A 72089-nucleotide genomic window follows, 5' to 3' on the forward strand; every position below is an offset into this window, starting at 1 on the left:
TTGCAAGAGTGACATTGAGAGAGAGAGAGAGAGAGAGACCCTAGTGAAATTGCCTACATAATCAAACATCATGTAAATCTTTGAAATCCTGGCTCCCAGAATGTGAAAAATAAGCAGTCATCCATCCATCATCGATTCTCTTACTGTTTTTTATTATTTATTTATTTATTTATGTCAGGTTCGGGTGAGGGTGATCAGTCGTTCTTCCATGGGTGGTGTTATTTGAAAAGTTAACCCCTACTGTAGTTCATTCGCTTTAACGTAGCCTAGATTTTCGTCCTTTAACATCCTATTTCCCGTAGCTCATTGACAGAATAAGACAATGCTAGGACTGCATTTTTTCCATAGCACTCCACCGTGACTAGCACCTTATTCTAGTGTTAATCTGATGTTACAGCTCAAATTGTACGATGGAGAAATTACAATTTTAGGCCATGTTAAAGTAAATAGGGTATATGCATCGGATTGGCATGTATTCCGAGTGTCATAAGAGGCTTCGTAGCGTCTCATCCATAGAGATTTATTTTATTGCACCGCTGCCAGCGAAGTAGGAGGTTATATATCAGTCTGTTGCCTGCTTGCTTGATTGTCCACACGATTTCTCCAAAAGTTCTCAATGAATTTCAATGGAATTTTGTGGAAGGATGGGACCATTGGCCTAGAAAGAATTGATTAAATTGGGGGGCAGATCCGGATCTGGATCCTATGTATCCCGCACATTATTTCCAAAAATTATCAATGAATTTCAATAATATTTTGTGGAAGAGTGGGCCATGGGTCAAGGAACAGTTTGTTAAATTTTGGGGTGGATCCGGATTCTATGTATTCCACACAGTATCTCCACGGATCCGGATCAGGATCCTTTTTTAATGGCAATGGCATTATTATTATTATTATTATTATTATTATTATTATTATTTGTCCATGCCCGCAGAAATTTACGGGACTAATAGCCCTTCCATCACGAAATGTTTGCATTTACCATTATCTTTGTATTGAGCCCACAATCACAATCACAATCACCAATTCTGATCAGAAACTCGAAACAATGATTTTCACGTTTTCGCGTGTCGCGATGTCAGACAGTTTCACATTGTCGCCTCGCGTGCGATCGTCATTTTTTTATTCTGACACTCTCTGGACGTACCCCAGCCTAATGCAAAAAGAATTAGGTTGATATCTAGTACCGGTCTCGTGAAAGAAACGAACAAACGCAAACAAAAAGACACACATACTTTGCTTAACTATTATTATTATTATTATTATTATTATTATTATTATATGAGCAGCAAGAAAAGTATATACACTAAGTTACCGTTGCATAATCCAGACACACCCGTATCCCCCAGTACTGTAGACAGGCCTGTTGTGTTGTCACAGAGATGGTGATAATACTGCTGATTGCTGGTTACGGTGATGACAGTGACTGATAATGACGGTGGTGACAGTGATGTTAATGGTACAGTAAGTGACAGAAATAGAGGTTGTGCTGTCGACTGCTAGTGAAGTGTGATGCTGAAGATGGTGGTGATGTTGGTGATGATGGTAGTGGTGGTTTTCATGGTGGTGACGATGATGATGATGGTATTGGCGGGGATGATGGTAAGGATGGTCTTGCTACTGCTACTGGTGCTGATGCAGATGATAGTGGTGGTAATGGTGGCGGTGATGATGGTAAGGGTGATGATGGTGGTGATTGTGGTGGTGGTGGTGGTGTTGACTAATTTTGCTCGTGCTGGTAGCGATATTGCTGGCTTAGTAGGTAATGACTATTGGAACGAGAAGTGGTGATTGTGACAGATAGTGCTAGTGATGATAGTGATGTCCATGATGGTATTGGTGATGGCTGAAGGGTTGGTGCAAAGCCATCAGAGTAATGGTGCTGGTGACGGTGATGGTGAAGTGCTAGTTGATGGTGATGGTGCGAGGTCCTAGTGGTGGTGATAGAGACTTTTGGTGCTGGTATAAGTGACCCATAGTGCTAGTGGTGGCCGGTGCTGGTGATATTTCAGTGGTGATGTAGTTATGATGACAACCGTGGTGATAGTGACTCCTGGTGCTGTTAGTGACAAAAAGGGCTATACTCTTCATAGTTTAATTTGAATTTCATTGCACGTAGCTGAATGGAAAGTAAGACAGTGCTACGGTTCAACACTCTGAACCATAGCACTTCTTCATGACTATCACACTCAATTTTTGCCGGTAATCCATTGCCACAACTCAGCACTCAAAAAGGAGAGATGACAGCTTTATGCCGAGTTAATATAAAAAAGAGTACCGTATAGCAGTGGTGGTGACAGTCCTTGCACCAAACACTATCACCACCACCACCATCCCAGTCGCCAAGACAGCACAGCAGCCGAGACTTCTGACACGGATGGTGAAAGTGGTGATAAAGTGATGTTAGTGATGAAAATGCTGATAATTGCTGGTGCTATACTCTTTTTACTCTAACTTGGCTTAAAATTACCACCTCTCCATCTTGAATGCTGAGTTGTAGCAATAGTTTATAGGTGGTGGTACTATGGAAAGGATAGAGCCGCGGTATATTCGTTACCTGCCATTGAGCTACGTGAAATAACCCGCTGGAGGATGAAAACCTGAGTCATCTTAAAGGCAGTACAGTGATAGTGATGGTGATTAATGATGGTGATGGTTATTGTTGCTGACAGTGGGGGTGTAGGTGATATTAACTGCTGGCTGTAATGGATGATGGTGCAATTTAGTTGGTGATGGTGATCGTTGTGATAGTGATGGTGGTGATAATAATGGTGTTAGCGACTGATGGTGATAGTGGTGGTGCTTGTGGCTGATGGTGATGATGGTGGTGTTAGTGACTGATGGTGATACTAATGGTGCTAGTGGCTGGTGGTGGTGGTGGTGGTGATAGTCCTTGCACCACCACCACATAGTCTCGAAAAAAGCAGAGCGCCGTAGACTTCTGACACAGGCTTTCACTAATCCTCAGTAATCCCTCTCGCCCACCACTTCACACTTTTTTTATACCGTGCATTTTTTCTCTCCTTTTTTTCCCTGTAATGTTATTTTTGTCAATCATTTTTACTAATATTTCTGTCTGTTCCTTTGCTCTTTTCAGTGTTTTTGCCATCGTTGGTATATTGTTAGATCGTCATTTTTTTTTTTTCCATTTTTTTATTTTCCTGCTTCTTTTTGTTTTTCTTTTTTTTTGTGCGTGTTGCATTTTTTTTTTTCCTTTATTGCCCCGTCAGAAGCATAGGGTCCCGATCATGGCTGTTGAGTCCTTGCATTTGCTGTTTTGTTCTCAGTTTTTTTGTTTCTATTTTTGCTCCATTTTTCTTTTTCTTTTTCTTTTCTTTTTTTATTTCCGTGCTTTATTTTTATACTAGCAGGGGTGCCCGTGTTGCCCGGGCCTAAAAGGCGAACACTCTAATCCTGTTTGTTATAGTTAAGTTTTTCTTTCTAATCCAGAAAGTCCATGTACCTCTTCTGCTTTTGAAGAGGGATTATAAAAGATCAAAGAACTTTCTGTTTCAGCTTTCGCTGACAAACGCACAGTATTTGTGCGCCCTTGTGTACTAATACCGATTATCTCAAATGACCTCCGACCAGTGACTTCAAATGACCTCCACCCAATGGCCTCAAATGACCTCCGACCGGTGACCTCAGATGACCACGGAGGTCAATTTCATATAGCCTATGTCCGAACTGAAGGTCATGTGAGGCTTCATGCCAAAACTTGGGCTACTGGGTCCAGTCTTTCGAACTTGTAGTATAGGTTACTTGAAATGACCTCCGACCAGTGACCTCAAATGACCTCGGAGGTGACCTCAGAGGTCATTTGAGGTCACATAGCTTGTGTCAGAACTGGAGGTCATGTGAGTCTCCATGGCAAAAATTGGGCTGCAGGGGTACCCGGCGTTGCCCGGGCCAAAGAGGCGAACACTGTCGGTGACCAATGACCCAGATCTGAATTTTGACCCTCCTAAAACCATCCTTGAGTCACCCTGATTAAGAATATATATGGGTCTGTGGCCCTTGGTTTGGGCGTGATTGAAGGACAAACAAACAACGTGGCTGTTTTATATATACTGTATATAGATTAGCTATTGTTTGTCAGTTTTCTTTCTCGATTTCTCTTTATTTCTTTCCATTATAGTCATTTAACAGTTTAGGTTGTTTAGAGGTTTGAACAGTCATGTTGGAGTGAGGAATGAGTGAGTTATACGAGCTTGTAATGTCAGTTTCTGTTACTCAGTTTTGTGTCGGCTTCTTCACTTGACTCGTCTCCTCATCTCAGTCATATTGTTAATGGTCTAGTGGTTGGAACGCCCTAGTTGGAATGAGTATTTCGATTAAGTAATGCCATCAAGGGAAATGTGTTTGTCATCTACACTTCATCGTACTAGACTGCCGTAGCCTAGCCCCGGGTCCCTACTCATGAAGCTGATGGTACGGAATTGCCTGTTATCGTTCTACCCTCTGCAGTTCATTTCAGCCTCCGCCGCGCCGCCCATCTTAACATTCATCCTGCCATCAGTGGATCGCCAGGCAGATTACCGGAACCTGTCAACAAACGCCTCTGTATCCCTGCCTTCAACAATCACCTCCTTCCACCCCCTCACCATTTCTTTCTCTTCTCTTCCCCCACCCCCTCACCATTTCTTTCTCTTCTCTTCCCCCACCCCCTCACTACTTCGCATTTCTCTTTCATCTCTTCCCCCCCTCACCACATCACATCCCTCCCTCGCCTCATTACTTTCCTCCCTTCCCTCTTCCTTTCATCACAGCCTCATTTCCCTCCCTCAACACTTCAGTCCCTCACCACTTCCCTCCCTTACCACTTCGCATCCCTCTCTCCACTTCAGTCCCTCACCACTTCCCTCTCTTTCGCTACTTCCCCCCCTCACCATTACTCACTATCCCCCCTCACTTCTTCCCTCCCCCAAAATAATTCATTTCCCTCATCATTTTCCTTCCCTCCCTCACCACATCGCTTCCTCACCACGTCACCATCCTCTTTCACCGCTTCACTTTCCTCCTTCATCATTTCACTATCCTCCTTCACGACTTCACTCCACTCCCTCCATTCCTCGACCTTCCTCAGTTTATCCCCCTGCCTCTCTGGCCTTACACATTAGCATTCATCCTACTTACAGCAATCCTCTTCAGCATATTATCGGATCCCGTCGACATGGACTGTACTTCAATATCCCATCTTTCACCCATCATCACCTCCCTCCCTCCCTCTCACCAGCTCACCTTCCTCCCTCCCTCCCCCTCACCTCCCTCCCTCCCTCTCATCAGCTCACCTCCCTCCCTTTCACCAGCTCACCTCCTCCTTCCCAGCTCACCTCCATCCCATTCCACACCAAGCACCTTCCTTTCCTGCTTTAACATAGTCCATCCCTCTACACCCCAGTGATCATCATTTCACCTCAGTCTCCCTTACTTCTCACCAGGTAACCTCCCATTCCTCCATTTCCTCACCACGTCCCTCACCAGTCCATCTCACCCTCTGCGTCAACAGTCATGGTGCCAACAGTGGTCCTCTTAAACAGATTATGGGATCCTGTTGACGAGCCCCACTACATCCCAGGGGCCCCAGCGGATACCAGTAATGTATTAGGACTGATCCCGCCTGTCCGAATCCGATGTTGTGCCCTGTATCCGGCCTAAGCAGAGCACGTATTAGTCCATTTAGTACGTTTTTTTTTTTTTTGTACGTGTTATCGATGTTTACCATAATCCCAGCTGCTGGAGAGGGACGCCTTTAAGTGGTGGCATTGATATGACTGGGAGGTGGAGCTGCCCAGTTACACACACACACACACACACACACACACACACACACACACACACACACACACACACACACACACACACCGCTCGCTGGTTCTGTGGTTACGTTCTCGCTTGCCATCTGGTAGACGGGAGTTCGCGCCTCACTCAGGCTGCGAAAAGTTTCACTGACGAAGTGGGTGGTTACTGTCCCCCTTGAGCAAGGGGATTGGTGTGTGCGTATGTGAAGGTCACAGCCTTGCCCTTAGATTGGACTATATGAGCTCTAAGCTCCCTTCCGGGAGAGTAAAAAAAGCTATCACGACCCTCAAGTGTTCCTGACCAACCCGGTGAATTACACACACACACACACACACACACACACACACACACACACACACAGAATGGAGGGTGGTGGACTGTCGAAAGGGGCAACTTCATCCTGCAGTCCATTGGGTTCACGTTTCAGATTAACCAAGGACTACAGCTACCATAATCCCAGTCCTGTTGTACACTTATCCGTTCAGTTGGATAATTGATTTTTCACTTTATTATTTTATTCAAATTTACGGTTTATATTAGCGAAGGCTGATATTGAAGTTTCTGTCAACCTTCCCAGTTCGAAAAAATTGTCCTACGCTGAATAAAATCGTCTGAATGTAGCAAGAATACAGTTAATGGAAAACGCGTCATGGGAGTGAAGTGGTTAACCTATTGAACTCAGTGACTTGTTGCTCTCTCTCTCTCTCTCTCTCTCTCTCTCTCTCTCTCTCTCTCTCTCTCTCTCTCTCCACCTGTTACTGTTATTCACCATCATCGTAATCCAGTTTTTCACTTAACCCCTTCACTCTCATAATGCTTTTTTAATTTTACCCTTGCCAAGAGACGAGCTTATTCCGAAATATTACTCTGACACAGCCTTCATTACCCCTTTCACGACTGGAGGTTTGCCCTAAGTCGAATTAAGTCATCTGAAGGTTGCAAGAGTGCATTTTAAAGTCCCTCACCGGATTGGTAAAGTTAAGATATTGACTTGGGGTATATTTGATTCTCCTATAAGCGGCTTGTTTTCATCTGACGGAACTGAGTCATTTCCACAGCTTGCATAGTAGATCATGTCTGCCTATAATTGCATTGTTTCGTTTCGCTTCTTTTATAAGGCCCCAACATGTTTTTGTGCGTCGGCCCTGGTCTGCTAATGCCGGCTTCCCATGCTGTTCGATCCCCGGCGGCCTCCATATTTAGTCCCGTATCCCTAAGGTCACAGTCTGTGATCTCGTTCCAGGTCTTTTTCGGTCTCCTCCCGCAACCATACCCTCGACCTTCACATCTCTCACTTTCCGCACCCAGTAGTCATCTTCCGTCCTCTCATTATGACTAAATCATCTCAGTGTGTCCCTCCTCATCACAACAATAATACAGTCGTCTCATCCTTCTTCTCATCTCTTCAATGAGCCCTAATTATGGGGTAGCAATGAGCCCCCATGGTTACTAGTCAAATTTACTCCAGTGTGACAACAGTCGGCCATCAACTGAACTGAATGACGTTAATAATCTTAGCTAAACACGCCTCAGTAGTTCACGTATTGTTCCTTTGAAGCTCAAGGACGCTATTTATTTACTTGTTTATTTACTTTTTGTGCTGCGAGGCGATTTTGTTCAACGCAACTGAGGATATGACGAGATGTTCTGAGAAAAGAGGAAGAAGTTGATGGAGAAAGGATGATGGGAGATGTATATCCTCTAGTTCCACACGGATGATGGGAGATGTATATCCTCTAGTTCCACACGGATGATGGGAGATGTATGTCCTCTAGTTCCACACGATCTTATTCATCCGAGAATAAGCATAGGCACCTGAGACTTTATACTCTTGTCACCTTAACTTGGCCCAGGTTTTTGACCTTTTTGCAGCTTTTTTCATGTAGCTGAGTGGGCGAGAAAAAGATAATGCTGTAGCTCTTCATACTTTCCACATCACTTCTTTCTGTGGCTAACATCATTATTCCAGTGTTGATCTCATGTTACAACCCAGCATTCAGGGTGGAGAAGTGGCAGTTTTCGGCCAGGTTAAAGAGAGTATAGTTCATTCACTTTAACTTGGCCCATATTTTCATCTTTTTGCAACCTGTTTCACGAAGCTCATTAGCAGAAAAAGATGATACTGCGGCTCTGCGTTATCCATTTCTCAGCACTTTTCATAATTAGCATAATTTTTTGGTGGTAATCTGTTGCTAAAATTCAGCATTCAAAATGGAGAGATGTCAGTTTCAGACCAAGTTAGATTGAAACGAGTATAGTACAGTTAATTCATTCTTAGCTGGGGTACCACTATTCCTCCAGTCCAGTATTAACCTTCTCATGGTCAGGACAACTCTTTTATTCCAGCAAAAGCCAGACGATTGTATTCAGCCGAGGGTGGGTGTTACTAATGGTGCTGTTAACTCATTCATGGTTGGGTTTGCTTTCCATTTCAGCTAACACAAGATGATTTTATTCACTTGAGAGAAAGTACTTTCTTTTATGCGTCTGACTCTGGGTTTAGGCTTAACCGACCGTTCTCTGAGGCCTCAACAGTCCTGCGACATAACATACACCTACACATGTTACCACCTAGGCGCTAACACCCACCGTTCATATTAATTACTTGCTAGTGCTCTCGCATACAGGACTGGTGTATTGGTAATAGAGGGAATGTTTTTATGAGATGACGGCGGGTCTTTGGTATATCAGCAGTTTCCTTTAGAGAAATTCATATCCTTTAATCTGTTCTCTGCCTTAGTCGGGATTCACCCCCGCGTCCATTGGAATAGTAGACCACTTCTCTACCGGCTTTGTCACCGCCTTCCCTTACTAGAAATCGGAGTGTTAAAAGACAATAGTTGGCCGATATGTACAGTAGGTGTCATTGTATATTGAAGCGGTGGATGGGGTGTTTGAAAATATTACCGATCAACATATCCTGTGTGTTTGCTTGCTATACTTTTAAGAATATATATAAGGATATTGATTTAGGTGATGATGATGATGATGGTTATAGTGGTGGCTGTGATGACGATGAGGATAATGACGATGATGATGATGACCATGATGATGATGGCGATGACGGTAATGATGACAGTGACGAGCAGTACTAAGAAGCGTCCCTTAGACAAGAAAAGTGTGAGTGTATGACGATGATTATGGTGATGACGACGGTGATGATGACCATGAGGAACGATCATGAGAAAGAGAAACGTGCCCTAGCTGATCGACAGGTAAGAATGTATTAAAGATGCTGAATATGATAGTGACGAGGATGATGACGAAGGTTAATGAGACGACAAAGTAGCCAGGTAAATGAGTGACAACAGTTTATTAAAGGTACTGGAAAGAAGGTGATAACGATGATGATGATAACTGATAATTATGATGACGGCGATAATAATGATGATAATGACGAAGACGAACGATAATGAGAAAAGGATGGGCCCTAACTGAGTGAGAGGGTGACATGAGTGTATTTTAACACACACACACACACACACACACACACAAGAAGGGAACTTTAGTGGCGTGGTCGTATGGGTGGCAATTTATGTCGTGACGTGATCGAGCGATGTCGCCCTCGTATTGGTTACGTTATCTAAATGAACATCATCCCTGCTGTGTGTACAGAGAGAGAGAGAGAGAGAGAGAGAGAGAGCGAGCATGTCATTTCGTCGCCAGAGAGGAAGTCTTAGTGAACCATTCCTACCACGCCACGAAGGAATCTCAGTAATGTTCTGTGTTGTTTCATCCCAAGAGATAAATCAATAGGTAAATAGATATGGATTGGCAGATAGATAATAAGTCTACAGATATGAAAAACGCTCAGCACCCACAGCTTATTGAAGACGGCAGATGATGCTTCATAGCACAGTTGCCCTAGCAATAAATGTTGCATATTGCTCATTAACATCCTCCTTATTATTTACATCGTTTTACTGGCGACATTGTAGGAATCAGTGAAATACAGTGGGATATTAAGACGTAATGAACAGAATAGGTCGCTAAAAAATAGGTGTTAAGAAATCACCAGTCACAAAGAGATGTCTTCTTGTTTGTGTAGAAGTTTCCTTCCTCCCCTTTAACACCTCTCACCTACCGATTTATTTACGGTATTAATCCGTCTTATGTTGTATAATGTTTATATATCTGCATTATTGAGAATCTGTATGAATGAAATATAGTAGTAGTAATAGTAGTTGCAGCCTCAGGTTCATTTGGAAATGGAACCCAGTGGACTGCAGTTTAAAGTTGTCCTTCTCCCGCAGTCCACCATCCTGCTTTTGAGGGGATAGGGAGGAAGATGAACGTTTGTATAACCGGACGGTGGAGTCGCGCGGTTGTATCAGTGTCACCACATGAAGGCGTACCGCCCCAGCGCCAGCTTTCATAATAAAAAACAAACAATTTAAAGCCAGAAATGTGCAAAAGAAAAGTGGTGAGGAAAAAGTACTTGGAAGCCTCCTGAAGCAGCGAAAACACACACGCACGCACGCATACACACACACACACACACACACACACACACACACACACACACACACACACACACACACACACACACACACACACACACACACACACACACACACACGTACACGCACACGCACACACACACACACACACACACACACACACACACACACACATCAGGTCCACTATGGGCTGGAACCCACTCTTTGATGGGAGACTTGTAGCCTAAATTTGCTGTTCCCGTCTCTCATGAAGGATTCAAAGCTTTGTGCGTACGGCATCGTCCTCACCCCTTCACTCGGATGACGGATTTTATTACACCCTGAACACGATTAAAATTGGGCTAGAAGAAAAATAGGTGTCTGGATCCCTCTCTCATTTCAACGTGGCGTATACTCTTCACTTGACTTTTCGTAATTGCCGTCTTTCCATCTAGAACGCCGAGTTGTAAAAACAGGTTAATAATAGAGTAAGATGCTTGCTGTGGTAAGGGTGCAGAACTGTAATATTACCTTTTTTCTGTCACTGGTCAAAGCGAAATCAGCTACAAAAGGACGAAAATTTGGGTCATGTTAAATTGATAAAACGTAATCTTTGACCTGTTCCAGCCTTGACCTTAGAACCTTGAAAATTCGTACTTATCTTCACTCGACCCGACAAACTTTTACCAAAAATCTCCAATAATCCCTTGCAAAGTTTTCGACTGATGACCCATTTTTAACTTTTAGCGTAATTTCGTAGTAAGTTCACCAGCATTTTGAGGATGAGTTGGTTGAAGAAGGGATGGCTGATTGTATACCTGTGTGTGTGTGTGTGTGTGTGTGTGTGTGTGTGTGTGTGATGACTTTATTCAACACACTTCATGCTATCACCTGTTGGTTTCGTTCGGTTTAGGTATGGAAGCTGGTCGTGTGAGGGTAAACGCCTGCACTACTTGAACCCTTTATTATCCCAGAGAAAGTCTTATGGCGATGGCGAGAATGAAACTGGGGGAAAAACATGAAAAAGTCCAGATTTTCACAATGAATCGGTTAAGGGAGTGTTGCCCAGACGGACCGGAGATTTTTTTATTTTTATTTTACCATCTGACAGGTTTATTTATTTTAGGATAGATTTTTGAAACTGGAGGGGGGGGGAGATAGATGCAGCCTCATCAGACTTTCAGTATAAGATGCCTTGGAGTAAATTTCGTGGGTAGCCGCAAGAATCCAGTAAAATATTAAGAAAAGAGGACCTCACCGGATTTAGACTCTCATATTTTTTTATAACGGTGTTTATTTATTTTCCGGCAAGTTGGCAAGAACAGGAGGTGTAAGATTTCCAGATGATGATGAATTTAATCAAAGTTGTGTAGTGTTATAGAAATCCAAAAAGCCAGGAGGTGAGGGCACTGAGAAAGCACCCTAATTAAGTTTTTTTTTTTCTCTCTCATATTGACTCAGGACGATTTTATTTACCTTTAGATTGGCTTTTAGAAGTGAAGGGTTAGATCCAACCTCCATTAACCCCTTCAGGCCACCTACATGTTTTGATATTGGGTGAATCACTGTTCTAAATCCGAAGAATTTTTCGTTATTTTTCGCTTTCAACGAACTGGTTTGTGTGAAATTTGGTACTTTCTTCACTCCATTACAAATTATGCAGTCTTACACCAAGTACTGAAAGCAGCATTTACCTCTAAGCATTATTCTAAGGATAACTCTAAGCATAACTCCAGACGTAACTCTGAACATAACTCTAAGCATAACTCTAAACATAACTCAAAGCACAAATGCAATCATAACTCTAAGCATAAATCAAATCATAACTCTAAACATAACCAAGCATAACTGTAAACATAACTCTAAACACAACTCCAAATATAACTGTAAGCATAAATCCAATCATAACTCTAAACAAAACTCCAAACATAACTCTAATCATAAAACTCATCGTAACTAAACATAACTTTAAACATAACTCCAAACATAACTCTGAGCATAACTCTAACATAACTCTAAGCATAACTGAACTCTGTCTTCCAAATTATCAAGGTTTTAAGCCTCCTCCACTGGGATGGCTTTATTCTCCATCATAATGTTTTCTTTTAACCAGTCAAGTAGCCTATGTGAAGCTTGTGTGTGTGTGTGTGTGTGTGTGTGTGTGTGTGTGTGTGTGTGTGTTTGTGAGTGAGTGTGTGTGTCCCTTTCCCCTTAAGATGACACGTTAACCAGAAGATAAAATTGTAAAATTAAATCAGGTGAACTGAAAACCTGGCAGTTATTAAAAAAATATATATATATACGATCATTGAATCAGTGCAGGTGACAAAGCCCGTATTATTGTCGATTAAGGAAGCTCCCTAACACCTCTTTCAAAGTGATTTATTTTGTTTATTACTTTTTGCTATCCTCTTCTGTGTCATATGAATAATTAAAATGCCTCGGCACTCAGCATAAATAACATACAAAGTGTGATAGTAACCAGCCGTAGCCGAAAATAAATCACAAAGGAAAAGGTGCTAGGGAGCTTCCTTAACCAACAAGAATACGGAAGTAATGTCTTCTTTGCCTCGCGGTGGAGGAAGAACAGCATTTTTAGGATATATCTGCTTTTACTTCACATGTCAAGGGAGGTCCTAAAATGCAGCATATGACTGACATAGACAGATTTTTGACAGAATTTTGTTAAGTGCAGAGAGTCATATAAATTCAGACATTAGTATGGGATTTATTGGTTTTATATTGCTGCCTCAGAGTAGGAAATCACACTTAAATCAGATTGCTCTCTCTGGACGATTTTTTTTTCAGCTTCGAAATGACTTTGGCGTGACGAGATAAATCTCTCATTAATCCATCCAACACGATGACCTATTTTCATATATAGTTTTTCTTATAACCAGACGATTTTTTTTTCAGTGTATAATATACTGTTCTACCTGGAGAGATTACATTTCTAGCTGGAATGATTACATTTCTACCTAGAGGGATTACATTAACTGGAGGGCTTATATACATTTCTGACGAGGGATTACGTTTCCCAATGGAGGGACTACGATTCAAACTGAAGGGATTACATTTTTAACTGCAGGGGCTACATTTTGACTGGGTATTACATTTCCAACTCAAGGGATTAAATTTCCAAGCAGAGGGACTGAATTTGTAACTGGAGAGATTACATTTGTAACGAGAAATTAAATTTCTAATTGAAGGGATTACATTTCTAACTGGAGGGATTAAATTTCTAGCTGGAGGGATTACGTTTTCTAATTGGAGGAATTACACACAGGCTTCACCAGTTTCTTCCCCTATTAAGGTAATCTCCTAAACCGAATACAATAATCTGGCCGCACCAAGAGCGTAAAAAGTACATAGTCGAGTTGAAGTGGTTATGGCAGCCATTAGGAAAAAAAAAATACTGGAATCTATATAGTTTTAGTTAAACTGACCATCAGGCTTTCCCTATATTCTTTTTCCGAGTGGCCAGAATACAAGAGGTATATAAATCGTCACTCTAGGCCAGTATTCTCGTCGCTTAAGGAGGCTTCCTAGCACCTCTTCCATAGCGATTCATTTTTGGATATGGCCAGTTAATTTAACTACTTGATGTAATGCTGCCAACTTCTTTCTTAGCCTTAATCATTCTTTTTCTGTGCCTGCTCTCCTCTCCTCCTATTTCTCCCATCTTTCCTGTCAGTTCTTATTGCTTTTCTTTCCTTTACAGGTGGCTTTACATTGAGTGACAAGCCAAATGGTTTGCTGTAAGCCAAGAAACCATTTACAACACTGGGTGGTAACCATAGAACCAGACCATACGTGCTCCTTACGTGTCAACAAGTGGGTTGGTGGAGGGTTAGTGCCCCTCCCCGAAAAACAAATAACTCAAAAGTCAAATGGCCACCCCTTACGGGTTTATGGCGGCTGGCGATAGATAGATAGATAGATGTTATTTATGATTGTATTGTAATATTAGAATGTTCTAAATAACACAGAAGAGGATAGCAAGGTGTAATCCAAACAAAATAAATCACATGGGAATAGGTGTTAGGGTTCTTCCGTAAGACGAGAATACGGACCCAGGTGTAAGGAAGAACGGGGATCGTGTCTTAACCGTCCAGTCTTGGCGATATTTGCTGTTTTGGAGTTAGCCGGGAAAAATAGGCAAAAGGTCCCCCAAGAAGTACTCAGATTGAAGGGGTTAAGCTCTTTCTTACGCTGACTTCGTTTTCTTTTTGTTTTTTTATATTTTATTTATTTATATGTTTGTGTGTATGTATGTATGTATGCGTGTCTGTTTTGTATGTCTTTATTTATTTATTTATTTATTTATATATTTTGGTAATCAACACTCATGCAGTATACGTGAACCCCTAGTAACGAAAGGGATTATGTAAAGTCTGTTGTTGATTTCTTCAGTTTTCAAATTCTTTCGGAAGTGGAATATAATCGCGTGGAGAAAATAGTACTAACATGAAAGATTCAAAGCCGTCGTACTGAAGTGTTGATTGATGTGGTAAACTATGTCGTGATTGGTAAAACTATTGTGTTTTATTCCGCTTACCGCTAGAAAACACACACACACACACACACACACACACACACACACACACACACACACACACACACACACACACACGAGAATGTTTGCCTCTGTGTGTGTGTGTGTGTGTGTGTGTGTGTGTGTGTGTGTGTGTGTGTGTGTGTGTGTGTGTGTGTGTGTGTGTGTGTGTGCGTGTGTCTGTCTGTCTGTCTGTCTGTCTGTCTTTGTCAGTCTGTGTCCTCTGTGGAAATCAAGGGGAATGTATATAAAACTCCGTAATATGCCATACTTGGTGTTACTGTATACGAGGAATTTACCTGTGTACACCACAGTTGCTAACGTGGCGCCCCTGATGGCCAAGATTAGAACTAATTAGAAATAATCAAGTCAGCATGATGGAAACATGGCAGTCAGCTACTTTTTTTTTTTTTTTTTTTTTTTTTTTTAAAGTTCTACAACCATATCATTATTAGCTGCAGCGAGACGGATGGATGGAAGGATTGGTGGGATAGGTGGGTAGTGGCAAAATTGATCCACGGTAGGAATAGGTCCATGGAGAACATATCCATGGGGAAACATAGTTTCAGTGGGTAAAATGGGATCTTGGGGGCCTTCTCCCACAGAGAGAGTGGCCATCTAGGGTCCCTGGCAATGTTGATGTGCTCATCATAGGGTTTTACTGGGCAGCGCCGGATACCCCTGCATTTATCCATCTGAGAGTGAATAAAAGTACTTGAGTGTTGATATTGTTTCCTCTTACCCTCACATGGTCTGGACAACTCAAGTATTCATGTCCATCTATCGTCAGACCATTTTATGCAGCTGAGTTAGTCACAGGAACCAGAGTGATAATACTGTTACTATTAACCCTCTCATGGTGGTGACCCTCTCATGGTGGTGTTAATGAAGGCTGTATGTAACTCGAGAATTCTAAAGTCTTTAAACTGGATATGTGATGCGGTCGTAGCCGAGAAAGTAAAGCCATTGACGCGGAATGTGGAGCCGACACAGAAAATGTGACACGACCAGCACCGGGGGAGTCCCTGTGAAACTGCCACCTCGATAATCCGGTTAATGGACATGACACTGCTAATACGGCCCAGGTGAGGGGAATGGATAAATGGCTGCCGACTCATTCCACATCGGGAAAGACTGGAAAAAACAGGGAGGGGGAGGGAAATGAACTGCTGAAGCCAGGAAGTATTGGGCAGATGCATTGGTGGAATAGTGATGATAATGAATACTGCAAAAAGTGTATTGAAAGAGTGTTAATGAAATTAACAGGAGGGAAAGTGTTCGTTACTGCGTAGGGACAGAAATGACATTAAGGAGTTTGGTAATCAGAATGGTAGGATTTTTTTTTTTTTTTTCAGCTCAGTTGATGGCCAGGTGTAGTCAGATGAACATGGAAACATTCGCTGATTAAAGATACAAGAAAGTGCTCATTGGGTTAAGGGGATTAATCCCCGAGCTAGACCTCATCAGATCATATAGGTCTGCTAGGGTTACAGGAATGCGCTACCACTCCCAGCACAACGGGGCGCGAACTCGCAACCTCACGATTACGAGCCCGACACCCTACCACTGAGCTACCGCGCTCCCCTCATTGGGTTATGAAATATTGTGAAAATATAATGCTACATATGCAGTATAAAAGCTTTAGTGTCAGTGAAACTTCGTGTGTGTGTGTGTGTGTGTGTGTGTGTGAGAGAGAGAGAGAGAGAGAGAGAGAGAGAGAGAGAGAGAGAGAGAGAGAGAGAGAGACTGTGGGGAAAAAGACTGAAGGTGGACGAACATAGAGGCCATAAAATTCAGAGCATTATAATAGTCAGTGTGATTAGAATTAAGCAATAGGCGCCATGCCAGAGGGAGTTGTATTTAAGGTGGCACAGGAGGCTTCGTAGCTCCTCTTCATTAGCGATTTTGTTTGCATATTACACCTGAGCACTCCACTGTATGTTATTTATGTCGTGTTAATATCAGCTCAGTTTACATCAATTACACAGAGTATTGAATTGTAATGTGCGTAGTCAGTAGCAAAGGAAAAGGTGTTAGGAAACCTCTATATCTGAATTCGAATTAAGGTATGCTACGTATATTTATGAAACGTTATTTTTTTGTATTAATGACAACAAACAAGACTATTTCCGAGACGCTATATTGATGACAGAAAACAGGACCATTCCCGAGACGTTATCTTTTGTAGTGATAACAGAAAGCAAGAATATCCACGTTAAGCCGCTCATGGCCATTACAGTTCTAGTACTCAGTTCCAGCCAACATGAAGAGACTTTATTTAACTGTGAGTGAGTCATGGGAGGCTTACATTAGCCCAGTTATCTGGCAGAAATTTTTAGCCTGAACAAAATTCCTGATGTAAACCTGAAAAACATTCCTGTACATCAGTAATACGAAATGGTGATCACTGCACATAGTTATGATGTTTGACTTTTACTGTTCTGATCCTGTTAACCCTTTAGGCTGTTAGAGTTTTGGTGTTGGAGAGAGACAGTCAACGAAACAACTCGCTTTCCGGTTCCATCTGAAGAAAATCTACAGCTGACAAAATGCAGGAGAAACCACTATCTGTGCTAGTGCGTGTTTCAGATGTTTCGGTTCTTTCGTTATCTATTCTTCAAACTTTTGGAAGATTTTTGTGTGTCTGTCTGTATGTCTTTCCATTCTGGTACCGGTACCATTGTGGCCTGGCAGCTCCAATGCCAGATTATACAAACGTCCCACATTTTCCACTCAGTCCTTCGAAAGGGGGATGGTGGACTGCAGGTCCTCTGGGTTTACGTTCAGATGAGCCTGAGGCCACAATAACAACTACAACTGATAGAAATTTTCTCAGGTAAACAGAATTGTCAAATATTTTTCTCAGCCAAGTAGACTTGCTGGATTTTTTTCTCAGGTAAACAGAATTGTTAGATATTTTTCTCAGCTAAACGGAACTGCGGGATATATTTCACAGCTGAACGGCATTGCGGGATATATTTCACAGCTGAACGGCATTGCGGGATATATTTCACAGCTGAACGGCATTGCGGGATATATTTCACAGCTGAACGGCATTGCGGGATATATTTCACAGCTGAACGGCATTGCGGGATATATTTCACAGCTGAACGGCATTGCGGGATATTTTTCACAACGACATAGAATTGATGGATATTTTTCCCAGTTAAACAGAATTTCGGATATTTTTCTTAGCTAAATAGAGCTGACTGATATTTTTCTCAGCTGAACATAACATCGCACAGCATTCTTCACAGCAAGATTTTTTTTTTTAACCCTTTGATTGCCATTATTCCTAAGCTAAGCAAAATTACCAAGTCAGACTGTTAGACAAAGTTTGTTTACCCCATGCCCCTATTTGACCAGCATTACGTAGTATAATTAGTATCCTGGATGTAAGTTTGTTGGGTGCCTGTTATACTTTGGGGAAAGACTAGGCGTTATTTGACCGCGTTCCTGACCCCGTGTAGTCAATAGGCATTCATCATAAGCCCTGTTCTTCCTTTTAAACCAAACCTAAACAGTCTGGGAGTGTCCTATGCATCACGATCGGATTCTTGAGCGGCTGCAACAAATCTCCATCAAAGAGACCTAATGCATCTTGTAACGAGGAAGAAACCGAACACATAAACCCTGGAAAGGGAAATATACTGGGGTAACGAGAAAGGCACTGAACACTAGGTCGCTAATGAGGGAAATACGGTTAACACATGAGCACCTTGCCTAAAGACCGTGGTGAAATGTGAGGCCAACTTTTCCCCCAGATTGTACTGATGTGGGGAAGATGTTAATTTACAGCTGCCCCGGACGAGGCTGGTGCTGGAGTAAAGAAGAAAAATGGATCAGCAACAAGGGGTCTGTGAGATGAATGGGTCATGATTTGGTTGTGCGGAGCTGAGAATGGCATGATTTACTGGTGGACTCGGTTGAGTTGAAGCCAGTTTAGTACCAAAAGCTATGAATAAGTTGAATAAAGTAACCGGCTGTATAAATTTTGCATATTTGTAATTGCCAAATTTCAACCAGTGGCTGAACTGAAATATTATCAAGTTTAGCTATCGATAGGTGTATAAACTTTGCATATTTTTAGTTGCCAAATTCCTACCCATGGCTGAGGTGAATAAAATCGCCAGCTTTTTAAACACTGCATATTTTACTAGCCAAATTCCTGCCCACACAGTACGCTAGTAATGGATGCCACTGTGTTTGTAACGTGTAAATTATCAGAGGTCCGTTGGTGCACTTTGCGTTGTTTTATAGGCCATTGTATTTTTAGTTGACATCGGAGGTATGGTAACCCCTCTGCCTCGTTGGTTTCTTTTGCACACTGCACTTGAATTATGCATCTTCTTCTGTGTTACTGATGCAAAGGGTGTGGATATTAAACAGATAATATACGGGAAAGTTAGGTGTGGAATCGTTTATATATCGTTGACAAAGAGGAACTTCATCATCTGCTGTGTCCAAGGCCCGTATTCTCGTGGGGGTAAGGAAGCACCCTAACACTCATCCTCATCGATTTATGTTTAGATTCGGCTGGTTAATATCGTTTTGTACATTATTTGTGCCCAGTGTGGTTATGTTGGAATGACTTGAGTATCACACAAGCGGACGGCAAGGTGTAATAAGCATAATAAATCGCATAGGCAGATTGTAGGGAGCTTCCTTTACTGACGAGAATGCAGGCCCGAGAGAACAGGCTAGGACATAGCAACGTAATCCATATTGTATAGAAGCTTCGTAACCCCTTCCTTAGTGATTTATTTTGCATTAATACACCTTAACATTCTCATGTTTGCAATTCATACATTTTTCATAACCTCATACTTTCATCATTCTCATACATGGTGATATTAAAATGGAATACGAAATATCGACATAGATTCATCAACAACAAGCACTTCGATATGAAAGTGTAATTTGCAGAATTAATCGCTAACGAAGAGGTATTACGATATATCCGTGTGAGTGATAAGATAGGTATACTTAAGTTAGAGTAGTTTCTTAGGCTTGCTGAGTGTATTTGTTTAGATTCCTTGTCTTCAGTATAATTTATTCTGTAGTCTGATACAGATAGTTTAGGATCGAAACAGTTACTTAGGGATGTTTTAACAGGTTATGGTTCATTCACGTAAATGGGGTTCGATCAGTGCTCCAGAAGTACTCCCCTTTTCGAGATTTTGTTTGATTATGAATTTAATGCTGATTCATTCTGAGATCATGAATCAACTATCTCATTACTTCGGTAGTTGAACTGGACAAGAACCATTCTCATTCGGCCTAGAGACCTTCTTCCTCACTAGTTTCTCTACCTCCATACTGGACGGTAAGATTACACAGTGCTATGTGCTTTAACTATATTTTGATTTAAGATATCAGAAAACTTTCTGAAATACTTAACTTGATTTTATATAGTGATCCATCAATACTTTGTGTTTACGACTTGCGTGTCATCTGTGATATACCTAAGTGTTTTGTGGGCTGTGCTAATTCTTATCGTTTTCCAATCTAGGAGGCAGGACCCTACCCACGTCAAGGGCCGGGCTAGGGAGGCGTCCTGGGTGTGAATTGTGTAGCCGTGGTGCAGTATCTACGGTGTCTAGGTGGCAGTACCAGGAGGAACTTCAGAGGACCGGAGCCAGTGTTGGGTGTTGTGTGAAAGGCCTAACCACCTGATGGGCCTGATTACTTGTGTCCTTCTGTGTAATGCCTCCTTAATGACTTGTGAATAGATGTATATAATTTTTGCTCTTTCCTTGACCTCAGATAGGGTAAGCAATAGTCCGTCCTGAAATCTGGTGAATAATATTCCTTTTACAATCCGTCGTCTCTTAAAATACGACCCACATTTGATACTGTCCCAAACAACTGGTCCAGCTGCGGAAAGTTTTTATGATCGGAACCCATTGAGGGCGATAATGTCTTTTTATTTTTATTTTTTGTTATTAATTTTGTTGCTGTGATATCATGGGAATTTTATTCAGCGTAGGGTAGACTTTTGGACCTGGAGGGGGTACAGTTAGTCTTGAAAAACCTCCTTAGAATACAAGAGGTTTTTCTTAAGGTGAATATCATTGCCTGGTAGGAACAAGAATACGCTCGAGGACTTGCCTTGACTGAAGAGGTGAAAATCGTCTGTTGTAGGTAGGTAGGTAAGGAGAGAGAGAGAGAGAGAGAGAGAGAGAGGAAAGGAAGGCAGGTCTAGAATTCCAGATCACATTGATAATCAGTCTACTTGTAAAATTTCAGTGCCCTTGATTTCTCTTCAGCTGACAGTAGCTGAAAGTAAATGGCAAAGTAGGTAAATCGCAGCCAAAGGTTAAATCTTCTTCCACTGTTGCTTAAAATGAAAGATGACAGATAAGGGATGATGGGACCATAATACAGTACCTGAAATTAGAGGGACTGTGTGTGTGTGTGTGTGTGTGCGTGTGCGTGTGCGTGTGCGTGTGCGTGTGTGTGTGCGTGTGTGTGTGTGTGTGTGTGTGTGTGTGTGTGTGTGTGTGTGTGTGTGTGTGTGTGTGTGTGTGTGCGTGCGCGCGCGCGCGCGCGCGAGTGCGTGGTGCGTGCATGCAGATTTTGATTTATAGGCGTGAGGGGTTCAGGTGGTAGTGCTGGTCTGGGAGAGTTATGGTAGGCTGTCGATGCTGGTGAAGTCGAGTTGGCGATATTGATGAGGCTGAGTTGTTTTGAATTTCGCTTGCTGTTGAGAGAGAGAGAGAGAGAGAGAGAGAGAGAGAGAGAGAGAGAGAGAGAGAATAAAAATATGAAAATGACAAGGAAGAGGAAGACGGTAGAGGACGCAAAGGAGTAGAGGGAGAAGGAAAGGAAAGAAGAGGAAGTTGATGAAAATAGAAAAAATATATAAAGTTTGTTAAAGAAAGGGAGAGAAATCAGAGAAAGAAGAGAAAAGGAAGCGAGGAGAGCTTGAATCTAGGAAGAAAAGGGAAGGGGAAGGGAACGGAAGGAAAGAGTGGACTGTAGTTGAGGGGAAAGGAGAGGAGGGGAAGGTCGGGTGGAAGAGTAATAGAGGGCAAAAGGGAAATAATAGGTTAAAACCAAGAGAATGAGAGAAGAATGATGATAGAGAGTTGAAAGGGAGGGAGAGAGGAAAGAGAGAGAGGGTTAGGAAGATGGAGGGGAAGAGAGGAGAGACGGGAGGGGGAACGTGGTAATAAAGGTGAGAGAGGGAATGGGAATCATGAATGGTGTGAGGAGGGGAGGGGACAGGAAGAGGGAAGGGGAGGAAGTGGAGTCAAGGGGAAAGGAGGAAGGACCGGCAGAAGAGAGAGGGAGCAAGGGAGAGAAGAAGAGAGAGGGAGAAAGGGAGAGAAGTAGAGGGGAAGAGGGAAGGAAGAGGAAAGTGTGGGTAGGGGGAGTTTCATGACGCCATTTATGAAACCAGTAATATTCCAGGTCTTTTCAGTCACCTCCATATTTTTTTACTTTTATCGCCTTTTCTGTATTGTAGAGGCCGATGGTCAGTTTTAAAAGAGAGAGAGAGAGAGAGAGAGAGAGAGAGAGAGAGAGAGAGAGGATCAGATATACGTCCAGGTGATATGTGAGGCTCAGCGTGAAAGCCTTAGATTTTTCCACTTCTATTTTTTTTTTTTTTTTTTTTTATACAGCGTGAAGTAAGGTGGAGCGGCCTGGCTTTCTAATGTAGGTGTCAGGAGTTCCCTACCAAACTTACCCATTCTTCTTCTTTTAACCCTGGGGGTAGTTTTTTTTTTTTTTTTCTAGAATACTCCCCCAGTATCCCTGCTTGTCGTACAAGGCGACTAAAAGGGTTGGCGGAGGGTTAGTGCCCCTCCCTGGAAAACAACTAACTAAAAAGACACACAAGAAGCCTCGGACAAGGACTGACCAAAAGATGACGACCGAGGACCGGACAAAGGACATGGTAATCGGAACGTGGAATGTAAGAGGTGCGAATGATGAGGTGAAAGAGAGGGAGATTGTCCAGGTGCTTGAGGGTGCGAAAGTGGATGTATGTGGAGTAACTGAGACTAAATGGAGAGGTGAGAGTGTGAGAGAATGGGAGTATGGATGGGGTATATGTGCAGGAGTAGGTGAGAATGAGAGGGCAAAAGAAGGAGTGTGTATAGTTGTGAGTAAAAGATGGAAGAAGAACATAAGAGAGTATGGATCAGTTGGGTCAAGGATTGTGTGGATAAGATTGAAAGTTGGAATACAATGTGGCCGATTGTATGCATGTATGCGCCAATGCAAGATCGTGCAAGCAGAGTGAGAGAAGAGTTCTCGACAAATGTGGAAGTGTGCATGGAAAAGTTTGGAAGGAATGGGAGAGTGGTTTTGATTGGTGATATGAATTGTAAAGTAGGGAATGTGAAGGTGGATGGGATAGTTGGTGAGTGGGGTGTGCCTGCTGAGATAGATGAGAATGGCAGTGCGTTAGTGGACATTTGTGCTGGGAGGGGGTTGGTGATAGCCAATACCCTCTTCAGGCACAAAATGATCCACAGGTATACATGGCGAGTGATGAGAAAGGTGGGTGTTGAACTGAATGAAAGGAAGGCAATGATTGATTATGTGTGTGTGGATGAAAGAATGCAAAGATTTGTAATGGATGCAAGAGCTTATAGAGGTTGGGGGAGTGGACTTTCTGACCACTACTTGGTGATGGCCAGAATCAAGATACAAATAAGATGGAGCAATAGAAGAAGGGAAGGACGGGAAGAAAGAGTATTTGCAAGGAAAGTGGAAAGGTTACAAGAGGATGAGAAAAAGGCAGAATATAAGAGAGAAGTGGAGGAACGATTGGGCAAATATGAATTGGAGTAGATGGGGGACGTGGAAGGTGTGTGCAGGATATTCACAGAAGAAATATGTGCAGCATGTTATGTGGTGTGTGGGATGAAGAGAAGATGGAGGGGGGTGCAAGGAACAGCGTAGTGGAATGAAGAGGTGAGACAGGCTGTGGCACAAAAGAAGAAAGTATACATGAATGGATGAGAAATAGGGACGTGGAAGAAGTTGAGAGGCGGAAGAGAGAGTTATACGTAGAAAGAAAGAGAGAGGTAAAAAGATTAGTAAGAGAGAGTAAGAAGAGAGTGGATGAGGAATTTGGAAGGAATTTGAGTGTAAAGTGGAGGGACTGTAAGAAAATGTTCTGGAAAGAGATGAAGAGAGTAAGACAGGGTGGAAGTGAAGTTAGCAGGGGAGTGAAAGATAAAAATGGTAGATTACCAGTGGAGAAGGGAGAAAAAGTGAGCAGATGGAAAGAACACTTTAACCCCTAAACTGCGGGGTTGTTTTGGCTCTCCTTGCGTGTCCCGCGGGGATATTCGCGCTCCGACAGGCTTTCTAAAAATATTTGCCAAAAATCAGTTATTAGTCCTAGAATATTATAGTTACATATGCCTATGGCACATACCTTTAGCTTTCTCCTGGGATGTTTGTTGAGCCTTCATCGAGTACCGTAGGACTTGTGGAGACTTCTGAAGTTGGGTAACGAAGTCTCCACTTTACACTTCCCGACACCCCGTAATATGATTATCACAGCCTGATATTATCACTAGAAACACTATTCTATGATTTTCAAATAGTTTGGAATCCATACTCCAAAAAAAAAAAAAAAAACTGTGAAAGCAATGAAAATTACGAGCGCGTACCAGCTTCCCATTTGTGCTCATTTGCCGCTGTTATTCTGTCATTTATTATTCATAAAAACACTCTTACTTTATATTTCTGTCACTATATGACACTTATATATACCGGTATCTGCAGTCTTTATCCATAAGTTTCCTTCAGTAATAGTAGTTTATTGTCACTGTAGGCATTCAATTTCTCTTTCAGTAAAATACGTAGCATTCACTTTCTCGTCCTGTATACTAGCGTTGAGAGCGAATCTGTCACTTTCACTTTCACTTTCATAACTCATAGTATTCATACATGCTAGAGTGAAACTTTCACTTTCATTGCTCCTAGTATATATACTCATATTCTTATATTACTACTCATTTACATTTCTATTTACATTCTCTATTTTATTTACATTATTTACATTTCTATTTTATTTACACTGTGTTATGCACTGTCACTTGCAGTAACTTATAAAAGTATTTTCCACTGTTCACTTATATTTACATTCATTGCTTTCACTTGCTGTTTACACATTATTTACATTTCCACTTGCACTGTTTTGGTCACCAGAAAGATCTTAGTCACTGTCCATCATTTTCATTGATAAATTAGCCAGTTCACGTTCCACAGCAGTCACTTAGCCCTTTACCCCTTTCCACACGAGGTTTAGTAGGGGTTGAAGTCACAGGGCCCTTTGCATGGGGTTATAAAAGCAGTGGAATTGGACAGGCGCGAATCCGACGTGGTTTCACCCTGAAAGACGACAGTAAACTGAATGCTGTGGTGGCCTAGGGGCAGTGAAAGGCTGCCAATCTCAGCATGGTGACAGCTGCTAATATATACGCTATGAAATGATTGGCAGGAAATCTAGACAATACATAATAAATTAGGTAGTTCCAGGTGAATGTAAATATCACTTAGGCTTCTCCCTTCCTTTCTTATATATATTTTTATTATGAGAATAGATTATACGGCATATTTCAAAGAGGAAATTACCGTGGGAAATTAGCGAACGAGTGCACGTGACGTGTTGTCAGGTGATAATTAGCCAATTCCAGGTGTATAGCATTATCACTTATCTTTTTCCTTTTTTGTATATATTATTTTGTATAAGAATAGGGCATAGGGCTTATTTCAATGGATGAAATCAGTGGAAAATTCCGGGGAAGATTTACTTAGCGCAGCACAGCCGGGCAGGCGAGAGGAGAAAGTAATGGAGGTGAGGTAGGGAGGGGAGAGAGGATAATGGAGGGGAGGTAGGGAGGGGAGTCAAGCTCAGGGAAAAATGGCTAAATTGTCAACAATGGATGGGAGTACAGATGAGATAAGGAGTGCTGACTATTGTTGGACATTAGCAGGACATGCCAAAAAAATGATTGGTAGGAAATCTCGACAGTGCATAAAAAAATAGGTAGTTCCAGGTGAATGTAAATATCACTTAGGCTTCTCCCTTCCTTTCTTATATACATTTTTATTACGAGAACAGATTATACGGCATATTTCAAGGGGAAATAAACAGGGAAAATTAGCAAACGAGTGCACATGAGGTGTTATCAGGTGATAATTAGCCAATTCCAGATGTATGGCACTATCACTTACCTTATTTCTTTTTTGTATATATTATTTTGTATAAGAATAGGGCATAGGGCTTATTTCAATGGATGAAATCAGTGGAAAATTCCGGGGATGACATACTTAGTGCAGCGCGACTGGACAGGCGACAGGAGAGGGTAATGGAGGAGAGGTAGGGAGGGGAGTCAAGAACGGGGAGAAATGGATAAATTGTCAACAACGGATGGGAGTACAGATGAGATTAGGAGTGCTGACTAGTGTTGGACATTGGCAGTACTGACAGATGATACAAGCCACCACTTGAAAGCCTGGGCGAATTCAAAATAACACAGAATCACAAAAGTGATGCCCCGCGGTATGATCCCTGCTCCCAAGCGTCACGAAAGTGACGCCCCGCAGTTAAGGGGTTAAGGAATTGTTGAACATAGAGGATGGAGTGATGCAAGTATAAGTGGCTGGGGAATGGCTGGGAGAAGGAGGGAGGTGAGAAGACAGGAAGAAATCAGTAGGATAGAAGTTGTGGAAGCAATGAAGAAAGTTAAATTGGGGAAAGACCCAGGAATTGATGGAGTGTGTGGTGATATGTTGAAGCATGGGGGAGAGATAGTAGTAGAATAGATGTGGAAGATGTGCAGATTGGCCTGGGAGGAAGGTAGAGTTCCGTAGGATTGGAAGTCAGGTATAATTATTCCCTTGTACAAAGGAAAAGGGGAAAAAGAAGTGTGGTAATCATAGTATAATAGGAAAAGTGTATGGTAGGATACTTATCGACAGAGTTAGGGAAATAACAGAGGAATTAGTTGGAGAAGAACAGAGAGGCTTTAGGGAGGGAAGAGGTTGTGTAGATCAGATATTCATTCTTAGATCTTTAGTGGAAAAGTTTCTAGAGAAGGGAAAGAAGTTGTATGCGGCTTTCATGGATTTGGAGAAAGCATATGACAGGGTGGATATACAAGGATTGTGGAAAGTATTAAGAATATATGGAGTAGATGGGAAGTTGCTGAATGCTGTGAAAAGTATGTATGATGGTGCGAAGGTTGCAGTGCGTGTGGATGGTGAACTGAGTGAATTTTTCTCTTTGAAGCTTGGGTTGAAACAGGGATGTGTCATGTCTCCATGGTTGTTCAGTCTGTACATGGATGGGGTAATAAAAGAGGTACAAGGTAGGGTAGTGGATGTTGGAGTGGCCCTGGTGAGAGAGGGTAGTGTTTGGAAACTCCCTGTACTGTTGTTTGCAGATGATACTGTGTTGTTGAGTGAAGACGAAGGGGAGCTGCAAGGCTTGGTGGATGAGTTTGGGAGAGTGTGTAAGAAACGGAATCTAAAGGTGAATGTAGGGAAGAGTAAAGTGATGGTCTTTGAGAGAGGTGAAGTCAGTGAATATACAGCGAGTTTGGATGGTGAGGAATTGGAAAATGTGAGTATCTTTAAGTACTTGGGTAGTGTGATGAGTAAGGATAGAGATTTGGAGGGTGAAGTGCTTGAAAGGGTACAGCAGGGAAGAAAGGTTGCTGGTTCCCTGAAAGCAGTGATAAGAAACAGGGAAGTGAGCATGGAAGTGAAAAAGTTACTATGTGGCAGTATTGTGATACCAACTCTAACGTATGGAAGTGAAGCTTGGACGTTGTTGGAAGGGCACAAGTCAAGAGTGAGAGCAGTGGAAATGAGTTATTTAAGAGGAGCCTGTGGAGTCACATGGAGAGACAGCCTGACAAATGAGGATATAAAGGAGCGTTGTGGTGTGTATGTGGATGTGATAGGAAACGTTAGGAGGATTACACTGAGGTGGTTTGGCCATATGGAGAGGATGGAGGGTGAAAGACTGACGAAGAGAGTGTATGTGAGTGAGGTGGAGGGGGGAAGAGGGAGGGGGAGACCGAGGATGAGATGGAGGGATGGGGTGGAGAGGTATATGAGAGAGGAGGGTGTGAGTTGGGAGCAGGGCAGTGAAATGGCGAGGGACAGGGCGACGTGGAGGCGATTTGTTTGTGGCCACCCCGAACGGGATTGAGGCGTCTGGCAATAGATAGATAGACGCTCTCTCTCTCTCTCTCTCTCTCTCTGTATCATCTATCTGTGTATATTCATCCTATATGCCAGTGCGGTGGGATACATAATGTGTTCCCTGGTGACATCACGCCATCCCATCCACCGTCCATCTTCACTCACACCACCACAACATTCCCGCCTAACCACACACACCCTTGGTATTTCTCACTTTATCCCATCTGTCTAACTGTAACTCTATCTCTCTATATATCCTGGATGAAAGGAAAGGGGGTTAGAGAATGTGAATATAGGGAAGATTGTATGAGAAACTGTGTGTGTGTGTGTGTGTGTGTGTGTGTGTGAGAGAGAGAGAGAGAGAGAGAGAGAGAGAGAGAGAGAGAGAGAGAGAGAGAGAGAGAGAGAGGTCGTCCTAATTATGCTTCTATAAAGCAAAACTAAAAATGTCAAAAGTATAAAAAATATATCCTCAGGGAAAGGACTAGCTACCTCGAGGGCTGGCCAGAGTAAGAGCCAAAACCGTCCATCATATTTTCATGGGACTGGCGACGGCCGGAGATTTGAGTGAGGCGATCTGTCATTATATTTTTATGGCGGGGCTTCCCATAGGGGGTAAGAAAGGGAAGGAGGGAGGGAAAAGAGAGGGAGGAGAGTATGATGGGGGCAAGGGGAGGGAGGGAGGGAGGGAGGAGAGTATGATGGAGGCAAGGGGAGGAAGGAAAGAAGAAGGAAGCAAAAGGTATGGGAGGAGAGTATGATGGAGGCAGGGGGAGAGAGGGAAAGAAGGAAAAGAGAGAGGAGGGTAGTGTGATGGAGGCAGAGAGAAGGAAGGGAGGGAAGGAAGGGAAGAAAAGAAAGGGGAGGAGAGTGTGACGGAGACAGGGAAAGGGAGGGAGGAAAGGGTGGGTATGTGTTTGAGGCGGAGAGAGTGGAGGTAAAAGGAGAGTGGTGAGGAGTACGGTGAGGAGGAGAGTGGAGGGGGTGAGAGGTGAAGTATGGAAGGGAGGGGGGAGAGGTTGGGGATGCTGCTTGGTTGGGGAGGAGAGAGAGAGAGAGAGAGAGAGAGAGAGAGATCGGGGTGGGAGGAGGTGATGAACAACAAGGGAAGAGATAAGTGGAAGGGGAGGGGGAGGCATATGTCAAGGGAGGAGATGATGGGTAGGGGCAAAATAGTAGTGAGTGGTAGAGGAACAGTGGAGGATGAAGGCGATAAAGAAGGTTTAAGGGTGGGAGATAGAGGAAGGGAAGAGGATTGGGGAAAAGTGGTGTGAGAGGAGGGAAAGAAATAGGTGGAAGAAAAGTTTGGGCATCAGGGGAAAATGGTATGAATTGGGGTGGAGTGATGGAAGGGGAAGCGCAAGGAAGGTAGATGAGGGGAGGAGGGGTAGAATACTTTGGGGGGTGGGGGAAGGAAGGCATAGGAAGTGGGGGAAGAGATAAAAGACAGATGACGAAATAGGGGGAGGAGGAAGAAGAAGAGAAGCCCAGGCAAGGAATTAGTGTTAAGCTCTCTGAATATGCACGGAAATTTAGGTAAACTAATTCAGGGAGTGTAGGCGGGGACGAGGACGAGAGGGGAGAGAGGGAGAAAGGCTGGTTATTAGCAGAGTAGGAGAATTGTACACAAGAAAACAAACATTAAATCTGTTTGGTCCATTCGGTTCTTGTTTATAATAGGGTAGGTGATAATGAAAATCTCTGTTCAAGAAGGGAAAGATAAGGTTAGCCGAATAAAACTATCCGGGAATAGCAAAAAATAATTACATGTGCAAATGAGGTGGTTGGGGTGAGGTGGTTAAGAATTGGGCTGTTTTGCAAAACTGGCGGCTATTTGCAAAGTATTATCCTAAGAGCACTGCGGGACCCTAGGGTACACACACACACACACACACACACACACACACACACACACACACACACACACACACACACACACACACACACACACACACACACACGCACACGCACACACACACACACACACACACACACACACACACACACACACACACACACACACACACACACACACAGTTTTCTCTATTTCCTTGCCTCATTAAGACTCAGAGCTATGACATACACCTGTGTATTTCCTTAGTCTTTAACTGTGTAGGTCGCCGTTTGGTAAGGTAACAACTTCTCGCAATGTCGAGTGTGTTACAAAACCGAAAGAAACCCCGCACAGCAAAAAGGTTTAGAACTGCATAATATTTTCACCACGCCGGCAGAATGTTCGTTCTGAGTTTTATTGTGAGTATTATACGCTTTTTTACACTAACTTGGACAAAAATTACCATCTCTCCATCTTGAATGCTGAGATATAACAAGAGATTAACACTAGGATAAGATGCTAGTCGTGAAGTGCAGTGGGAAAGATACAGAGCCGTAGTATTATTGTCTTCTGCCACTGAGCTACGTGAAATAAGCACGAAAAGAAGAAAATCTAGGCCAACTTAAGGTGAAAAAACTATAAGAACTATACGACGGATGAGGATGAGTGTCTGTTAACGCCAACTGCCTAACTATACGACGGATGAGGATGAGTGTCTGTTAACGCCAACTGCCTAAGTTATTGTCATGAGTTTCAGTGACACTTTTAACGAGGGACAATTATTATTTCATTTATTATTTTTTTCATCCATCGAAACTGGGCCATTCCCCAACTTGAATGCAAAGTATTGGCTGTGTAAAATTAGATGGACTATAATCATGATGTAGGAATGAGTCTCCTTGGATAGTAGTTAGATGGAGCATGCCCTGTAGCTACACTTATCCGTCCATTGAGTTGAAAGAGGTTAGAGAGATTTATATCAGGAAATACGCACCCAAAATAGAGTTACCTGTTCAAGAGGAGAGGGACGAATGAGAACTAGTTAGGAGAGATCATGTAATGTGATTGAGAGTGAGAGAGTAAGGTAGTAATAGTAGTGAGGAAGAGACTGATGATAAGGGTATGTATGGGAGAGTGAGAGACTGACTAGGAAACTGCAGAAGAGTAATGTTTCTAAGGGAAGGAGAGGGAGACATAAAAATGGGTGTGGAGAGGAGGTAACGGAGAGTTTAGAGAAAGTGGTGTGTCGTGGGCGGGGAAGTTGTTTTTGAGTATGGACGGAAACGCTTGAAGGCCATTTAATCGAGGCTTCTCATAGGATGTAACGTCAGGCAAAAGATAGACGATGATTGATAAATAGATAGACAGATAGACAGATACAGTGAACCATACCTGACAAACATTTCTTACAACCAATCCTCATGGACTGGACTTTTTCTTTGGGTATCAGAAAACCTGGCGGCAGTGTCCTCAGCTCAAATATCACAAGAAGAAAAAGGAGTCTTGTTAGGAAAAATGTGAAGAGAAAAAAAAAATTAAGGAAGCAGTCTCAAAAATTAAGATCCATCCATCCATCCATCATCCAATCCCACATTGCCCCATGAGGAGCGTATGAGCCCGGGGCTAGGAAGTTGGTCCCGACATTTAAGATGAGAGTGAAAAAATTAAGATTCCAAAAAATATTTCCAGCAGTTTCTCGAAAGCACACCCAAATTATTGATTCAGTAAGGTGAATTAGTAAAAAAAGAAATGAAAGAGGAAATAAATAAATATACTAAATGTAGCAAATGAGCAGCAGTCATAAAAACACCCTAAAATTTCCGGAAAAGCCTCAAGCCGAATCTTCCCCTCCAAGAAAAAAGAAATAATTAATCCTAGAAAATCCGTTTTTTCCTCTCAAACGAAGCCTCGTAAATAATACCAGCACCACTACCCTCAAAGAGTGTTGTTGTTGCTCAGCCACGGTCATACTTGTTTCAGCAGACCCGTCGACCGTATGTAAGCAACTGCTTCTATGTGGTTGTCCCGCAAGTTTCTAACATTGTTGCTGTGTCTGTGTTTTAATGTGACATGTGCTGTGCAGTGCTCTACTGTTATGTTGTGTGGGCCTATTCTACAAGTGGGGAACGTGTCGTCAGTGATTCCACACACTTCTGATCTAAGCTGGTAACTGAGGAGGGCCGGCACGATCAGCTCTGTTCAATACTGTACCTCTGATGGGTGGATGTCGGGAGGGGAGATTGTAGTATACTGTAGTGTTGCAATCAAGGTGTTGTGTTGCCCTGCACGTGAAATGAGTATGTAGGTGTCTTTCCAATGCTTGCGTTGAATTGTCTGGAGGTGGGGTGTTGTTGAAGAGGGTCTGGTAATGATTGTGTTGTGATTGTTTTGTGTTTAGTTGCGTTGTGTGGCTCTAGCATGTAATGACGAGTGTTGTTTGTTGGTACAGGCTGCCGCATACAGTGGTACTGGTGCAGCCAGTGATGATTCGCAGAGCGTTGATAAGCGTGGTCTGCAAGGTGATGTTCAATGTGTTAGATAGGATGGAGGCACATGCCGGGGACACCACTGATCTGATATATTGTTTGTAGAGCAGGGAATGTAATTTTTTTGTTGCCCAAATTGTCTCTCTTTAATTGCCCTAAGTGCTTTGAGTTTGGGATACACCGCCTTTTGATGTCTTGTATTTTGTCCTTGAAGATGTGTCCAGTGTCATATGTCCGACCAAAAAGTCAAAACCATCCTTACTTCTCAACGCCCTTTCCCCCCTACCCCCCCCCCAAAAAAAAATCCCCCATTCTGAAGTCTCGAGGCGAATATAAACTTGCCAGTAATAGAAGTCTTGAAGTCAATACTCCTAACCCCCAAAAGTTTCAAACCCAACACCCTCTCTCAGTCTCAGAACCATCGGCCCCAACCCCCGTCGCCAGAAAGTTCCAACTCCATCTTTCCCACTCCCTTAAAAAAAGAAGGAAAGAAAAAATGGAGAGGGGGGCGGGAGAAAGGAAAGGGGGGAGGGGAAGGCAAGAGTCTGGAGACCACAACAAAACCTATCGCATAGTTAACGACATAAAATCCCCTCCTGATACGGCAGAATTGCCCAGAATTGGTCCTTGCTGCGCCACCTTAGTTTAATATCTCACCTACGTGCTTGGACAGCTTGTCGCCCTCCCTGCCTCAACCTTCCCCGCCCCATCGTCTTTGTCTTTGCCCCCTCACCACCTACCTCACTATCCCTGACTCCCTACCCTCCCCAAACCGTACTGACTTTCGGATATTTGCCCCGACTGCCCGTCTGCCTTCCCCTCCTCCCCCCCCTTAGTCTGCCTGCCTCTTTGTCTGGGTCAGCCTGTCTATCTGTCTGTCTGTCCCCCACCTTTTGTATCCCAGTTAACCTCGTCACCCCTCCTTCCCAAATCCGATCTCTTTCGTTCTTGGACATCGCCCACAGATCTTCTTCTGCTTCTTTTCTTCCTCTTTTCTTCTTCTTTTCATCATCATCATCATCATCATCTTCTTCTTCTTCTTCTTCCAGATATCCGTATCTACTGCCTGTTTCTTTCTCTGTTAGAATCCACCCCCATCCCATCTCCTACAACCCAAACCCTTTTTCTCAGCCTCCTCTCCTCCTTCGCCCATTGTTATTTTTTATTAATCTACTTCCGGATCAGTACTGACTGACTGACTGAGAGAGAGAGAGAGAGAGAGAGAGAGAGAGAGAGAGAGAGAGAGAGAGAGAGAGAGAGAGAGAGAGAGAAAGAGAGGAAATGGAAAGAAAGGGAAGGAGAAGAAAGAGGAGAGGAAAGAGGGGGAAGGTGAGGGGGGAGAGGGAAGGACATGCGGGATGGAGAAGGAAGAGTAGGAGTGAGAGGGAAATAGAATAGAAAAAAAGAAGAGGGAAATATACGATAGGAAAGGGGAGAGGGAAAAACGAAGACAGGAAGAAAGAAGGAAAGGAAGAACGGAAAACATGAAGTTGAGGAAAAAAAGAGTGAAGATGGAGGGAGATAGAAGGAAATTAAGAAGAGGTAGGGAAAAAGATGGTTTAAGAAAGGAAAGAAGTGGATGAAGAGAAAGGGAACAAAAGGGAGAAATGACAAGAATGGAGAAGGAAGGAAAAGGAAGAAAAAGAACGGAGATGGCAAGAAGGAAGAAAAGGAAAGACGAAATTGACAAGAGAGAAGAAAATGGGGAAGAGACATGGTAAAAAGGAAGAGAGGAGAAAAGAGAGATGACAAGAAGGAAACACGGGAGAAGAGTGTTTGACAAGAAAGTAGGAAGGGAAGAAACAGAGTGGCAAGGAGAAGGGGAGAGGGGAGAAAAGTAATGTCAGGGGGAAGGGGGAAGTGACAAAAAATACTAGTGGGTGAGGATAATGAGGAGGCAAATGAGAGCGAGAAGAAAGGGAAGGTAGAAGGAGGTAAAGGATTGATGATGATGATGATAATGGTGATGACTGATGGTGATGATGATGATGACTGATGATGAAGACGATAATGGCTGATGGTGATGATGATGATGTTATTTATGATGATGATGATGATGATGATGGTGTTAGATGATGATGTTGATATAGTCTTGACGATAGAAGATAAGGACTTGAATAGCCGTAAATGAGGAAGGATTAAGAGTGAAAAGACGACACTGACGGAAAAGAAGGAAGTAAGGAGCTGGCCTTTGGAAATATCAGATGAAGGAGGAAGCCCAGGTAAAGTTAAGGAACTGGGATGGAAGAGGAAAGATGAAGTCCATTATTTACTGTCATCTTAACCTCTGTCAATTCGATAGCCTGTTTTGTGTTTTATTCCTGCTATCCTCAGACGGTTTAATTCACTTCAGGATAAGCTTAACACACAATATAGTCTTTGTAAACCTCATCCCTGCCAGAGGTCATCTCCAGCTTGAATAAAACTGAAAATTGGTAGCAAGCTGAAAGTGAAAAAGTTGGATTGAAGGGGTTATGTAGTGCTTAAGGTTACTTGTGTGTGCTTTCATTTTCATTTATACAGATAATTAACACTTCAGAATAAGATTAGGAGGTGATAAAGTGAACACACACACACACACACACACACACACACACACACACACACACACACACACACACACAGCATAAAATCAGAAAAAAAGATGAGTGATTGAATATAAAATATTATACTGTAATAGGAATGTGGAATGATAACTGATGAAAAAGTCTGGTAAATGCCAAAAATGTATATGAGTGAGAAAAACAGAGAAGGGAGATCCAACACAGACCAAAGTGACGCTCACCAACCAGACGTCCTCGAAAACTATGATATTGCCGGAAACCAACACCTTCCACTTTTCCAGCTACAAATTGCATTATCTGGAGAACATTGGACTCAAGGCTTCCGGGCAAACTCAAGCTAATTAATGTGTGTCTGCGAGATTGATAGTAAAAATGGAACCTCTCATGTCAGCGGAAACCTTTGAAAGACACAAGAACGTGGGCAGTGAGTCGTGATGTGATGTGACAGCAGACTCTACGTTCACCATCGGGGGTGGTGATGGTGGAGTGGAGTGGAAAGAGCAGTGGAATGCTGTCTAGAAGAATGCAGGAACGATGCATCACGCCAATCTTGACTGAGACAGCCTAGCGCGTAATGAGAGTGATAATGAGAGTGAAGGAAGGTTATTAGAACTTACGGGTGCCCACTTTGTGATGCGTAACAGGGCTGATAGCGGTTGGGGAACGGTAGTGTAGTTTGTGTCCAGAATATAAATAAACTAGTAATGCTCAGAGGGTATTGATGGTGATAGAATTAACGTTCTCAGGCTCCTATGATTCTCTCGAAGCTGAATAAATCGTCTAGAGCTGTCCCGATCATGAGGAAGTTAATAATGATGTCCACAGCTGTCTACTTTGTCGTGAATTAGGAACACGCACTCATTCACTGCGTTACGGGGGCCCCATCAAATATCTATAGCCATTGTAGTAGGATTCTGACGCGAGGACCATAATGTTCAGTGAAACAGGGTGGTATTCTCGTCGGTTAAGCAAGCTCCCTAACACTTTTTCCCGAGCGTCTTGTGTTTCTTACTCCATGCTATCCTTTTTTTGTTACATAAATCATTCTAACATTGCATAAATAACGTGCAAAAGGATATTAAAGTCATATCCAAAAATAAATCTGTAAAGCAGGGGCGCTGGGGAGTCTCCTTAGGCGACGAGAGTATGGACCCTAGATTCCTTTCGCTTCTCCTGTCTCTGTTTCATCACTATGTTCATAGATGCTTAAATGTGAAATAGTATATTGAGATGCATGTTGCCATTCGTCTGTTGGATGGTAAGAAACTCCTTTGTCCACTTCGTCTCCTTCATGTGTGTCTTAATCCAGCAGTGAGGAGGCAAGGGAGGCGAATGGGCTTGTGTTTGACCGTATCCGCCACTCACAGTTTCCTCCCCCTACTCACCCTTCCCCTCGAGACCTATACACCCATATAGCTTAGAATGGTGGGGTATATAATTATGTGTGTGTTCCATCTCTCTCTCTCTCTCTCTCTCTCTCTCTCTCTCTCTCTCTCATCTTATGCCGGTGTGGTAAGATAGATGTGTGTTCCCTGGTGAAATCACGCCAACCCGTCCACCGTCCATCTTCACGCACACCATCACTCTCGCCGTTTCTCCTCTCTCGTCTGGTTTTGCCGCTTGTATCGTCTCGCCTTGTCTCGTCTAGCCGTCCTTTCTACCATCCATCCTCAACCACACTTCCTCACAATTTGCGCCTAACCACGTAGTCCCTTGTCAGTGCTCCGCACATTTTGTCGTTTCTAGTCTGATCTCGCCACTGCTCGCCTAATCCCGCCACTTGCCGCCTAATTTCATCACTACTTTCCTGATCTCGCCACTTGTAGTCAGATTTCGATTTTATTACCCTCCACCTGACGAAGTCAGAGGAGGATATTATCACTGGCATCAATAAGAATAGGCGGCGTAGATATTTCATTTCCAGAGCAAATATCAGAAAGTATTAACTACAGAGTCATGAAATTTCACATAATTATGTGTCTTATAGTGAGCTGGTGCCTTTTGATAGGTAGAGTGCTGTGTCGTAGTAGTTTTTAGAAAATTAACTGAAAATAATTTTCAGAGAATTCAATGCAACCTGCGAAAGGAATCTTAAGACATCACTCGGAAAGTATTCGTTGTAAATTAATGAAATTTCACTTAGTTATGTATCTTATAATGATCTGGTGCCCTTTGATAGGTAGAATGCTGTGTCCTAAGTAGCTTTTCTGAAAAAAAAAAAAATGAAAAAGTTCAAAAAAAAAAATCTCAGATTTCCATGGACCCTGCTGTATTTGTTATATGGGGGGGGAGGGAGGGCCGTTCTGCACTTGGTTACGTATGCAGGGAGGTGGGGTGTATGTGCTTGGTCAGATGGAGGGTTGCAACACTGTAGCATTGCCCATGTTTTTAGTCCCCTGCTGGTGAAACCGGTCGGGGACTACAGGTTTGCGCGGTTCCGTCAGTACGTCAGTAATTCTGCAATTTCTTGTCCGCTCCGTAACTTCCACATGCATGGACAGATTTTGGTATAGCTACACACCATTGTTCCCCAAACTGTGACGGTGTGTCGTGCGCAAAAACCAGCAATCTACTCCCAAGGTCAAGGTCACACGTGGGACTCAAACAAGGTCGTCTGCAATTTCGTGTACGCTCTGTAACTTCCACATGCATGGACAGATTTCAATATAACTTCACACAATTGTTCCCTATACCATGACGGTGTGTCGCGTGGAACAACCAGACATCTGCTCCCAAGGCCAATCACATATGTATGGTTATCATCCGGAAGGGGACTTTGTATTGCATGGCAATACTGAATGCAATTGTTTATTTCTATTATTACTATTTTTTGCCTTCTCATTTTCATACCACTTCTTGCAATACGAGTATCTCACAAATTCTCGTCACTTCTTCCCTGGTCACGCCGTTTCTCCCCTCACAGTCCTACGCCACTTTTTGCCATATCTTGCCATATTTCTCAATTTCTCGCCACCTCTCGCCACTTTTGCCACATTTCGCTACTTATCGTCAATTTTTACAACTTCTCGCCAAATCTTGCCACTTCTTTCATTCACCATCAAGAACGCCTTTTTTAAATTACTGTCTCTCATTTTTGTAATTTTTACCTGCGGCGATAGCCAGTAGGTCAGTTAGTGGCCAGAGTTATTTTTCTTCTTTTGCTTCTTGCTTCTTCTGACGGATGTGTTAAAATAAGGCCTTTGGATACATTAATGTGGTACCATATGAGATCATTAGACATGGAGAATCCAAATCTGCAATCAGATGACACCGTAGTTGCAGCTATCAAGCAACTACTTTAGTAAAAGTGCTTTATTTAAGCCTATTGAGACCTAGAAGCGGTCCCATATGTGGCTAGTTACTTTTTACAGCAAACTGTTTGAAACGAGCCTCGCCGCAGGTCCCAGAGATATTCTACTCCTGATTCTCAAGGGGTGAATCTCTCTCTCTCTCTCTCTCTCTCTCTCTCTCACCTAACTTTTTTTTTTTCCAGTATATTTTTTTCTCTATTAATTATTTCGATGAGGCTTCCATTTCGATCATTATTTGAGATTTTTTTGAGTCAGAATTTTTGGCCTCGATCTCGATATTGCGTACTGTATATACAGTACTTGGCTTTGTTGGTAGTGGGTTCTATGGAAGATTTCATTTGAGAGAGAGAGAGAGAGAGAGAGAGAGAGAGAGAGAGTAGAGTACCAATTTCCTCTTACTGTGTTTTCCAGCCTCTTAGTAGGTGGGGCAGCTCCTGATAGCGTTCCCGTCAGGAGTGATGATATCCAGAGGTCCCAAGTGATCCTCTCTCTCTCTCTCTCTCTCTCTCTCTCTCATTTTCCTTTCTTCTTCCTTCTTCCTTTACCTTTCGATGCTCCCTTTTCCCCTCTAGCTTTCCTTTTTCTTGTTTCCCCAGCCCTTGTCTTTCCCTTCACTTTATTTTTTCCTTCCTTTCTCCTCCCTAGACATCCCTTTACATCTCTCATTTCTTTCGATTTTCTCCTTCTTTCCTCACCTTTTCCTTTGTTTTGTCCAACTTTTCGCCACAGCTCCCTCCACTGCTCCAAAGAACTCTTTCTCTTTTCCCTCTCCTCTCCTTGCTCCCTCCTTTCCTTTCCCCTCTTCCCTCCTCTCAGTACTCTTTTTTCCTTACCCTCCTCTCCTAGTCTCTCCTTTTCTTTTTCACTTTCTTATGTTTTCTTTCCCTTGCACCTAAGACTTCTTGCCTCTTGTTCCCTTTTCCCACCCTTCTCTTTCCTCCTTTCCTTTCCTCTTTTCCATCTTGTCTTCTCTCTTCAGTCGTGTCCTGCCCTTTATTCCATTTTGTCCCCCCCTTTCTTCCATCCTTTCCTCTCCTCTTTTTCGTTCTTTCCTTCTCTCTCTTTTGTCGTTTCCTCCGCTTTCTTCCCTCTTTTCCTCCCCTCTCTTCCCTCATTTCCTCCCCTCCCTTCCATCTCTTCCTTCCTACTGCATATTTCCCTTCTGTATTACGGTTCAGCACCACCGCCCTCTGCCAGGCAGCCCTAATGGGATAGGTAACTGCTAGGCTAGGTTACGTTAGGTTAGGTTTAGGAGAATGTTGGTAGTTTTGCCTGAGAAACACATAGAGCATATTTCCGAGAGAAACCAATAGTTAGTTTTGAAACGACGGGGCGAGCGTCGTTCCTGGCTGACGTTCCCAGTTGTGGTGCTGAACCGTAATACAGTACAGAAGGGAAATGTGCGTCCCGACTTTAAGCTCCTTCGCTGCCGTCTTTCTTAAGTTTCCTCCTGCTGACTCCAAGCCACCTTACTCAGCTGAGAGGACGGAAGACCGGTGGTGGAAATGAAGTGATAATCCCTTCATCTCGATGACGTATTTTTAAAAGTTTATTCTTGTTACTTCCAGAGGGTTTTATTCATCATCGGAGAGACTTTCTGAACAGACGAGGATAGATAAGACCTTAATTCATCCCCCACTTAAGATCCTACGTAAATGTCGCAGAATCGTCAAGTGGTAGAAAAAAAAAAAAAAAAAAAAAAGATTCACAGGTCTCGACTCCTTCACTGCACTGATATAAATACTTTCTAAGCAAGTAACTAAAACAATAACACGGACAAAATACATACATAAAAAAGTGGAAGAGAAAAATGCCTAAAGAAAATATAAATGCCAGAAATGCGTCACTGGATTGAGGGGTTCAGACCCCTTCACTACGATGATGTAATTACTAGCTAAGCAGTTAAATGAGAGAAATAACACGAGCAAAGCCACATACACAAAGGAACACCTGAGAACATATGAGCGCCGTAGAAATAATTTTACTGTTACCGAAATGCCAGTAAGAAACACCATTTGGAATACTGACTTGAAAAAAAAAAATGGTAAACGATCTTTAAAATCACCGTGCTGTGAAAAAATACCAGAAATACTGGTCTGAAAAATGCATACAGAATAGTAGACAAGATTCTCGGAAATTTATCTAGAAACTATAAGAAAACGTTGCTTGGAAGACTGCGTAGAAAAAACTAAGAAAATGTTGTCTGAAAAGAAAAGATAAGGGGCAGCAGAAGTTTTTGAAGACATTGGGTTTTTCGTCTTATGCATTTTCCATCTGGGGTTACGACGTGTTTCAATGATAAGTAGAATGTGCCCGAGTCATTATCAGACTTTCTGTTCAGAGTAGTTTGTTTTACTCCAGTGGCCCTGACCCTTGATCAGACGTACATGAGGTTTTGAGAACAAGTCTCTCAAACTTTATACACGCATTTCCTCTCCTGCAATATCAAAATCTACAAAAGAAAACCGTGCATTCTCGTCAGCTCCCTAGTGTCTTTTCTTGCCAATTTATTTTTCCATATGATACGTTCATGCATCGTAGCATGTGGTTCCTCCAACCTGGGTCGATTTTTTAAATATATAAATAGCATACGAGAGAGAAGCAACTGTAATAAGCAAGATACCCCGAACTGCAAGAAAGTTCTTTGAACTTAAAAGAATAGGAACCGTGGCTTAGTTAGGAGTGAGAACTTATTGCATGATTCCCTGTGAACCAACGAAACTAAGAGACATGTAAAGACTCTGCACTAAATCCCCTTATGTTAAACTCCATTGTTGCGTGACGTATTATAGAGGGAGACTGTGATGTTTAGGTTTATAACTAATTGTGTCTCAGTGGTCTTGTTTTGTTGATATGCATTAATTCATAGCCCTCCTACGAAACCGAATCTTTTGGGGGAAATGGAATCAATGATTTGTGTGTGTGTGTGTGTGTGTGTGTGTGTGAGAGAGAGAGAGAGAGAGAGAGAGAGAGAGAGAGAGAGAGAGAGAGAGAGAGATAGCGAAATTCAAGCCGGCTGCTCCCGCCATTAGGACCAACGAGACGTAAACCTATCACCAGTACACATGCAAAACGAACCTTACCCAAAATAGAACTTTGACCCCACACACACACACACACACACACACACACACACACACACACACACACACACACACACACACACACACACACACACACACACACACACACACACACACTCTCTCTCTCTCTCTCTCTCTCTCTCTCTAACTTTTTTTTTGTCTAGGATTTTTTTTTTCTTTATATATATGGGAAGATTAATTTGATCAGGCTTCCATTTGGTTCCTTGTTAGTTTTTATTTTGAGTCAGCATTTTTGGTCTCCATCTCGGTATTCTGTTTATAATTGGATTTACTGGCAGTGGGTTTTCTGCAAGAGTTCATATGAGAGAGAGAGAGAGAGAGAGAGAGAGAGAGAGAGAGAGAGAGTCCAAATGTCCTCTTATTGTGTTTTCCAGCCTCTTAGTAGGTGGGGCAACCAGAGGTCTCAATGGATCATCTCCCCCTCATACTCTTTCTCTCTCTCTCTCTCTCTCCTTATTTTCCTTTCTTTTCCCTTCCTTTACCCTTCGCTTCTCCCCTTTTCCTTTTTTCTTGTTTCCCCAGTCCTTGTCTTTCTCCTCTTTTATTTTTCATTTTCCTTCCTCTTCTCCGCTCCAGACATCCCTCTACTTCTCCCCCGTCGTCCAATTTTCTCCTACTTTCCTCTCCTTTTCCTTCCTTTCCTCCAACCTTACGTCTCAGTTCCCTCCCCTCCTCCAAAGAACTCTTCCTCCTCTCCCTCTTTTCCTTCCCCTGTTCCCACTTTTCCTTTCCTCTCGTCCTTCCACTCATAATTCTTTTTCCTTACTCTCCTCATCTGTTTTCTCCTTTTCTTTCTCACTTTCTTTTGTTTCTCTCCCCTGCACCCAAGACATCTCTCCCCCCTTCCCTCACCCTCCTCTTCCCTCTTTCCTCTCCTCGTGTCCATCTTGTCCTCTCCTCTCTTTCGTCGTGTCCTGCATTTTCTTCCATTTTGTCCTCCCTCTCTTCCATTCATTCCTCCTCTTTCTTCCCTCCTTTCCTCCCCTCTCTTCCCTCTTTTCCTCCCCTCTCTTCCATCTCTTCCTCCCCTATCTTCTGTCCTTTCCTCCCCTTTCTTCAGTCCTTCTTCCCCCTCTCTTACGTCCTTTCCTCTCCTTTCTTCAGTCCTCCCTCCCCCTCTCTTTCGTCCTTTCCTCCACCCTCTTCCATCTTTTCCTCCTCCCCTGTCTTCCGTCCTTTCCTCTGATATCATCCATCTTTTTCTCCCCATTCTTCCGTCCCTTTCCTCTATTCCATATTTTCCTCCCCTCTCTTCCATACTTTCCTCTTTTCCATCTTTTCCTTCCCTCTCTACCACCCTTCTCTCCCCTTCTCTCCTTCCTCTTTTCTTTCCATATCTACCCCTTTCCCCTCTGTTCTCTCCTCTCAGTGGTTCTCACACTTTCCCCGTCCCCCTTCACCATCACTTCTAATACTATTGGTGGAGAAGCATGGCTGGGGGAGAGGATAGAGAGCAAGAGGGGAGATATGGGTATGACAGAGAGGGGGGAGAGGAGAGAGAGCAAGTGGGGAGATATGGGTATGACAGAGAGGGGGGAGAGTTGGAGTGACAGTGAGGGAATGTGACTTGGAGGTGAAGGGAGAGGGGAGAGAACGCTGGAGAGGGAGAGGGTAGTGAGACGTGATGGAGGTGGAAGTTAATTAAAAGTGAAAGTAAAGGCTGGTCAACGAGACTCGAAGTAAGGTCGAGAGAGAGAGAGAGAGAGAGAGAGAGAGAGAGAGAGAGAGAGAGAGAGAGAGAGACAGACAGACAGACAGACAGACATAGAGGGGGGAGGGAGAAAAATGTCAGCGCGAGAGATGCGAAAAAATCTAAGAAAGGAAATGAGATCAGGATTTAGGAAGAAGGACTAGAGGGGTGGGGGGTGCGAGGAACAAGGGTGACTAGGACGAAGATAAATGATAGCGAAGGAAAACTGTGATATTAACGAGAAAGATTGGTGGTAAAAATGAAACATCTTCGGCTCTGATGACTCACTCAGATGAATAAAATCGTCTGAGGGTAGCTGGACTAGGGTCTAGAGTTGCCCTGTTCTTGAGACGGTCAACCTCTTCAATCTGATGAAACAAAATTTGATTCTGGCTTCCTACTGTGATTTTCTTCGTCTTAGATTTTTCGCATCTCTCTCTCTCTCTCTCTCTCTCTCTCTCTCTCTCTCTCTCTCTCAATAAACCCCTACACTATTATAGATCCTAATTCCTGAGCTTAATTAAATCTTGAAAGAGAGGGATTAAATTATGTCATGGGTCTAAAGGGGTTAATGGTACCTGTGCTCTCGGGCTTCTATCACTCACTCTCAGCTGAATAAAATCGTGTGGGTGTAACTTTAATGGAACACCGCACGAGTTATCCTGATCATGAGAGAGTGATGGGTAACAGTATTAATCCTCTGGCTCCTATGACTCACTCTCAGCTGAATAAAATAGTCTTGTGGCAGCTGAACTAGAACACTTAAGCTGTCCCGGCTTTAAGGTTAAGCTCCTTCACCTCGCTGCCGTCTTTCTTAATTTTCCACCTGCCGACTCCAAGCCACCTTACTCAGCTTAATGGAAAACCAGTGGTGGAAATGAAGTGATATTACCTTCACCCCAATAACTTATTTTTAAAAGTTTATTCTTGATTGTTCCAGACGGTTTTACTCATCTTCGGAGAGACTTTCTGAACAGACGGAGATAGAGAAGACCTTAATTCATCCCCCACAAGAGAGCCTACATAAGTGCCCGCAAAAATCGTCTAGTGGTAGCAAGAATAAGTAAAAAAAAAAAAAAAAATGGATTCACTGGTCTCAACTTGTGAACGATGACCTAATTACCTGCTAAGAAGTTAACTAAAAAAAAAAAAAAACTACATACGTAAAAAACCACAAGCGAGAAAATGCCTAAAATGCGTCACTGGATTCAAGGTGTAATTACTAGGCTATACGCTTTTTACTCTACTTTGGCCTAAAAAAAAAAAATGCTCTCTCTCCATTTTGAATATTGAGTTGTTACCAAGCGATTAACGATATAAAATGCTGCTAGTCATGAAGAAGTGTTATGGAAAGGATGTAGAGGCACAGTATTGTCACTGACGTACTTGAAATAATCTGCAAATGGACAAAAACCTGGGCCATGTTAAGGTAAAAAGACCGTAGCCAAGCAGTTAACTGTAAATATAGCACAAACAAAACTATGTATCTATTGCCAGACGTCTTAATCTCATAAGGGGTGGCCACAAACAAATCGCCTCCATGCCGCCCTGTCCCCCGGCATTCCGCTGCCCTCCACCCAGCTCACACCCACCTTGAGCAAAATTTCGTGTAAAAACAATACCCGAGAAAATATGAGCGCCGTAGAAATTATCCTGCTGTTACCGAAAAGCCAGTCACAAACAACACTTTGAAAATCATCGTGAAAATGTACCAATAATGTCATAAAAGACTTTGTAGTTACTTTGTGGTTACTTGTAGTTGAGTTATATATATATTAGACTTGTGGACGAGCGATTATTATACTGGAGTAGCTTTGTAAGTAGCTAATCTTCTTTCCCATTTGTCATGTAGTGACAGGAGAGGTAAAGAATAGTATGGGACTATTTTTATTTGTCTTGGAAATATTAACAAGTCTCTCACACAGAGCGAAGTATAGAGTCCCGCTAGCTATCTCTCTGTCTCTCTCTCAAGTTGCTAAGCCCTTCCTCCTTCTGACCTGCCTCTTCTATGACCTGTCTCCTTCTGCGCTCTCTTTCCTAAATTCTGGTGTAGCAGGGGTTGTATCACGTGTGTTCCTTGTGAGTGGAAAGTTCTAGAAGCCTGTGTGTGAGTATGTGTGTATGTGTGTGTGTATGGTCACTAGGCGCTGTCGTGTGCCTATAAAGCATTCCTTGAGTTAAGAGTGTGTAAGCATGTTTAGCATTGCTCGATTCTTGCAGACACAGTACCTTATCATCTGACTCCCTGCTTCTATCTGTCTCTCTATCTATCTATCTATCTATCTATTATGATTTGTAATTATAATATGGAGTCCTAACATATTGCTCGGCCGCGCGAAAATGGCTTACCATCGACAGTTAATAGTCCTAACATATTAATACATATTATATACACATTATAATGAACTTATAAGCTAATTAAGTGAAATACATAGTATTGTAAAAGTAACATAATTGTATGAATATTGTATACATATAATATTCATAGTAAATAGTGATTATTTAGTAATATTACATTTTAAACAAGTTGTATACATATTTGAATAAATGCATTAAAGTAAATTATTGAATTGTAATACAGTATGTACTTGGGTTATTTGTAGTGAAATGCATAATTGTGTTGGCCTTATAACTGTAGTTACATTTTGTTAATGCAACTGTTACATAAGTGTCTTGGCCTTATAATTGTAGTTAAAGTTACATAAAAGTTACATCTTGTTAATGCAACTGTTAATTGGCAAAGTGTAACATAATGCAATCGTTTGTCGTTACATAATTGTTACATATCGTTTGTAGTTACAGAATTGTAATAAGTGTAACATAATGCAATCGTTTGTCGTTACATAATTGTTACATATCGTTTATAGTTACATAATTGTAGTTAAAGTTACATAAAAGTTACATCTTGTTAATGCAACTGTTACATAAATGGTACATATTGTTTGTAGTTACATAATTGTAGCAAGTGTAACATAATGCAATCGTTTGTCGTTACATAATTGTTACATATCGTTTGTAGTTACATAATTGTAGCAAGTGTAACCTAATGCAATTGTTTGTCGTTACATAATTATAATATGGAGTTACATAATTGTTACATATTGTCTGTAGTTACATAATTGTAGCAAGTGTAACATAATGCAATCGTTTGTCGTTACATAATTGTTACATATCGTTTGTAGTTACATAATTGTAGCAAGTGTAACATAATGCAATCGTTTGTCGTTACATAATTATAATATGGAGTTATATAATTGTTACATATCGTTTGTAATTTGTGGTATTTTGGCATATGTAGTAACACTTACACTTATTTTCATTTGCTTGTTATGTGATCTTACTCTATTTCTCTCTTTTTTCTTTCTTATTTTTTCTTTCTTTCTTTCTTTCTTTTTTGTATGTATTGATTTTCTATAGTTTGTTTTTCTTCGTTTGTGTACGCTTTTTCTATGTTGTTCATGGTTGCATAATTACTGGCTAATTTCCTAGGGATACTTTTTGAAAGTTTAGTTTATATTGCACAGGTATTACTGAAAATGATATTATATAGTCCCATATTTTGTTATTTTATATAAAAAATATATATACACTATACTGTATACAGTATTAACTATATACACTGACTTGTTGTTCACTTGTACCTATCGTGGGTAATATGTGTGTCAGCACTGTGTGGAAATCATTGTCTTCACGATTATGTTGAAGATGTTCACTCTTGCTAACGTCATTTGTGTTGGCCATTTTTTTTTTTTCTAGTTTACCTTGTAACTTAATTTATATGTTTCCACTAGGTAGCTTTAATTAATAAATGTTTAATACAGTTCTTTTAATCGCTCACTGAGTAACTGTGATGGTATATTTTCTTTATTACTTTGTAGTTATAATAATGTATAGCTGTAAGTATGAAACACGTATTTTATGTAGGTATAAATGGTAACACTCGTTGGTAGTAAATAAATGTTATAATAAATGAATGAATATATACAGTGTAGAATATTTATTGTTGGTGATTATTTAGTGTTTGAGTTATGCAGACAACTGAAGTAAGTATGTGTATTTAAGCTGTAACTATGCAGCACGTTTTATATGTTTGTGCAGAAGCTCATTGTCTATCACTGTGTATTGTATAAATGAAGTAACTATGTAACTCACTAATTTTTACCGTGGTGGGAATGGTGTGACTGGTGGTGCAGGTGGTGTGTTGACCGACGTGGCGTCTTTTCAGCAAGCACGCATGATGACGTCGACTGCCCACACTGGTGGCTGTGGTGAGTGAATGAGTAGCGATGAGTAACTTGAGTGAAGACGAATGAGTAAGATGAGTTGTGAATATGGACTTGGTATTTGCTTCGTCGTCTTGACCTCTTCACACCTGCGTAAGCGTGGAGGTTGGGTGGCTGTAGCAGGGAGAGGAGGGTGAGGTCTGGTGGTTAAGAGTTGTGTCTCATTCTTTGTTTGTTTGTTCCGTTTTTCTATGTCAATGTTTTCTCGGTCCTTTTCTCTTGTGATTTACTCGTTGTAGGATGAAGACTGCCGTTACTTGTAGGTGCATGTAGAAGATTATACAGACGACTCGTTGAGTTGTTAATTGTATTTGATTGTAGATGGTTGTAGTTCGTTGGTTAGTCGTAGAAGTTGCAAGATCGTATCAATATTTTGTTAAACTACTTGCAAGGCGTCCTGTGATCACTTCTAAATCAGCGTGATGATCGTGGAGATGGAGGGGGCTGGTTGGAGAGAACTGTCAGGAGCTGGTTGTAAGTTGTTGGTTGTGAGAGGTATTTTTTTGTTTTCAATCTTGATATTTTGTAGGAATTCACTGTTGATTCGTAGACGAGGTTCGTATACGTTCGCTGCTACCAAATGTCATAAAAGACTTTGTAGTTACTTGTAGTGGAGTTTTATATATATTAGACTTGTGGACGAGCGGTTATTATACTGGAGTAGCTTTGTAAGTAGCTAATCTTCTTTCCCATTTGTCATGTAGTGACAGGAGAGGTAAAGAATAGTATGGGACTATTTTTATTTGTCTTGGAAATATTAACAAGTCTCTCACACAGAGCGAAGTATAGAGTCCCGCTAGCTATCTCTCTGTCTCTCTCTCTCAAGTTGCTAAGCCCTTCCTCCTTCTGACCTGCCTCTTCTATGACCTGTCTCATTCTGCGCTCTCTTTCCTAAATTCTGGTGTAGCAGGGGTTGTATCACGTGTGTTCCTTGTGAGTGGAAAGTTCTAGAAGCCTGTTTGTGAGTATGTGTGTATGTGTGTGTGTATGGTCACTAGGCGCTGTCGTGTGCCTATAAAGCATTCCTTGAGTTAAGAGTGTGTAAGCATGTTTAGCATTGCTCGATTCTTGCAGACACAGTACCTTCTCATCATCTGACTCCCTGCTTCTATCTGTCTCTCTATCTATCTATCTATCTATCTATCTATTATGATTTGTAATTATAATATGGAGTCCTAACATATTGCTCGGCCGCGCGAAAATGGCTTACCATCGACAGTTAATAGTCCTATCATATTAATACATATTATATACACATTATAATGAACTTATAAGCTAATTAAGTGAAATACATAATATTATAAAAGTAACATAATTGTATGAATATTGTATACATATAATATTCATAGTAAGTAGTGATTATTTAGTAATATTACATTTTAAACAAGTTGTATACATATTTGAATAAATGCATTAAAGTAAATTATTGAATTGTAATACAGTATGTACTTGGGTTATTGTAGTGAAATGCATAATTGTGTTGGCCTTATAACTGTAGTTACATTTTGTTAATGCAACTGTTACATAAGTGTCTTGGCCTTATAATTGTAGTTAAAGTTACATAAAAGTTACATCTTGTTAATGCAACTGTTAATTGGCAAAGTGTAACATAATGCAATCGTTTGTCGTTACATAATTGTTACATATCGTTTGTAGTTACAGAATTGTAATAAGTGTAACATAATGCAATCGTTTGTCGTTACATAATTGTTACATATCGTTTGTAGTTACATAATTGTAGTTAAAGTTACATAAAAGTTACATCTTGTTAATGCAACTGTTACATAAATGGTACATATTGTTTGTAGTTACATAATTGTAGCAAGTGTAACATAATGCAATCGTTTGTCGTTACATAATTGTTACATATCGTTTGTAGTTACATAATTGTAGCTAGTGTAACATAATGCAATTAATTTGTCGTTACATAATTATAATATGGAGTTACATAATTGTTACATATTGTTTGTAGTTACATAATTGTAGCAAGTGTAACATAATGCAATCGTTTGTCGTTACATAATTGTTACATATCGTTTGTAGTTTCATAATTGTAGCAAGTGTAACATAATGCAATCGTTTGTCGTTACATAATTATAATATGGAGTTATATAATTGTTACATATCGTTTGTAATTTGTGGTATTTTGGCATATGTAGTAACACTTACACTTATTTTCATTTGCTTGTTATGTGATTTTACTCTATTTCTCTCTTTTTTCTTTCTTATTTTTTCTTTCTTTCTTTCTTTTTTGTATGTATTGATTTTCTATAGTTTGTTTTTCTTCGTTTGTGTACGCTTTTTCTATGTTGTTCATGGTTGCATAATTACTGGCTAATTTCCTAGGGATACTTTTTGAAAGTTTAGTTTATATTGCACAGGTATTACTGAAAATGATATTATATAGTCCCATATTTTGTTATTTTATATAAAAAATATATATACACTATATACAGTATTAACTATATACACTGACTTGTTGTTCACTTGTACCTATCGTGGGTAATATGTGTGTCAGCACTGTGTGGAAATCATTGTCTTCACGATTGTGTTGAAGATGTTCATTCTTGCTAACGTCAATTGTGTTGGCCATTTTTTTTTTTTCTAGTTTACCTTGTAACTTAATTTATATGTTTCCACTAGGTAGCTTTAATTAATAAATGTTTAATACAGTTCTTTTAATCGCTCACTGAGTAACTGTGATGGTATATTTTCTTTATTACTTTGTAGATATAATAATGTATAGCTGTATGTATGAAACACGTATTTTATGTAGGTATAAATGGTAACACTCGTTGGTAGTAAATAAATGTTATAATAAATGAATGAATATATACAGTGTAGAATATTTATTGTTGGTGATTATTTAGTGTTTGAGTTATGCAGACAACTGAAGTAAGTATGTGTATTTAAGCTGTAACTATACAGCACGTTTTATATGTTTGTGCAGAAGCTTATTGTCTATCACTGTGTATTGTATAAATGAAGTAACTATGTAACTCACTAATTTTTACCGTGGTGGGAATGGTGTGACTGGTGGTGCAGGTGGTGTGTTGACCGACGTGGCGTCTTTTCAGCAAGCACGCATGATGACGTCGACTTCCCACACTGGTGGCTGTGGTGAGTGAATGAGTAGCGATGAGTAACTTGAGTGAAGACGAGTGAGTAAGATGAGTTGTGAATATGGACTTGGTATTTGCTTCGTCGTCTTGACCTCTTCACACCTGCGTAAGCGTGGAGGTTGGGTGGCTGTAGCAGAGAGAGGAGGGTGAGGTCTGGTGGTTATGAGTTGTGTTTCATTCTTCGTTTATTTGTTCCGTTTTTCTATGTCAATGTTTTCTCGGTCCTTTTCTCTTGTGATTTACTCGTTGTAGGATGAAGACTGCCGCTACTTGTAGGTGCGTGTAGAAGATTATACAGACGACTCGTTGAGTTGTTAATTGTATTTGATTGTAGATGGTTGTAGTTCGTTGGTTCGTCGTAGAAGTTGCAAGATCGTATCAATATTTTGTTAAACTACTTGCAAGGCGTCCTGTGATCACTTCTAAATCAGCGTGATGATCGTGGAGACGGAGGGGGCTGGTTGGAGAGAACTGTCAGGAGCTGGTTGTAAGTTGTTGGTTGTGAGAGGTATTTTTTTGTTTTCAATCTTGTTATTTTGTAGGAATTCACTGTTGATTCGTAGACGAGGTTCGTATACGTTCGCTGCTACCAAATGTCATAAAAGACTTTGTAGTTACTTGTAGTGGAGTTTTATATATATTAGACTTGTGGACGAGCGGTTATTATACTGGAGTAGCTTTGTAAGTAGCTAATCTTCTTTCCCATTTGTCATGTAGTGACAGGAGAGGTAAAGAATAGTATGGGACTATTTTTATTTGTCTTGGAAATATTAACAAGTCTCTCACACAGAGCGAAGTATAGAGTCCCGCTAGCTATCTCTCTGTCTTGCTCTCTCTGTCTCTCTCTCAAGTTGCTAAGCCCTTCCTCCTTCTGACCTGCCTCTTCTATGGCCTGTCTCCTTCTGCGCTCTCTTTCCTAAATTCTGGTGTAGCAGGGGTTGTATCACGTGTGTTCCTTGTGAGTGGAAAGTTCTAGAAGCCTGTGTGTGAGTATGTGTGTATGTGTGTGTGTATGGTCACTAGGCGCTGTCGTGTGCCTATAAAGCATTCCTTGAGTTAAGAGTGTGTAAGCATGTTTAGCATTGCTCGATTCTTGCAGACACAGTACCTTCTCATCATCTGACTCCATGCTTCTATCTGTCTCTCTATCTATCTATCTATCTATCTATTATGATTTGTAATTATAATATGGAGTCCTAACAATAAAACTGTCTTTAAATTCACATTGCTGTGACGAAAAGTACCAGAAATAGTTGCCTGGAAAACTACGTAGAGAAGTGCTAGACGGTTCTTCGAAATTTATCCAGAAAATATCAGAAAACACCGTCTGGAAATCTATGTAGAAATAGAGCAGGAAAAAATATTAAAAAAAAAAGGACAGTTACTGAAACCTTTTTATTGTTCGTCTCTTGAATTTGACATGTTACGATGATAATTATACGCTGCTTACTTTACCGTGGCCAAAAGTTGCCATCGCTCTGTCTTGAATGCTGAGTTATAAAAATAGATTAAGACTAGAATATAATGCTGGTCACGAAGAAGTACTACAGAAAGAATGTTGAGTCACAGTTGCATACTGTCTGTTTTCTGCCACTGAGCTACGTAAAATAAGCTGCAAAAGGATGAAAATTTGGGCCAATTGTAAGTGAACGAACAGTAGAATGCTCCTGCGTCATTGCCCAGCCTCATTTCAGGGTAGATTGTGTTCTTTCCAGTGACCTTGATCTTTGATCTAACAGAAAATTGGGTTTCAAGGTTAGGTCTCTCAAGCACTAAACTTGAATACACAATTAGACAAACGAGCTAGACGTGCAGTAAGACCCAACAGTACAAATAAGGACCAGGATATAAACTTGACTGTTACTTGTGTTCTCGGGGAAGATCGTCCTCCATAGCCACTGCAGGTCCTGGACGTCATTAATTTAATATTGATGCAGCCAGACGAGTTTTTTGTTTTTTTCTATCCAGGAGGTCATCCTTACGTGAAGAGGCTAATGAAAGCTGGATTTAACCCCACAAATTTGATTCCCCCAAAGCTAAGTGCAGTCGTCTGAACGTAGCATGAATATAATATAATAAAAATGATACTAATCATCGTCATCATGATCATCATCATCATCGTCGTCGTCGTCGTCAGTCATAACCATCACCATCAATTAATCAGTCAACATATTAGTAATAATAATAATAATAATAATAATAATAATAATGATAATAATAATAATAATAAACGTCATCGTAGAAGAGGTTAATGATTTCCGTGCAGTCGACAGGAATATAACAGCGTGTTACCAAAACCGAGTCCCCGAAGGTGCAAACAAACTCTCAGTATCTGACAGATATTTACGGTACGCCTGCAAATAGTTACCTGTCATTATTGGCATCTTGCGGCATAAAATGTGTTCAGTAACGGTACATAAAGCTAAGACGTTATTTAGCATCAACACGTGCTTTGAAATTTATCTTTGAAAAACTATAGGATTCACTTTTGATTTGTTTTTACTGATAACCTGTGCAAGAAGGCAATGAACATCCCACTCTGAGTGAAGTATATCAGAATAACTTATTATGATCATCCTCTCATATATATATATATATATATATATATATATATATATATATATATATATATATATATATATATATATATATATATATATTCTAGGAAGAACAAAATACATCAGTGGATTATGCAATCCTCTTTGTCCTTCCTGCAGAAATAATTTGCATTATAAAGAAATTATTATACTTGTTGTTCTCGCAAAATAATCGTAGGACAGGAATTTCTTCGTGCGAGAAAAGAGTTAGGAAGAATCCAACCTCTGCTTGTCCCTCCTGCTGTAAAAAAAAAATATTTAGACAGTCAGGTGAACGTAAGTATGATTGAGAATCGACGAGAACAAACGACTGGGAAAGACTCTGCCCTCTACCTGTCCATTCTGTAAATAACAATAATAATAATAATAATAATAATAATAATAATAATAATGATGATGATGATGGTGATGGTGGTGGTAATATATATATATATATATATATATATATATATATATATATATATATATATATATATATATATATATATATATATATATATACAGTATATAAATTGTTCATATCGTTCGGATCGTGTATAAAGGCTTCAACACGCCTGCATGCGTTGACATTGGTCACCTAATGGCGGCTTTCCACGCTGCCTGGTCGCTGGCAGCCACCCATTTCAGTCACTTATCCCTGAGGTCACACTCTATGACCTCGTCCCATGTTCTTTTCGGGCTACCTCTCGCAACCCTGCCCCCGATGTTCACGCTTCTCACATAACGCACCCAGTTGCCATTCTCCATCCCGTCCACATGCCCAAGCTATCTCAATCTACCTCTCCTCATCACAACACCAATACTCTCCCGTCCCATCCTTCCTCTCAACTCTTCAATCTTATTCCCCCCCCCCCCCCAGTCCTCGCATCAGGGACGCACTGCACATCCATCAAATGTCATTTCTGTACCGTCTCAGGTAAATAAATATATAAATCTTAATTAAGACAGCGAACTGAACGGACCGAAACAGGAAGCAGGAAGTTTGTGCACTCTCATTGCCCATCCTTTAGAATCAAACCTGCAAAAGAAAGCCATATATTTTCCTCGATTGAGAGCGCTGGCTATAGTACCTTTTCTTTCCAGTTTATTTTTTTATTTATTACATTCATACATTCCTCTGTGTTGTTCCTGCATTTTATGTCGGATTTTAAAATAAGTAAATAGTATACGAGACAATCTTAAGCTGTAATTCACCCCTGTTTACTGAAGTGTACAACTCTCGTGTGTGAGGAGGCACACCACCTACAGCTCTTCTCAACAAGGTGGAGTCAAAGACTTTTCGTCTCGTTAACTCTCCTCCTCTTACTGGCTTCCATCAACTTCTGTCACTTCGTCTCACTGTTGCATCTTTATCTCTTTTCTATCGCTAATTCAATGGTCACTCTACCTTTGAACTGTCTGCTTGCATCCCTCCACCACTACGGCGGGTGCGTAGCACCCGACTAGCAACAAACTCTCATCTCTTTTTCTCTCCAGCTCTCTATTGCAAGAATTAACCATTACTCCAAGTCCTACATGAATGCAACAGGTCAGCTCTGGAACTGTCTTCTTCTGTCTGTATTTCCTGCTGCCTGTGACTCTCAGTCTTGTAGTGCGGCCAGGCATCTCGAAATGAACATATCGTGAATTTGTTTTTTTTTTCTTCTTGGAGGAAACAATCTTGTAGGCTTCACGGCTTTAGTTCTTTCTTCCTTGCTTAAAGAATATACACAGTAAGGAAATAAGTGCAAGAAAACTCACAAACTTAAAAAGAATACAAACCTGTATTATTGCTCAGAGTGGGATTTGATTATATAATTCATTGTGAACCAACGAGAACAAGAGAATTGCAAAGATTCTGTACTAAATCCTCTTACGTTAAACTCCATTGTTTCGTGACGTTATTACAGAGGGGGATGAGGTTTAAAACTGATTGTGTCTCGCCCTCCTGTAGTGGATATACATTAATCCTTAGCCCTCTTCTTCCTTTTCAATTTCCTTTCTTCCAAACCAAATCGTACTTGGGACAGGAAATCGATGGTATTTGTTTGTGTGTGTGTGTGTGTGTGTGTGTGTGTGTGTGTGTGTGTGTGTGTGTGTGTGTGTGTGTGTGTGTGTGTGAGAGAGAGAGAGAGAGATTCAAGCTGGCTGCCTCACCATTAGAACCAACGAGACGTAAACCTACCACCAGAATACATGCAAAGCGAACGTTACCCTAAATAGAATACACACACACACACACACACACACACACACACACACACACACACACACACACACACACACAGGGGGGGATTTATATATAACATTGAATAAGGACTGGAAAGACAGAGAAAATTAGTCGAAATAAGGTGAGAAAGAAGAATTGATAGGAAGCCTCGTAAATCCACTGGACTTAGGATTACAGCTTCATGCAACCCCCCTCTGGCCTTGCTGGTAATTGATGGGGAAGTTAGTGTGAGATTTAAGACCCGTTAGTGGGGATTGGTGGGGCTAGGTAATGAGTTAGGATGGGAGGGTGATTGCTTAGATGGCACTGCATGGTGGTGGTAATGGTGGTGGTGGTAGCAGTAGTGATGGTGGTGGTGGTGGTGGTGGTAATTATGGTGGTGGTAGCAGTATTGATGGTGGTAATGGTGGTGGTGGTGGCATTGGTGGTAATAGTGGTGGCAGTGGTAGCGGTGTTGATGGTTGTGGTGATGGTGGTGATGGTGTTGGTGGTAGTAGCAGTATTGGTGTTGACGGTGGCGGTAACAGTATTGGTGGTGATGGTGGCAGGAGTATTGGTGGTGGTAGTAGCAGTACTGGTGTTGAGGGTGGTGGTGGTGGTGGTAACAGTATTGGTGGTGATGGTGGCAGGAGTATTGGTGTCTCTGGCAATGGTGGTGGTGGTGGTAGCTGCAATGGTAGTGGTGGAGGGGACGATGGCGGTGACGGTGATAACAGTGGTGATGGTATTGGTGGGGTGATGGTGACTGTGTCGCTTCTTTTCGTCAACATTAAGAGAGAGAGAGAGTGATTGCCGTTATTGCATCTTCTTCATGCTGGTCAGGTATGAATCAGGATCTGGTGTTTGTAGTAAGAGTGATGAATGTGAAAGTCGAATTATGTCATTAGTTCTGTGTGTACAGTATATCTTCAGCATATAATGGCGGGGTGCGAGTATATGCTTTTGCCCCAGCCACTTCAACACCAAGATGTATTTTCATGAGATTTATTTTTGGTTTATTCTTGGTGTTACAGGACGACTTGATCAGCATTAAATACATAGGAGAACACCGGGTGGTAAAAAAAAAAATAATGGTGGCTGTGAAGTATATCCTGTGTTGAATAAAACTGTCTATATATATAGCAAGATGAATAGCCTAGGAAACTGTGTTAGGGAGCTTCCATAGCCCACGATGGCGGTAGAGTGGTATTGGTGATGGTGATGATTTAGGTGATGATAAAATGCAGAGAACGGTAATAATACTGATGGTGAAATGATAAGGATGATGATGATGGTGGTGGTCGTGAAGGTGAAGGTAATGATGGTGATAGGGTTTTGGTGGGGCTATAATGTGGATGGTGATAGTGATGATGCAAAGGATAACCTTGATTTTGTAATGATCATGGTGGTGTCTGTGGTAGTGCAGATGATGGTGATGAAAATGTTAGTTGTGTTGATGACGATAATAGTGTTTGATATTGATGGCGATGGTACTGGTGGTGATGAAGATAAAGACAACAGAGAGAGAGAGAGAGAGAGAGAGAGAGAGAGAGAGAGAGAGAGAGAGAGAGAGAGAGAATGTTGGACGTACGAGTAATAGGCTAATAGTGGAAATACTGGTGGTGGTGTTAACTGTGGTAGTGAATATGACAGTGATGATAATGGCAGTGAGAATGTTTGGCTGATATATACTTTAAGCAAAATGGCATATTCGAACGTGCCGTCGGCTCTGTTAAGCAGTTTACTCCGATGTCGTTTTTTATAGTGTTTTAGTTTTAACGTCGGACTGTTTTATTCTGTTTTGGAGAGACTTTCCGAACTGGAGGAGAGATAGTTGTAACCCTTATTAAATCTTTGGGGTGAGAGAGACAACTTTCAGGTCCATCCCAAGTTAGTGGAATCGTCTCACAAGAGTATAAGAAAATGCATAATCGAACTGAAGGGGTAAACATTTCTAATAAGGAGACTTCGATGTGACCTTCATTTAGTAAATATTGGTATTGGAAATGATGGTGATGAGGAAAATGACAGTGTAGTGACGATGGTGATGGAAATGCTACTGTCGAAAGTGGTATTGATATTGTTGATGGTGAAAATAAGCAATATTGGTGGTGAAAATGGCGATGCTTGTAGTGTTGATGAAAGTAACAGTGGTGGTGATAACGATGGTGATGATGATGATGATGATGATGACTAGGCCTATGAGAAGAGTGTAGTGGTGAGGTGAATATGATAGTGGTAATAGTGAAAATGAGCGAAGATTGTAGTGGTAATGGTGAAAATGACACTGAAAATGATATTGATAATGGTGATGGTGACTAACCCATTGATAAAGAATATAGTGGTGATGGTGATAAAGGTAGTGCTGAAAATTAATACGATAGCGATGATGATACTGATGATGGTGAAAATGATAATAGTGATGGTGAAAACGATGGTGATAATAGTATAGTGTTAGAGTATAATGCTAGGATGGCCAGTCCTTGGGTGGCAATGATAGTGGTGATGGTGAAAAAGAGCGAATATGATAGTAGTGATGGTGAAAATGATAGTGGTGGTGATAGTGATGGCGATATGATGCTGACCTGGGCAGTGATGCCAGTACAGTATAATGATTATGGTGATTAAAGTAGTGATGAAGAAAAAGGTAATGGTGAAGATGATGGTGAAAATGTTAAAGATAGTGGTGAAAATGACAATGAAAATGATGTGTTGATGGGTCTGGTGACTAGGCCAATGATAAGAATAGTGGTGATAATGAAGGTAGTGGAAAATATAGTTAATGTAGATGATAGTGACTAATGTGAATGGTGATGCTGAAGATTGTGAAAATGACAGTGAAAATGATACAGGTGATGGTGCTTGTGACTAGGCCTATGATGAGTACTGTGATATTGGTGATGAAAGTAACGGCGATATGAAGTTAATGAAGATAATATGGGTAATAACGAGGATGATGATGGTGCTGAAAATGATAGAGGTGATAGTGAAAGTGATGGTGTTGGTAAAAATGGCTGTGGAAATGCTAGAGGTGCTGGTGAAAATGGTGGTGTTGCTGGTGGTGGTGGGTAGGGTCCTGAACAGAGTATATTGGTGGGGTGTCTGGTGCTGGAGGCTGTGAAGTGCCCATACATCGTACCCTTTACTGTCCTTGGCTCTGGCACCAACTGAGAGAGAGAGAGAGAGAGAGGATGTGTGTGTGTGTGTGTGTGTGTGTGTGTGTGTGTAATTCACCGGGTCGGTCAGGATCACTTGATGGTCGTGATCGTCAGCATTTTACCCTCCCGGAAGGGAGCTGAGAGCTCATATAGTCCGATCTAAGGGCAAGGCTGTGACCTTCACACACCCACACACCCGTCCCCTTGCTCAAGGGGGACAGTAACCACCCACTTCGTCAGTGAAACTTTTCGCAACCTGAGCGAGGCGCGAACTCCCGTCTACCAGATGACAAGCGAGAACGTTACCACTGCACCAGCGAGCGGTGTGTGTGTGTGTGTGTGTGTGTGTGTGTGTGTGTGTGTGTGTGTGTGTGGTTCTAATCCAACACTCCTAAGCAGCCACTCTTGACCACTCTGCTAATAACCTATCCCCCCATTCTATCTATCTCTTTGTATATATATATATATATATATATATATATATATATATATATAAGTACTGTATGTCCTTTTTCTTTTTCAGTTTTCTTTCCATTTCATATTTTACTCGCATTTCCTCGTTCCTGTTACACCCTTTCTCCCAGATTCCTTCCTTCAGACTCTTTATATACTACTTTCCTCTCACAACCTCTCATAAGCTTTCAATATCTGCCTCTTGTCTTCTTTTTTCCTCTCTCTTTTTTCCTCTTGTCTTCATGTCTTCTTCTTTGTTCCTTTCTTTTCCTTGCTTTGTTACTTTCCACCACTCCCATCTTCTGCCTCTTTCCTTCTCCATTACTCCCTCACGCTCAGTTTTATGCCTCACTTCATTTCTCTCTCTCTCTCTCTCTCTCTCTCTCTCTCTCTCTCTCTCTCTCTCTCTCTCTCTCTCTCTCTCTCTCTCTCTCTCTCTCTCAGACACACATTTTCATGTTTCACTATCATCATTTTCATCCTCAACATCATGATCGTCTTCAGCATTATCACAGTCAACACGGTGATCAACACTGCTGTTATTTATTTTGTTATTTATTTCACTAAATTGATAATGTCTGCACGTAGCGATATATTAAGTCTTGCTCTACACGAGAAGATTGAAAATTATGCCTTGTCGTCTGAGAACACACCTACCCTTCAACCTCCTGCACACTCACCTCCCCTTTAACCTCCTGCACACTCACCTCCCCTTTAACCTCCTGCACACTCACCTCCCCTTCAACCTCCTGCACACTCACCTCCCCTTTAACCTCCTGCACACTCACCTCCCCTTTAACCTCCTGCACACTCACCTCCCCTTCAACCTCCTGCACACTCACCTCCCCTTCAACCTTCTGCACACTCACCTCCCCTTTAACCTCCTGCACACTCACCTCCCCTTCAACCTCCTGCACACTCACCTCCCCTTCAACCTCCTGCACACTCACCTCCCCTTCAACCTCCTGCACACTCACCTCCCCTTCAACCTCCTGCACACTCACCTCCCCTTCAACCTCCTGCACACTCACCTCCCCTTCAACCTCCTGCACACTCACCTCCCCTTCAACCTCCTGCACACTCACCTCCCCTTCAACCTCCTGCACACTCACCTCCCCTTCAACCTCCTGCACACTCACCTCCCCTTCAACCTCCTGCACACTCACCTCCCCTTCAACCTCCTGCACATTCACCTCCCCTTCAATCTCCTGCACACTCACCTCCCTTTCCACCTCCTGTACACTCCCCCTCCCCCTTCAACCTCCTGCACACTCACGATCTTAGCCATTGGGAGGCGCCGGAATCACTTTCACAATTCCTTTCACTGTCCTACCTAGCCTGTGGTTTGCGTCGGTACCCGTGACGTCACATCCATACTCTCCCTTCAGCCAGCAGAACGACTAAGCAAGTTCACACACACACACACACACACACACACACACACACACACACACACACACACACACAGAAGGGGAAGTGAGAAGAGTACTAAGTACTAAGGGGAAATTACTTATCATGGAGAGAAGTGATAATTGGTTCCAGCACAGGAATCAGTGCTGGAACCAATTATGTTTCTAGTATATATAAATGACATAGGCAGCAACATTTGAACTGGAAGCTATCTGTTTGCTGAGGATGCAAAAATACGAAGGAAAGTTACAAATACAGGCTCATGCAGAGAGCTACAAGAAGAATTAAATATGCTACATGAATGGTGCAGTAGATGGCAAATGGAATTCATAGTGGACAAATGTCGTGTAATAAAGTTTGGTAAAAGTGAGAAAAGACCATTCTGAGATTAGAAAATAGAAATATCACCTCTACACACATCAGAAAAAGAGAAAGGCTTTATGAGTGATTATCAGTAACAGACTATCACCGGCTGACTACATAAATGAGAAAGTAAGGAACATGTCCACATTGCTTGCTAATATGAGAGTAGCACTGACATATATTAAAGAAGACATGCCGAGAAAAATAATCACGTCATTCGTTAGACCAACTCTGGAGTATGCATCTGTGATCTGAAATCCGCATTTCAAAAAACACATAGATAAGACTAAAAATTTACAAAGGTCTCATACAATATGGGTCCCATGCTTGAGGGATCTAAGCTATGAAGAAAGACTAGAGGAACTAAACCTATCAACAATACAAGAGAGAAGGAAAAAGAGGAGACATGATTGTGCTTTTTTTTTTTTTTTTTTTTTTAATAACAACGGATGAAGGAAAAACAAATGGGGGAAAAAAAATCCATACACCAGATTACTGGTGTCCTCTATTCATAAAATATCTGTAACAGTTAGACTTGAACAGTTGTGGGTTGAAATTTGGAGGAAAACAACTCTGGGGAAGCGAGTTCCAGAGAGATGCAGTTCGGGGAATGAAAGAATTCTGATAGGCGAAGTTCTGCAATATGGTTGAGTGACATTCCAGTCATGAGCGCTACCAGATGCCCGTGTAGCACGAGGGAAGGCATGAAGAGGTGGCACCATGGACGCAACTTCGTCTGAGCATTTGCCAAAAAAATATCTGTAAAATAATGCAAGGGAGGCAACATTCCTTCTTACTTGCAGGGGAGGTAGTTTATATGTAATGGCAGGGTTGTTAATGATTCTAACAGCTTTATTCTGAATTTTGTCCAGTTGTCTTAATGCAACCTCTTCACAACCATTCCACAAGGGTGAGCAGTACTCAAGCTGAGAGCGCACATGACTCTTATGAATTATAGCTAACTGCTCATCGGCGAAGAAGTTACGGACTCTGTACAATAATCCAAGTTTCTTTGAGGCGATTTTAACAAGTGATCTGACATGAGAGGTCCAGCTGAGGGCACTGTTGAGTGAGACACCAAGAATTTCAATACTTTTGGAGATGGGAATATTAGTAGCACTGAAGGTAATGTACGAATCTGGCAATATCTGTCTATTAGTAAACTGTATATATTTAGTTTTACTAGCATTAAAAGAGACAAGGTTGTTTTGTCCCCATTCGCTGATTGTAGCTAGATCTTGATTTTTGGAGATGGCTGTACTGAGTTGAGAGGTAGAGATATTAGACTTTGTAAATGGATGCCTGAGTGTGAATGAACTATGTAGTGTTGAGTCATCTGCATATGAGTGAACGGGATTGCGAGTGACAGATAAGAGATCATTAATATGAACCAGAAATAGTGTTGGCGCCAGAACTGATCCCTGCGGCACGCCGGCGTTAATTGAGTGGAAATTCGAATATACATCATCTACTTTTACTCTTATTTTCCTGTCACTAAGATAAGACGAAATCAAAGGAACAAAAGATGTTAGTCCATAGCAAGGGAGTTTGGACAGCAGGGAACGGTGCAATACTCTGTCAAAAGCTTTAGAGATATCAAGAGCTACTGCATGAGTTTCTCCAAAAACATCAATTGATTGTTGGATGGTATGAGTTAAGAGATTGAGTATGTCAGTGGTGGATCTTTCGTGGCGAAAACCGTATTGTCTATCACTAATTAAGTTGTTGGATTCAAGATGTTTAACAATATGCTTATTAATTAAAGTTTCAAATACCTTACCAAGAGAAGATGTGACAGCTATTGGTCTGTAACTGGAGGGGTCAGACGAACTTCCTTTCTTCGGAACTGGGTGGGTATTGGCTTCGTTCCATGAATTTGGGAATAAAGAAGTACGTATGCATAGTCTGAATAATTTGGCTAGGACAGAGGCAAGTTCAGGGAAACACTTTTTCAAAACAATTGGCGGAATTCCATCTGGGCCTGGAGCTTTGTTGGTAGGTAAATTGTCTAGGATGGATTTTACGAATCTTGTCTGTATTTTAAGTGGGGCAATTTCGGGAGAATCAAGTTCCAGTACTGAGACATTCTGGCTGGTATCATCTATGGTAGAGTTTCTTGCAAAGGTACTAGCAAAGATATCTGCTTTCCCACGTGGGTCATTTGTAATATTGCCATCTGAAGATTTTAGTGGGGGAATGGAAGATGACTTCTTAAAGTTATTATTGAAAGAATTAAGAGTTGACCAGAATATTCTATTGTCATTAGGGTTGTTAAGTAGTTTTGATGCTTGCTTTTGAAGAAAGTTTGATTTAGATAGATTTAATACAGCTTTTGCATGATTTCTAGCAATTTTAAATTGGGAGAGTGATTCAGATGTTTTTGATTTTAAGTAAGAGTTATATGCTAATGACTTTTGGGCTGTTGCTCTGGCACAATTGCCATCAAACCATTTTGGAGAGTTTGATCTTTTAGTGAATTGTTGACTTGGTATGAATAAATCCATACCAGCTAGTATTAAGTCGCAAATGTGGAACTAGAGAAGAAAGACTGCCATGGAACATCAGCAAGATAATTTCTAAATCCATCCCAGTCTGCCCTGTCAAAGTGCCATCGGGTCACCGTGACAGGTTCGGAATGGGGAGGTGTAGGAGGGTTAACTAATGAGGCTTTGATGAGATTGTGGTCAGAGGATCCAAGTGGTGACAGTACCTCTATCCTGTATTGATCTGGATTATTTGTCAAGAATAAATCCAAGAGATGGGCATTATGGTCAGGATTATCAGGTATTCTGGTTGGTTGCTTTACCAACTGGGTGAGATTAAACGATTCCGCAAACAGCTCGCATTCTAGACCAGCATCGTCAGTCCGGGCAGAATGCAATAACCATTCAACATTGTGTATGTTAAAATCACCCAAAATGGTAATTTCATTGCCAAGGGCAAGGTCAAGGTTACTCAACTGAGTGGATATGGAATCAAATACACTGGGTTCCGAAGAAGCATTGGGGGAACGATAAACTACACAGATATATTTGGTAATGTTTTGGCAATTTAATTTATATAATGAGTAATCAAAACTGGATGAAGTGAAGTTTAAAATAGTATCAACTGCATATTGGGATTTGATATAACAACAGGTGCCGCCCTTGTTTCGAAAGTTTGTAAGGAGATGGTAACCGGGAAAACAAAATGGAGATATATCGGTAGAGGGTGAGATTTGTTGTTCTGTGAGGAAAAGGGCCAAAGGGGATATGGACTGAAGGAAAAAATGAACTGAGTTTAAATTTGTGGTAAGGCCGCGGATGTTGGTAAAGAATAAGGCCGCACCGTCACCTCTTCGCCGACGAGCATTCCCGGAAATAGCAACAGTCGCTGCAGGCACAGTCGCTTGATGGCGACCGGGAGGACCCTGTGCTATATAAATGCATCACAGGAAAAGAGAAAATAGACATAAATGAGTATATTACGTATGGGGAAGCAACATGAAGAGGACACTGAAAAAAAAAATGTACAAAAAGAGAGGTGATAAAGACGTAAGGAAGTTCAGTTTCCCAAATAGAGCAATTAATCAGTGGAATACAGTACCAAATGATAGTGTGTGCCAACTCTTCATAAATTCAAAGATACTTATGTATGATGGAAATGGTTCAAAATACTGGATAGTACGAGACTGACTCATTCCTGTAAAGATACAATTAGGTAAGAACACACACACACACACACACACACACACACACACACACACACACACACACACACACACACACACACACACACACACACAGAAAGAGAGAGGAGTTTTCTAATATCGATACACTAAATATGGTGGCTTGGAATCAGCAACAGGAACAACAAAATAAATAGTGGGAGAAGTGTCTGAAACGTCCAATGAAATAGGTTACATATCCATCCAAGTATCATTCAAACCATAGATAATCTTATTTTAGTCCCCCTTCTGTTCCCTATTTCCCCACTCTCGATCCACTTTCCTTCTTGCCTCACCTCTATTGTTGTGGGGTTGGAAAGAAGAGAGGTGGAAGATGGAGGCTTGGGGTTAATCCTTATCAACGACACGAGGGACACTTGGGCAGAGAGTCGGTTTTTGCCAAGGCCCAGTTTTCCACTAAAATAGACTACGACACAGTGGTATTGATTTCACACGTAGGTTTCCGCAAGTGTGCTGCTTTACGAAGAAAGACAAGGAGAAACAAACTTTGTACAACAGTTTGACCGTCTGGAGAGTCGAACATGAGATCTTGTAGTTGCGAGCTTGATATGCTACCACCGCACTACTGGCTCCCACAGGGAATAGAGGAAGCGTCACAGGTGGGAAGGGAAGGTGGTACTGCAATGGGGGAGGAGGGGACAAGCTAAATCCATTCAGCCCCCGAGAAGAAAGCCACTCTGGCCTCCCCTTTTCCCGGTCTGTCTTGGAGTTGGGTGAGAGAGGGCTTTTTGGTGCCGGGTGTGGGGAGGCAAAAGGTGGATGGGATGGGGAGGGGGGTAGACGGATGGGTGGGGAGGAGAGGGGTGGCGGGGGTTGGTGAGAATTTTGCCTTGATTAACTCTGAAGATAGAGAATACCACATGTCGCTGTGTGTGTGTGTGTGTGTGTGTGTGTGTGTGTGTGTGTGTGAGAGAGAGAGAGAGAGAGAGAGAGAGAGAGAGAGCAAAACTAAAACTGAATTTCCATCGTTCTTTTAAATCTGCACACACAATATCTTCCCCTTACTTTTGCATTACATATCACCTCGTCATTCGCATATCAATGACCTTATATCTTTTCTTCTTCTTTCTCCTTTATTTCCCACATTTTATTGCTTTAAGACATTACATTTCACGTGCACGAAGCACATAGTTTCTCTTTGATTCGTAAAGCACTGTCTTTGTCAGTCGGGACAACATTGTTAACCCACACGAGCAATTTTTTTGTGTGTGTGTTCTGCAGCTTACTTAAAACTCTCCGTAGGCCTTAAGCATTTGTTTGTATGCAACTGTAAAGCACAAAAGATTTTTGTCCTAAAATGGATAAGTACATATATCATCACAAGGATTGGTATGCAGTTTTAGTCTGGTTGTAAGATCAAAGCTTCACATATTTCTACCTGTCTTTATTTTATGTACTAATAATCTCATGTTCTTTGCAGGTAAGTACTGCTTTACCTAACTGTTGCTGGCCGTAACGATGGTATGTACTGAATTCATTTCATTTATTTATGTACTTGCTTGTTTATTTATTTTTTACCCACATGCATCTGACCCATGTCCCCAAAAGAACATTGAGCTTAAAAGAACCCGAACCTCAAGCCAGTTCCGACCCCTAAGATTGTACCTGGATCCCGAGTCAGCTGGAAACCAACTCTAACGAAAATGATATGCATTAGACCTCAGGGGAAACCATTTGCAAGTCATTTTTTCGTCAAGAAATTCTCCCCCACTCCAGTGTATGCTCTCACGGGGGGGGGGGGCACCTTATGTTACTACCTGCTGCCGTGTATATGCCGGGGTCGGAAACTTTTGTAGCGCTTGTCTATGCCTCATTTTTTATTTTAAACATCCATTAGGGGATTTATGTTGGAGAAAACAGTTCCGCCAGTGTGAATATTTCAGATCCGAGAGAGCCACTTGTGATGGCATTTACGAGGCATAAAACAGATAATTTTAGTTTACATCCGAGATCATTCGTGAGTGAAGGAGTATAATTTGTAACGGTAGTTATGCCAAAGGTGATTTTAAACCGTACATACACCCATGTTGGTGGGACCATTTTGCCCAGCGATAGGTAGTATTAAGTTTAAATAGGTTCTAAGTAAAGAGCATTGTGCCTGATTTTACGTTTCTTTTTGCATGATATATCAGACTTTGGGCATCGACTAGACAGCTAGGTCATTGTGACTCAGCAGTCCTCCTAAGCACAGTCGGCCATACTCCGTTTGTAGCTGCGTGTGTAAAACGCATATATTTATTATGTTTCCGCCATGTTTTTCTCTTGCAATAGTTTATTACTGCATTGTGAAGGAATGTGGCGTTAGTGATAAGTTCGTCAACATGATGACGCCTTTTGATTTAGTTGTTGTTGAGAAGGTGATTTTATTGAGAGGCGACGTCTTGTAGTGATTGAGTCAAACGAGGTGTTGCGAGTATTATGTGTGTTCTCTCGGTTTCTTTTTCTTGTGTTTTGCCCGACAGTCTCTCCTACAAAGGAAACTGGCCATTTATTCCACCAGCTGGCAGCCACAGCTTTCTTTAACTATTGGCTCTCTCTCGCCCTCGATTTCCCACCACCACTGCTTCCTACTGCCACTGTCGCCATTTATGTCTTCCTCCTCGTTACTCTGTCCGCCTACTCGTTCTTTCCCGGCACTTCCTCTCCACTTCCGGCACCGTCATTGTGTGTGTGCCTTTATGCTTGCTTCTTCGAGGGATTTGATCATGCACAGCATTCGTGTTTTCTGCTATTCAAGTATAGATTCCTACACTTTTTAAAAATCTTTTTCATTATCGTTGCCTCACCTTTGCATTGTCATGATCTTACTGTAATCCTTGTCGTCGTCAACATCAGCATCGCCATAATTATCATTTGCTTAGAATAATCCTGTTAGCTTTTATTGCATCTCAATCTCTTTCACATCATCATCATCATCTATCCTCCTCTTCCTCCTCCTTCAATAGCTTTACCTGTGTATCGGGGGAGAATCCTGTTAGTCTCCATCACAACCTACACCCCGTCTCTTCCACCGCTCATCTCTTCTGCAACTCGCCTCTACCACAGCTCACCTCTACCAGCTCTTTCTGTATCTTTCTCGTTCCTAAAGACAGCCCTTAATTTTGTCTCCATCACAGCCCTTACCCGCTACAACCCTTACAAACATCCCTTTGATTGTCCTTTAGATCACCCAGTCTCATTCACGGCTCCAGTTTACAGATTTAGCCTTGTTCCTTAGCCATGTGCTTCGAGGAAATCCTATGAGTTTCTACCACAATCCCCGCCCTTTTTCCCATTACATCCTTCCGCTCCGCCACCACCACACCCTTGCTCTTCACCACAACCCTCCCTTTCTTCACTGCAGCCTTGCCCTTTGCCATAATCCTCCCCTTCACCACAACCTTGTCTTTCACCTCAGCTCTCTCCTTCTCTACAGCTTTGCCCTTCTCCACCACACCTGTCTCAACCACAGTCCCTGCCGTTTCATACCACAGCCATTCTTGGCCTTAAAAGCATCCCTCTTTTTTCCCACTACAGTCCGGTGAAGCACCAAAGCTCTTTCTGCCTCTCCCCCTCATTTTCCTCTCTATCGCAGCCTTTTTACGTTCCTGCCATAGCCCTTTTCGGCCCTACGTATACCCTTGTTTTTCCCTTCCTTTTCTTTCCGTCGCCAACAACTGTTTTCGTTTTGTCATCACCACAGCCCTTGCCCAGTGGAACCGTTCCATGAATTCCCCTGATCGTGATGCTTATCATGCTGCCTCCCCCCACCCCCTCCTGCCCCTAACAGCCTTATCCTTGTGCGGCGGGGGAAGCCTGTCCGTGCTGAGGCAGACAAGCCCAGGATCCTTTTACTTTCACCCTCCACACCTGTCTTCTTTCCCAACCCAATAAACTTTTCTGCTTAGATGGGTTGAAAAGATCTAGGTAGTAAGCAGTGTGTGTGTGTGTGTGTGTGTGTGTGTGTGTGTGTGTGTGTGTGTGTGTGTGTGTGTGTGTGTGTGTGTGTGTGCAGATTAACTCAGTTTTTTCTCCGATATTAACAAAACTTGGTGGAAGGGTTGAGGAATAGCGTATTGCCTAATTAAACCAGTTGTTTTCGAAACGATAGACTAAAGGTCAAGGCCACAGTGTAGGTCAAACGGTGACCTAGCAAAATCAGATTTAAAAGTTTTCACTCGACCTAGACAAAACTAGAAGAGTAAGGCAAGAATTAAGTGATTCACTTCTGAGAACAGTCAGTCAGAGGTCTAGGTGACAGGGGAAGGTCAAAGTTCGATCTGTGTTTGTGCTTGTTAAAATAACTCAAGCAGTTTTGATCCGATTTTCAGCAAACTTAGTGGTAGAGTTGAGGGTTAGTCTCGGAGAGAACCTGTTTTCTTTCTTTCTTTCCTTTTTAGAACAGTAGGTCAAACGCCAGTGTCATAGCGCAAGATCAGCTTAAGCTTTTTTTTTTCCGATTTGAACTGAACTTTATGGAAGCGGTGGGGATGCCAAGAATAATGGGATTCGATTTTGATAACAGCCAGTCAGAGATCAGGATCACAGGTAAAGATCAGAGGATAAGGTCACAGGGCAAAGTGAACTGAGTTATTATTTGAACCAAACGGGGTGGAAGAATAAGGGTCAGGCATTCAGCTTTATGAATCAATGAAATATCAAGGTAATGCAACAAGCTCAAAGTTCGACCCATGTGTCTGTGTGTGAACAAAATAACTAAACCAGTTTAATATAAAACTTGGTGGATGAATTGAGGATCACCCAAGAGGCTGACCTGTCGTTCTTGAGAAAAGTAGATATGTTACTAAGATCACATGGCAAGGTCAGTATTATGTAAGGAGTTTTTATCCGATGTAGACTGAACTTGAAAGTTCAGAAATAAGGATAAAATGAACAGATTTTGAGAACAATTAGTCAAAGATCGAGGTCGCAGAGAAAAGTTAAAGGTCAAGGTCATCGGACAGTCAACTCAGTTTTGATCTGATTTGAACCAAGGTTGGTGGAAGGGTTAAGGATTAGGCAACATTGATGTACTATAATTCGATTTTGAGAATAATCTGTCGAAGGTCAAGATCACAGGGCAAAGTCAAATATTCGGCCCTTAGTCCGGTTGATTGTCGCGGCTGTTGCTGTCTGTGAGTGGTCCTTCTTGCATGTGGGTGTGTTCGTGCCAGCAGCTGTGCTTCTGTTGTGTTGCTGTTTGTTGCATTTGTCGGTGGCCCAAAGAAGCTGGCAATATTTTGTTTCCTAAAAGTTATTTCCTTGCTTAACAGATTGTTCGTGTCAGTCTTTTTTTTTGGTGGGGGGGGGGGGAGGGGGGAGTAAGTGTTCGTGAGGCTGACTTTTGTTATATTCCTCGTATTTTTATCGTTTACGGTGATACCTCGGCCGCGGCTGTTGTTAGTACGGGAGAATAGCAGCTGTTTTCAGTTTTCAAGAGTTGCAGAGGCTTTAAGGGAAATTGCAGTTTTGTAATGTTTTTATTGTTGCAGGTACAATGGGTGGTGAAGGTGGCGGACGGTTTTTACAACTGGGATTATATCTAGCAGTTGAGGGCTTAGTGCGTGGTGATGATGATGATGGTGGTGGTGGTAGTGCAGAGAGTGGCTGGGATCTCACGAGTGTGGTGGGTGGTAGTGGTGACAGTGGTGGGTGGTGGTGTCTGGGATTATTGTTTTTGTGCTGGTGATGGTGGGAGTTGTGGTGATTGTGATAGTGGTAGTGGTGGTGATTTTAATGGTATTCGTGATGAATGTGGTGGTGATAATAATGGTGATTATGTAATGGTAGTTGTGATTAGTAGCCTAGTTATTGTGTGATTGTTGTTGCTGTTGTGGTAATGGTGGCGATGGTGGTAATGGTGATTGTGGTAGTGGCGATTGGTGGATACTGGGATTGTTGTTGTTGTGGTAGTGGTGTTGGTGATTGTATGGTGGTATTGGTGATTGGTAGATGTTGTGATTGCGTTTCTGTTGTTGTAATGTAGTAGTAGTAGTAGTAGTAGTAATGGTGTTGGTGATTGGTGGATGTTGTTGTGATTTTGATTGTTGTTGTTGTTGTTGTTGTTGTTGTGGTGGTGGTGGTGGTGGTGGTGGTGGTTGTGATGGTGGTCACTTTTGCTTGGAGTTGTGGAAATGTGTGGTAGTGTAGCTGGAGACAGGTGGTAGCAGTAGTGGTGGGTGGGGAGGAATTTTCTTTATTGCACCTAAGCTTTTTCAGTGCTGGCGGGAGTGCATTGCTGGACTTGCTTTTAGGCGATGGGTTTTTGTTTCATACCTCGATTTAAAACAGTGTGTGTGTGTGTGTGTGTGTGTGTGTGTGTGTGTGTGTGTGTGTGTGTGTTTTAAAATACAAAGATAATAATTTTAACCAGACGACTTCTCTGCTTGAACTATGAGCTATTTAGATTAGTGTAACTAACTTGTAGAGGATGACAGAGGAATTTCAACTTTTTCATGTAGATGTTGTCTTGTAGTGGCTAACTGTTGCAACCTCGAACAGTTTTATTTAGATTTAATTAGACCTCTTGTACTGAGGGGATCAAACAAAAGATACATATCCTCCCCAGCTCGAAAAGTCTCACCCAGGCTGTGACAATATTTTTGTATCCGAAATAAACCGAATAACACGTCTCCCGATTAAGGGGTTTTAAGGTTACGTAGAAATTCTAAAAATATATAAATAAATATATATATATATATATATATATATATATATATATATATATATATATATATATATATATATATATATATATATATATATATATATATCAGTCAATACAAACGACCTCACAGCTTCATATATTAGTGAATTTGATTGCTGTTATGATTATTTGTGGCTCTCAAGCGTACTCTTCAGCTTATTGGTGATTTATTCCACAGTGACCCCTCAGCATAAAGTATGTGTGTCTCGCTCGATGTTATTTTCAGCTTACTAGGAAATTGTAGTTGTCATTGTGATGTACAAGGCAGTAGTTGGTTGTTGTGGTTGTCAGTGTAGAAATAACTTTATTACATAACTTCTACAACCAAAAAACGTTTGAGCCTCAGATCTTAGTTTAAAAGAGTTGGTGTATAATTGTGGTTCTCGGTGTGACAAAAAAAAAAAAAAAATCTTAAAATTGTTCTCAACATGCCTCTCAGTCTACTACATAATTTTTCCTTTACAGTTAGGCAGTATGATGCACGTTTAATTATGACTGAGTGTAAGAAACAGTCTACCGGAAGTGAAAATAATCCCACCCCAAACAAATTCTCAGTTAATGTGTGAACCATTTGTTGTATGTGAAGAATAAATCTGGCTCTCATTTTAAGATTTTGAGTAGAAAGTTGACTTTTTATTGTGAGTGTAATATTGTGGAAAGTGGGTAAGTACTCTTGCCACAATGACCTCTCAGCTTGAAGTGTGATGCGGTGTGAGGCGGCCTGGGCTGCCCTAACTTCCACCCAGAGTGCCACTGCCGCCTATTCATTTCATACCCTTCCTCATCTCTCCCCTCTCTTTTCTCTCCTTCCTCCTTCAATTCCCTGCTCTCTCCTGTCCTTCCTCCTCCTAGTCTCTCCTCTCTCCTGTTCTTCCTCATTCAGTCTCTTCCCTCGCTTCTATTCCATCTCTTTTCTTTCCCAGAGTGCCGACTATACGACTTGGCCCACCCGCCTTCCTGTCTATTTCCTTCTTCCACTCCTTCTCCCCCTCTCATCTCTTCCCCTCTTCGCCCTGTCTTCCTCCCTCTTCTCCCCCTCTCCCTCCCACTTCTCCTCCACCCTCTCTCCTTCAGCCCCCTCTTCCCTTCCCCTCCCCCGCCCCTTCTTCCCCCTTTCCCCCACTCAATTTTCTCTT

Source organism: Coenobita brevimanus, chromosome 1, assembly GCF_032717465.1.
Source record: "Coenobita brevimanus isolate Jiangsu-jjx chromosome 1, ASM3271746v2, whole genome shotgun sequence".
Taxonomy (NCBI): Eukaryota; Metazoa; Arthropoda; class Malacostraca; order Decapoda; family Coenobitidae; genus Coenobita; species Coenobita brevimanus.